The sequence below is a fragment of the Martes martes genome (genome assembly GCF_963455335.1).
Source record: "Martes martes genome assembly, chromosome: 8".
Taxonomy (NCBI): Eukaryota; Metazoa; Chordata; class Mammalia; order Carnivora; family Mustelidae; genus Martes; species Martes martes.
In genome coordinates, this window is record NC_137895.1 from 10,856,910 (window position 1) to 10,925,924 (window position 69,015).

At 56.5% G+C, this 69,015-nt stretch overlaps 3 protein-coding genes across 3 annotated transcripts; all 3 read left to right on the forward strand.

The window, feature by feature from the left end:
• Window positions 1–4,783: 4,783 nt before the first annotated feature.
• On the forward strand, window positions 4,784–19,166 carry RAC2 (Rac family small GTPase 2). Its single transcript, XM_080810600.1, has 7 exons — window positions 4,784–4,947; window positions 7,167–7,238; window positions 13,470–13,587; window positions 14,146–14,208; window positions 14,611–14,770; window positions 17,674–17,805; window positions 18,421–19,166. Exons 1-6 carry the CDS (start codon window positions 4,913–4,915, stop codon window positions 17,802–17,804), a joined length of 579 nt encoding a protein of 192 aa, XP_080666726.1. The 5' UTR covers window positions 4,784–4,912; the 3' UTR covers window position 17,805; window positions 18,421–19,166.
• A 16,724-nt stretch (window positions 19,167–35,890) lies between these two features.
• On the forward strand, window positions 35,891–37,159 carry SSTR3 (somatostatin receptor 3; the record flags this gene model as incomplete). The annotated part of the gene is made up of 1 exon (XM_080812322.1): window positions 35,891–37,159. The coding sequence occupies one exon, from the start codon at window positions 35,891–35,893 to the stop codon at window positions 37,157–37,159; it is 1,269 nt and encodes a 422-aa protein (XP_080668448.1).
• Window positions 37,160–50,122: 12,963 nt separating this feature from the next.
• Window positions 50,123–55,679, forward strand: C1QTNF6 (C1q and TNF related 6; the record flags this gene model as incomplete). Its single annotated transcript, XM_080812458.1, has 2 exons — window positions 50,123–50,372; window positions 53,526–55,679. The coding sequence occupies 2 exons, from the start codon at window positions 50,123–50,125 to the stop codon at window positions 54,071–54,073; spliced, it is 798 nt and encodes a 265-aa protein (XP_080668584.1). The 3' UTR covers window positions 54,074–55,679.
• Between the last annotated feature and the right edge of the window lie 13,336 nt (window positions 55,680–69,015).

Genomic DNA, 69,015 nt, shown 5'->3' on the forward strand with positions numbered 1-69,015 from the left:
GGACAGGTGGGCGGGCTGCGGCTCACTGGGGAAAGGCACACAGGATGCCTCGGTGCATCGTGCCAGAGCAGTTGATGGAAAAGACAAAATTAACTCCGTATCTCACCATATCCTAGAATCCACCCCAAGTGTGTAAAGCCTTAACATGAAGAGCAAAAGAGCTTTATATTTTTTCAGGATTTCATTTATTTGAGGGCACCTGGGTGGCTCAGGTGTTAAGCGTCTGCCTTTGGCTCAGGTCATGATCCCGGCATCCTGGGATCGAGCCCTGCATCAAGCCCTGCATCAAGCCCTGCATTGAGCCCCTCGCATCAGGCTCCCAGCTCCGTGGGAAGCCTGCTTTCCCTTTCCTAGTCCCCCTGCTTGTGTTCCCTCTCCTGCTTTGTCTTTCTCTGTCAGATAAATAAATAAAATCTTTTAAAATTTGAAAATGAGAGAGAGAGAGAGAGAACGATGGGAGAGGGGCAGAGGGAAATGGAGGCTCCCCGCTGAGCCAGGGAGCCTGGCGTGGGGCTCAATCCCGGGACCCTGAGATCGTGACCTGAGCCAAAGGCAGATGCCTAATGACTGAGCCACCCAGGTGCCCCAAAACTTTAAAAGCTTTAGAAGAAAACATAGGAGAACATCTTTATGAAATAGGGGGTGTAGGGTAGGATTTCTTATGACTCAGTCCAAAAACAACATCACCAGGGAAGAAGTTTATATGAGGCTACATTTAAATAAAAACTATTAAAAGCCACAACTGATGAGATGACACCCCAAACACTGGAAAAAAGACATGTAATGCATATAGCAATGTAAATTTGGAAATCAGAGTATACAAAGAACTTCCCCAAATAAATATAAAAGAATGGACCAAAAAATATGAAGAGGCAATTTAGGGAACAGGAAACACACACAGCCAATAAACACTTGCAAAAATGCTCAATGGGACCAGAAGTAAATGAGTATAAATTAAAACCACAATGAGAGGGGCGCCTGGTGGCTCAGTTGGTTAAGCATCTGCCTTCGGCTCAGGTCGTGATCCCAGGGTCCTGGGATGGAATCCTGCATCGGGCTCCCTGCTCAGTAAGGAGTCCGCATCTCTCCCTCCCTCGGCCTCCTGTTCTCCCTGCTTGTGCTCTCTCTCTCTGTGTCAAATAAATTTAAAAAAGAAATATTTAAAAATTAATTAAGTAAATAAATCTAACCCTTCCCCCCCCTAAAAAAACCCACAATGAGATGGTGGTTCACATCCATGAGGTTGACCAAAATGTAAGGCCTACAAGGCCAAGTGTGGCCGAGAATGTGGACCCCGAGCACTCCTGAAGCATGACTCCTCACTCTATTGAAAGAAAAGATGTACAGGGCCTCCAGCTCTGGGGCTCCGTTTTAGAGAAACCTCACCCACCACTCCCGGGGGTCCGCACGTATCATAGCAGAGCTGTTTGTAAAGCAAGTTTGGCAAACCTCACTCCTATCCATCCATAGGAGATGGGATAAGTACATTCTGATACATTCATACCATGCAAGGTTACATCCCAGCGAAAATAACCCAACTAGAAGTAGAAGTTTAAACATTTACCAACACAAATCCTCAGGTTTGTGATAAGAAGGAGGGAGTGCCCAGATCTGAGTGGCCTGAGTAAGGGGACCTCTGGGAGGACAGTCTAGGGAGGTGGATTGGGGCTGAAATGAACAAGGGTTTTGTAACAGTCCCAGGTGCCGGAGGATGGAAGATACTGTCTCCTAAGGCAATGAGCTCCCCGTCACTGGAGGTATGTGAGCAGGGCCTGGATGGCTGCTCTGTGGAACCAAGCACTGGATACTAGTAGTGCAAGGGCGGGGTTGGGTAAACATGGCCTTGGTGATCTCTGCATGCATGCCCAGAGGCCCCGCGGTTCTGTGATTCAGTGTGGTTAAAAGAGGACAGGACTGAATGAGTAACCACACGGTGACACATTCCCGTTCGGGAGCCAGCCCGCTGGGGAGAGGGGACGAGCCCGGCTCAGGCAGCAACACGGCTGTGTCTCCAAAACATGCTGAATGGAAGAAGCCTTCTGCAGAGGGTCCGTACTGCATGTTTCCATTTCTGTGAAATTCTAGAAAATGCCAAGTAATGTAGAATGACAGAAAGCACATCAGAGCTTCTGTGTGTGGTGAGGGGAGGGAAGGAGCTTCTCACAGTGATGGAAGTGTTCGTGATATTTTGTATCTTGATCCATGATCCTTGATCATGGCGAAGGGTTCATGGGTGTATAGATCCATCAAAATGAATGGAACCGTACACTTTAAATGGATCTGCTTATTGAATGTAAACTACATCTCAAGATGGACCCTTCAAAAAGAAGAAAAAAGATAAAGTGGGGAGGATTGGCAAGGAGGCCAGGACTGCGGCATCATTGTCTTGGTCACAAGGACTGGGCCTCAGTTTCCCTATCTGTGAAAGGAAGGAGAACCTATATAAGGAGAACTTTAATTCATCTCCAGTGTAGTGGCCACAAGTGTGTCCTTCTGGGCAAGTCAGGGAGCCTCTCTGTGCCTTGGTTTCCTCATCTATAAAGCGGGGGCACAACAGCACCCCCTCCAGTCATGTACTCAGAGCTGCGAATGTCATGCTGGAAGCACACAGCGGTGGCCACTGTCCTTCCAGTCCTGCGGCCACCTGGATGCTGCCGTCCAGGCTGCTCACTTCCCATCTTGTTCCTCTGCCAAGCCTGGCCCGTCCACATAGCCCGCGGGCTGCCTGCAGATGGGGACATTCCAGGAGAGAGGTTTCAGGGCACCTGGGTCGCTCACAGTGAAGCGCGAGTTCTTTGGGGCCGGCTTTCTAATCTGTGTTTTTGTTCCCTGAAGTAGCAAACCCAGTGCTAGGTATGCAAGTGGCGGATCATCGGAGGCGTGCAGAATGAAGGAGGGAGTCTGATGGCCTAAAGTCAGGGAGGATTTTGCTTGGGTTATCTGGAGAAGTGGCTTTCTCAGCCTGGAGGGCCACTAGGGCCCTGTATGGTCGGGCAGGTTGTTCACTGCAAAAGGAAGTCCCGCCCTAGAGGAGAGAACAGGGGATAAAACCCGTACATATTACCCTTCCCAAGTCATACCATGTCTTCCCAAAGAGGTGCATTCTTCTTCTTCTTCTTTTTTTTTTTCTTTTCTTTTTTAAAAAATAAACATTTCGTTCTGGAACAATTTTAGATTTACAGAAAAATCACAAAGATAGTAAGAGAATTCACCTCTAACCTTCACCCAGTTTCCCCTTACATCAACCTCACTTATATAACCACAGTACCTTTGTCAAAACTAAGAAATGAACATTGGGACAATATTGTCAACTCAATTTCAGACTTGATTTGGATTTTCCCACTTTCCCCACTAATGTTCTTTTTCTGTTGCAAGATCCAATCCAGGATATCAAATCGCATTTGGGTTTTGCTGTTGTTGTTTAGGTCAACGGGGGTTGCTCTAGGGACGAGCAGTGGATGGGACAAAGAAGGTCGGTACAGCGGGGCACCCAGAAGAAAGTCCTTAGGGGGTTTGTGAGGGAGGAAGCCCATGGTGGGTCATGGAGGGGGTTGGGGCCACTGGCCTTCCTGACCCGGTCTGATCACCCTGAAGGGTTTCCCACCGTCTCAGCTCAGTTTATGCAAAGGAGAGGGGAAAGACCCAAGTTTGTTGGCTGGTTTTGATCACTGACTGGCCACCTATTGGAGCTGGCCACTGTCCCGGGGTTTCCTGGTTCGTCCTAAGTGACAGTCCAACCTGGCTGACCACTGGCTCTGCTTCTTTTTTCACTTGGGTGTGGGAACAGTGGCAAAAGGAACGGTAGGAGCCAGGTGAACTCAGAGGCCACAGGGAGAGGCTGTGCTGCTCAGATCCCAAGTCGACTCATGGCTAAGGGGGAGGGCACTGACCCTCCCATGAGCTGCAGAACCCAGGCTTTGTCCCCTCAGCAGCTGAGGTGCCAGAAGAACTTGGAGTCACCTGGCCCTGGGTTTGATTTCAAGCCGGGTGGTCCTAGTGAGTCAGCTGTCTCCTTGGATCCTCCATTTGTCCATCCTTAAGATGCGCTGCGGGGCCTCAGCCTGGGGTGCCTGGTCCCCCCAGGCTGCCTCCAGCGTGGGACTGGCTCACGCGGAGCACCGCCCATCACTTCCCTTTTATTTCCCCTTCTCCCTCTGCGGGCCCCCCCACCTGCCCCCCCACTTGCCCTCCACCTCCCTGCCTCTCCCATCCTTCCACACTCCAGGATCCCCATCCTTGCACCTGCTTGGGGGGAGCCTTGTGTCTTGCTCACGCAATCCCCTCACCTGGAGTGCCCTCTCTCTGGCACCAGCTTTTGGGTGCTGGCTCAAACGCTCATGGGCCCCAGCTCTCCCTCTGTGTAGCTCTGAGGTCCCCTCTGAGGTCCTCTCTGGAGATCCCCCGTGACCCCATCGCTTCCTGCCTTGTTTTATGGACACACGTGTCAGCTGGCATCTTTCCCAGGGATCAGTTGTACCTTTTGCAAGGCAGAACTCACCAGCGCCTGATATTATGCCCGGCATACAGTAGGCACTCATTAAATGCTTAACATTTAGAATTGTGATCCATTGAATTCCTGGAAGCCTGAAGTCTTTGGAGAGCAGCTCTGGCCTGGCCCCATGCGCAAGAAGTGACACCCCAGCCCGGAGGGTACCCAGGTCTCCCGCGGGTGCCCCAGCCCAGCACCTGAGGGGCCCCGAGTTGTTCTGCCAGACCGCACGCTCCGCCTTCTGCAAACGGTTGTTGGGGCAGCAGCTTGGGTAAGTTCCACTTCCGCTTCCTCCTGCCTCCTGTCCTGCTGCGGCTGCTCCTCTGCCGGGGCGCCTTGCCAGGCTCTCCCAACCCCTGGAGCCCGCAGAAACCCTCTGTGCCCTGAGCTGTCACCAGCGCTGCCTCCCAGGCCCCGGACACGATGCAGGCCATCAAGTGTGTGGTGGTGGGAGATGGGTAGGTACCTGGCTGAACTTCCTCACCTGGCTGAGGCTCTCGACTGGGGTACCCTGAGACCCGCCTGTCCTGCCCAAATAGGAGTCCCTGGGAGGTAGCCGGGAGGAGCTGCTCCCTTCTTGTCCCGGGACGCAGAGAGAGCCCCCGAGGTGGGCAGAAGACAGTTTCACTCTCTTTGCCTGCTTCATTCCGGAAGCTGCTCGGGTGGAGGTGGGTGGAGGGCACAGGATGGAGGGTGGAGGTGCCTGGGGCCCCTCTTCTGCACCCTGAGATCTGGAGCACGTCTCTTATGGGACTGGTCTTCAACTCTGCGGATGCAGGTGCAGGGGTGGAGAGCCAAGATTCTGGCCTTTGTCCTCAGGCTGATCTGGGCTCTAGTATCTGGCTTGCATGGCTGTGTGTCTTTGGCCAAGCCACAGAGCCTCTCTGAACCTCTGTTCATCCATCTGGGAAGAGACCACGCCCCCGGGATTGATGTGGGGTCACCTGACCTATTTTGAGTGGCTGTGCTGGGCATAGTGTGCTCAATAACTATTAACCTCCACCTCTCCTCCCTGCCTGGCTCTCCACCGCCCCCCCAAGACTGCCTGGCTGGGGAGGATGTGTGGGGGATGTGGGTGAGAAGCAGGAGGGGGAGGGGGCATAAAGGGAAAGTGGAGGGAAGAAGTGATAGGAGGGTGACTAGGAGGGTCTGTGCGGGCTAGGCTGGGCTGAGGGGTCTTCTGGGCTGTGGGAGCACAGCGACCTCGGGTTGTCATGTCCCCGTGGGCCTCTTTCTAACAAGGTCTAAGATGCCAGATCTGCCGGTCTCCGGTGCTAGCCTTCCACGGTGTCTCAGGCCACAGCCCACAGGTGCCTCCTGGGGTTCCCCGGGAGTCCAATCCAGCAAACCCCAGCATCTCTAGCTGGCAGACCTTCATTCCAACGCTCCCATTCTACAGAGGGGCAGCCTGAGGCTTGGAGAGACTCAGATCTTTTCTGGCCTGGGTCAAGTGGCCCTGACATGACAGACGAACTTCGTTCGGCTCCGATAGGTCTCCTGAGAGCGGGTCCCTTTATCAGCCTCAGCTGATTCCGACGCACCGGCCTGGCCTTATCTGCCCGCCGGCCGGGCCCTGCTCACTTCCGCTTTGTATCTGATCCGAGGAGGGGAGGGCAGAAGCCAACGTCCCAGTCATTCAAAGTCACCTTGGTGGCAAGCTCTGGGCAGGGCAGTGGCGGGGAGAAGGTGGCCGGCGTCCTCAGAACAGGAAGTGACCAACACAGGAGCGGGGCTGGAAGGCCCAGGGCTGCCCCTTTGGTTGTTAGACTTGCCCTGCACTCCCCGTGCCCCCTCCCAGCCCCAGCGACCTGCAGACCCCGGGGAAGCCAGCGCAGTCCCTAGCACTTACTATGCGTCAGGCACTGGACTCAGTCACACCCCTTCTATCTGGTCTTCCCACCAACCTAATATTAGGCCCATTTTCCAGGTGGGAAAACTGAGGCTCAGAGACGTTAAGTAATTTGCCCAAGACCTCATGGGATGTGAGGCCAAGTCTCTCTGACTTCAAAAGTCCGTGCTCTTAACGGCTGCTCTCTCTGGAGAGGTGGGAGGGAAAGAGGAGGGAGGGACAGGCTCTCCCTGATGTTAACTAGCAGCTATGCTCTGCCAGACGCGGTGCTCGCTTCTTCCATGGCCTTCACCTGATTTACAATGCAGCACACTCCTAGGAGGAGAAACGCCTCGTATCCCTATGTTCAAGATGGGGAAACTGAGGCCTAGGGAGATTAAGTGCCTTGCCCAAGGCCGTGCCCCTGGGAGGTGGTGGAGCTGGGATCTGGAACCCAGGCGTGTGATGGCAGAGGGCTGGTCAGGCACCAGGGCCCCGCGGCATTGTCCAGTTCAGTGGGCTCCCAGGTAACCCCTGCTCTTAACTGTCTGTCCCATGTCAGTGTCACCTGGGAAAGCTTGTTAAAAATACAGATTCCCAGTCCTGTCCCACACCACGGCTCAGAATCTCTGAGGCAGGACCCTGAAGCCTGCCCTTTAACAAATAGCCTGGATGACCCTTGTGACTCAGGCTTGGGACCGCTGATCTTGGCATTCTCAGATGGGGAGACTGAGGCCCAGAGAGGTGGGGCCGGGTCTTCCCTGAGGGCTGGGCTAGGGGACCTGGAAACCTCCCAGTGTCCTGGGCAGGGCCCATGACCACCGTCTCCTCGAACCTCCTGTCTTTCAGAGCCGTGGGCAAGACCTGCCTTCTCATCAGCTATACCACCAACGCCTTCCCCGGAGAGTACATCCCCACCGTGTGAGTCCTGCAGGGGGCGGGAGCCGGGAGGATGGGGAGACACGCATCACCAAGCCCACCCCCTTGTCAGGCGCTTCCTGTGGGCTGGGCCCTGGGTGGGGCCTTGGAGGGGGGTCCCCACCTGGCAGAGCTGCCTGACGACCCCATCGGAGGCAGTGAGCAATGTTGAGGGGGGCAGTGCGGACCAGTGCCGAGGCCCTCAGAGCAGGAAAGACAGGGCTGGTGAGGCAGGATGGGCGGCCTCCCAGCTGGGTGTGGTGTGGGCAAAGGGGGGACGCAGGGCTGAGAAGTGGAGGGGAGCGTGGGCTGGTGGAGGAGGAGGAAGCTGTCCCTGGCCTCGACACCACGGAGCAGACAGCAGGACTTAAACGGGAGAGGGCAGTGCCATCTGGAGGCCAGCGGGAGGCCCTGCCCTCTTGTCGAGGGTGGAGGCAAGGCTGTTATTGGATGCCATGTGGGTGGCAGCCTCGGGAGGGAAGTACATGGGGAAGCACCGGCCCTCGGCAGCCCCCTTGCTCACAGGACAGCATCCCCAACCCCAGTGCGACATTCAAGTCTCCCGGCTTCTCCCAACCTTCCCTTCCAGCATCGCTGCCCCCACGTTGCCTCACATTCCGTCTGCTTGTCCCCGCCAAACACTCCTTGGGCATTTCCACCTCAGGGCCTTTGCTCGAGCGGTTTGCTCTGCCTGGAGTGCCTTTCCTTCACATGCGTCTCAGACCTCCAGGCCAGCTGCAGGGCCCCTCCCCCGGGAGACTTTCTCACCCAGCCCCACAGCCCTCTCACTCCCCAGAGGGACTTGATCGGATCTTTCTCGTGACCATGAGTCTCTGTGGGTGGGAAGGCTCAGCCAGTTCCCTTGGGTCACCCCGTCAGCTCAGTTCGGTGTCTCAGGCACGCCGTGATCTACGCATGGTCTTATACCCACTGGACGTGTTTTGAGTTGACTCTAATTCATGGAGAGGCCCCGAGACGGTCTAGCCTCCAGCCGCTGGGGGCCGGCCCTGTGCTGGCCCCTGCAGGGAACATCACACGTGTGCCTTTACTTGAGTCTCGTAAGAGGTGGCACTCCACCCAGGCCGCCCATGGGGGAACTGAGGCCCACGGCAGCCAAGGGGCCTCCTGACCCCCAGGACCCTGACCGGCACCCCGGCCTGGGCCAGAGGAAGGCAGACAGACAGGACAGGGCAAAGAAACCCAGGAAGGGAGACTGGAAAACTGATTTTTGCCCCAGCATGGCTCCCAGGTCCCCAGGCGGCCTGGTGATGGCGCTCGTCCCATTCCGCACCTGTCCTGTTTGCCCCTGGGCCGTCAGTCACCTCCTAACGCTGACAGAGGGCTGGCTCTAGGCCAGAGGAAAGGCAGCTTCTGCACAAGGTCACTGTCACCGACCCTGCACTGGCTGCCTGCTGTCCTGCCTCTGCCTGTCCCAGCTGGGCTGGGGTCCTGTTTGCTGAAGGACCTTAGACCAGTCACTTCCCCTCTTAGAGGCTCAGTTTCCCTTTTTATAGGGGCAAGGCTGGGCTGGGCAACCCCAGGCTCACTGCCGGGGCGCCTCCCCTGGGCAGGGAGATGACGGGCGTGTTCTCTGGTGCAAGACAGGGAGAGGAGCAGAGGCCAGGCTGGACCCAATTGTTCCTAACATCTTGGAGAACCCTGGCCCTTGGTGGTCCCTGGTGGCCTCAGGACACCACCCTTGCAGGCCAGACAGAATGAGCCAGGCAAGGTCTGTCTTTCAGGACTCTGGGGAGTTGGGTCTGACACTTAGGACCATCTTGAAATTCTTGGCCTTTGCACAAGGGATCTTGCATTTTCGTTTTGCCTCAGCTCCTGCAAAGATGTGCCAGTCCTGCTTGTCCCCTTCCTATGTGGTCCTGGACAGAGTTGTTCAGCTCTGGACGAGCCCTCCAAGGGCTTCCCGCTATAGTGGTACAGGGAAGGGGAGATAAGTCACACAGAACTCTTGACATTGGGAGGTGGGGGCCACTGGTGAGAGCGGAGTTGGGGAAAACAGGAGATCTCTGGCACAGAGATAAGATGGGGAGAGCTGCTGGGGTTCGGGCCCCGGAGGGTTTTCTGGGGAGGTTTTGCTGGGGCTGGGAGGGTTTGCTGCGGCTGGTGGGGGGTGTTTCTGGGGCTGGAGAGTTTGCTGGGGCCAAGAGGGTTTGCTGGGGCCCAGGAGGGTTTGCTGGGGCCTGAAGAGTTTGCTGGAGCTGGGAGGGTTTGCTGGGCCTGGGAGGCACGCAGGCCAGCTCACGATCAGATAAGCAGGTGAGCTGCGCTCAGCTCCTTGCCAGGGGTGGGGGATTAACAGCTCAGGGTCAAACCCCCATGCCACAGAGGGGAAGACAGAAGCCGATCTTGTGCAGGGTATTGGGGATACCAGAACACGGCAGGAGGACCCTGCGCTTGCCTGCCTGTGACATAGGGGCTCTCCCCCACCCATGTCTCCCCCTTACAACCGTTCTCAAAAGGAAGCCCAGATGAGTTTTCAAAAGTGAAAATTAGATGCAGCTGTGCCCAGACCTAAACCCCCTCCCACGGCCCCCCTTTCACATTTGATACCGTCTCCCCTCCTGCCGTGTGAGTCCCTGAATGGCACCTGCCCCACACCCCCAGCCTCCTCTCCTACCACAGCCCCCACCCTTACCCACTCACTCCAGACCCTTGGGTTTCCTTGTGGATCCCACTAGCCTCCCCCACACCCCTGTCCTCCTCCTTGCCATCACTCAGTTCCCTGCTCAGGGATCAGCTCCCTGACCCCCTGTCTCAAGGGGTCCCTCCCTCCACCCAGGCCACCCCCCCCAACCCCACCCCACCCCACTGCTTGATGTTCTCTACGGCCCTTCCTGATCTGACTTCCCCTGCTGGCTCCGGGAGGACAGGGCCCTAGTCTGTCCCATTCACGGCTATCACACCAGCTTCTAGAACAGATCAAGCATGTCACTGGTGCTCTGGGGTGACTGGGAGCTCTGGTCGGCTCTGAGAAGGTGCCAGAACTCAGCCACCAGCAGACGGCTCGGCTGGTAGGAAGGAAAACCACACAGTTAATTTAGGTCCCATTGGCCAGTACTCAGTTTTCACCTGCATTTCGCCTCCTGACCAGTCAAGCCTGGAATTCCATGGATGTGGACACCCAGAGTCTTCCGCTGGGCACTCACTGCCCCTCGCCTGTCCTCCTGCCACCACGGGCAGCACCTTGTGCCTCGCCTGGGACACCCTCCACCTCCCCCAGCCACCCTCCTCTCTCCTATCTCACTGCCGGCTCTATAAGCCTTCCACTGGCCCCCCAGCTTCCCCTCTGATCCTCCTTCCAGGCTTCTCCACCCAGTGGCCAAGAGGAGCCTTTTATTTTTTTTAAAGATTTTATTTTAGATTTTATTTATTTATTTGAGAGAGAGAGAGTGAGAGAGAGTGAAAGAGCATGAGAGGGGAGGTCAGAGGGAGAAGCAGACTCCCCATGGACCTGGGAGCCCGATGTGGGACTCGATCCTAGGACTCTGGGATCATGACCTGAGCCGAAGGCAGTCGCTTAACCAACTGAGCCACCCAGGTGCCCCAAGAGGAGCCTTTTCTAAGTGCAGATGTGATCACACATCACCCACTCCCACAGCCCCGCCTGACCAAGCCTCTCCGCCATGCCCTGTTGGCCTGAGGACCGAGACTTGAGTCCCAAGAGGGGTCCACGCCCCGCCTGACCTGGTCACTCCTCTCTGGTCCCCATGTCACCAGCCATACATGCCCTCTGATCTCTGGGTTCCTTGAGTACACCTTCTTCTTTTCTGGGGGTGGGCTTGGGTGGGGGTCAGGTGATGCTGTGTGCTGAGCTCCCTTCCCCCACCTCCCCAATCCCCCGCTCCACTCCATTCCAGGGTCAGGGCTGGGCCTGCAGCCCTGAGAATGCAGAAGAGGTCTGCACGGACTCCAGGTGAACACACACCATCTGTGTCACCGCGGGCAGGTCTCTTCCTATTCCTGAGTCTGTGCCCTCATGGGTAGCATGGGAACAAGTGCGGTAACCGCTCCCTGGGTCCACTGAAGTGGTCTAAGTAGGAAGGGCCTGGAATGGTCATTGACAGCCCTGAGTGTTCAGCAAATGTGAGTTCTCTGTCTTCCCACAGCTCAGGGAAGCTCCACGCCCAGGCTCGAACCCCCGCCTCTCCAGCCACAAAATAGCCCCCATGTTTACCCTGTGGGATTTTCTGAATTGGGGAACAGGACTTACTTAGTCCTGGTCACCGCCAACTGACTATGAGATCTTGGGCAAGTGCCTTCCTGTCTGTAGGCCTGTTTCCTCATCTGGAAAAAGCAATGGGGCTGGCCAGAGTGGTAGTGTAAGGTTCCTCTGGTCCGGCCGCCCCTGAGTCTCAAGTAAGGGGGACCGGAGGATCGTGGATCCCTGCTGCATGCCTACAGCGATCCCCTGGCCTCTGGCGGCCGGGCCTCTGGGGAGGGACAAGCGGGAATGTGTGAGGACATTGGAAATGGGATCACTCAGCAGCTTAGCACCTCCCCGGGGGGTGACCTGACTGTCCTCTGTCTCTTCGGATCCTCCTAATGGCCCTAAGAGAAAGGACTTATTTTTTTTCACATTGAAGAAAGTGAGGCTCAGAGAAGGTAGGTGACTCACCCAGGGTCACACAGCCAGAAAGAGGCTTCACAAGGAACTCTGGTCCTTCCTAGTTCTGGGTGACTGTCCCTGGGGAAATCAACCCCACCCCTGGCCCCTTGCTCACTAACAGAGGTCACAGAAGGAGCAAGGCTCGAATCCCAGCTCCTATGCTTATGAGATGGTTGGCTTTGGAAAAGTTACTTGACATCTTGAGGCCTCAGTTTCCCCATCTGTCTGATGGGAGTAACTTGAGGTTACCTGGGACTTCAAGACCTAACAGAAAAAGGTCCCTAGCTTTCTTCCAGGCCCGAGATCTGGTACTTAGTGCTGCTCCGAGGTCCCAGGACCCCGCTCTTTCCCACTGCCATGCCCCCTGAGACCATGGGGATGGCTCCAAGAAGACACAGGCCTTTGGCTCAAAGAATCTTGGGAGGCTTTTGGGCATCAGAATTTCAGGCTGGACATTAGAGAGAAGAGTGTCCCAACCCTGTAACTGTGTCCCAAAGGGATGTTCCTGACCGAAGCCAAGGACAACCCAGGCCCTTCTTTTCCTATCGTGCCCTGCAGTGTCTCCCTGGATAGTGGCTTCTTCCTGACATCCCCCGGCAGTGTGGATGGTACCCAGAGTCAGTAGAGGGAGCACCTACTGTGTGCCTTATACTGTGCTAGCCTCAGGGCACCGTGAGGAGCAAGCCAGGCACGGCACCTGCTTTTGGCGCAAAGATTGCTGGCTTGGGGCTGGACTGACTGGGGGCCAGGAAAAGCTTCCTAGAGGAGGTGACCTGGAGATGAGGCTAGAGGCGGGTGAGTAAGAGTCAGCCGGGCCCAGGGAGGAGGAGTGAGGGAGGAAGAAGAGTGGGAAGTCAGAGGAGGAGTGTCTGTAAGAACTTCCAGGCAGCGGGGAACGGGTCATCTACGGAACTGAGAGGTGACTGGAATGCTCCACGGATGAATAAGCATGGTGTGTTAAAATGCCAGGCTGCCCACTTTTGTGTGTGTGTGTGTGTCTTTCTCAGAACAGGTGTCTTTGGAGTCACTCTGAAACATTAGGGCTTCTTCAGCCTGTCACTGAGCAGCATTCTGGGAGGGCTTCCTGGAGGAGGTGGCATTCCAAGGGCTTCAGTTCGGTTTGCTTTAATTCCAATCCACTCACTGGGTGCCAGGCCTGAGACTAGAGAGGAAAAAGGCACAGGCCCTGCCCTCTTGGAGCCCAGGGCCCCTGGCAAGACAGAGACACCCTAACAGCCTATTTCAGTCAAGATAAAGAGGGAGGAAACAATGAGCTCTTTCCAGGTGAGGGACAGGGAAGGAGGTGGCCTGGAGGTTTTCCCCATATCGGGCTCTCTGCTCAGCAGGGAGCCTGCTTCCCCCTCTCTCTGCCTGCCTCTCCTCCTACTTGTGATCTCTGTCTGTCAAATAAATAAATAAAATCTTAAAAAAAAATTTTTTTAATGTAATGAATCAGTAAGGAAAAAAAGGAAAGAAAAGCCAAGGGCCCAGCGCTGTGTGATTGCCTGTGGCCACCCCTGCCTGGGTCTCAGCCTCCTCACGGAGTGATGCGAGGCTGACCGCAGGCCTGCGCTCTGGGAATGGAAACTGACTCTTCTGTCCCCCCACAGGTTCGACAACTATTCAGCCAATGTGATGGTGGACAGCAAGCCCGTGAACCTGGGGCTATGGGACACGGCCGGGCAGGAGGACTACGATCGCCTCCGGCCACTCTCCTACCCACAGACGGTGAGCTGCCCTGAGCTCAGTCTGCTCCGGCTGGGGACGATGCCCTAGGGCCAGTGGCCCCCATGGCCTCCCTGCCCTCCTTCAGTCCCCCTGCTCTCACTGTGCCCGTCTCTCCAGCCCCTCTGCCTCTATGGGCTCTGGCATCCCCTGGCTCCCCAAGCAGAACCTGGATGGGGCCTCCATAGGGAGCCCAGGACTCTGAGTCCCAGGGGTTCTGGGGAGGGGAGGAGAGATGGGGGGCAAGCTTGCAGGCGGCTCTGTGACTGCTCAGCCCTGGCATCCTTGGTGTTCCTTCCAGGATGGCGACCAGATGACAGGTAGTGAGCGCCTGGTGAGGAGTACGGGTTCTGGAGGCAAGCTCTTGATCTCACTTTCCCCATCTGTAGAATGGGGTCGTAGCCACACTGCCTGTAGAGGGTCCCCTGAGGATTCACCACTTGGGACAGGCTTTTCGGAAGGGTTGGATAAACAGCTCAGGGGCTGCCCAGGTGTGGAAGGGCCGGGCTGGGATGCCTCTAGGCCTCCTCTCTGGGTGACCGTTGCCCGCTCTGTCCCCAGGACGTCTTCCTCATCTGCTTCTCCCTTGTCAGCCCTGCCTCCTATGAGAACGTCCGGGCCAAGGTGAGCAGCACAGAGCGGGACCTTGGGGGCTTGGGGCAGGTGACCCTGAGGGAGGGAGGGGCTGCAGGGGGCGTGGGCAGAGAGCGTTCCCAGGGCCAACCAGGGCTGGGGGACAGCGCTGGGGACTCCGTGGGTGAGACTCAGAGGGGGCTGGGGTCGTTAGCTTTCCTCCCCACACTCTATAACCATGTCTCCTCTCTCCTCTGCACACAACCTCTGCCTGCCTTTTATCTCTCGTGAATCTCGCTTCTTCTTTTCCTGTAACCACATCCCCCCCACCCTGGACCACCTCATGCCTCCTCTCCTCACCCTCTCGTGCCCCCTCATCTCTTCTCACACTTGGCGCCCCTCTTGTTCCCACGCCCATGCCCCCTCGGCCACCCCCCCCCACCGCCTGCCCAGTGGTTCCCCGAGGTGCGACACCATTGTCCCAGCACACCCATCATCCTGGTGGGCACCAAGCTGGATCTGCGGGATGACAAGGACACCATTGAGAGGCTGAAGGAGAAGAAACTGGCGCCCATTACCTACCCGCAGGGTCTGGCCCTGGCCAAGGAGATCGGTACGGGGCTCGGGCTCGGAGAGGGGAGCTGGCTGGCTGGGAGAAGTGCCTTGGAGCTGACAGAAGCAGGCACACAGTGACATGTGCTGTGGCTGCTCTGAGCACGAGCAGCCAAGTCAAGCTCGGGTTATCCAGGAAGGCTTCCTGGAGGACGTGCCTCTGCCTTAGGTTTGAAGGATGACTTCCCTGCTGCCTCCTTCTCACCTCCCTTTCCCCAGCCCCCCTCCTCAGCCCAGCTGCTCTTTGCCTCCTGATCCCTGGGCCAGAGAAGTAAAGTGACTTCTCCAGGTCACACAGCCAGGGGATGACAGAACTGGAATTTGAACACAAGATAGCAAATTGCTGGTTTGGGGGCTTCCTCGTGGGGACTCTGAGCTGCCCGCCCCAGGGAGGCTGTAACTGGGGGGTCTGGCCTCTCTCCCGGTGCCTGCACCTGCTGTCCCAGGTCCAGTCCTGACCTGCCTGCAGCCTGGGGATGGGACACCTGCCCTAGAACCTGGTGTCCCCAGCTGGGTTTGACCCCCATGAGCAGTGAACCCCCCCACCCCGGCCCGGGGCATTCTGCCTCACCACAGCGTCCTGGCGGGCCCAGGATTTGGCCCCTGAGTAGGTAGGGTCTCCCCGCCCCAGCCCTGCCTCAGCCCCACCGCTCTTCCTTCCGCCGGAAGTGGGAGGGCTCTGGGGACTCACATCTCTACAGGAAGAGAAACCGCAGCTGTCACCTCCCCTTTCCTGTGACTAGTCCGGCAACATGGCCATCTCCCTCAAGGGATCTTGGGCTGCCTCTTAAGCCTTGGGTCCTGAGCCCCACCCTGGGGTCCTTGGCTCCTCAGCCTACTGGCTTTCCAGCAGGGAAAGATGCGGGGGTTGTACCCTTGCCTTCTCTTGTTCTCTGAGCAGCCCATCCCCCAACTCCTTTTGCCCTGGGGGTCTGACTCTCTAGCCTGCATGTGACCCATCCCCTTCTAAAGCATGTTCTTTGGGGCAAGGAGAAGGGGGCTGGAAGCCTGGATGTTGGTCCTGGCTCTAGCACTGATAGTGTGTGTGACCTCAGGAAAGTGGGTCCCCCCTCTGGGCCTCAGTTTCTCCATTCATACCAGCTGGCCCGTGTGATCCCCGAAGGTGCTTTCTCCTCTGTAAGGTCCCCCAAGGCATCCTGCCTTGGTCCCTGGACGATCCCTCCTGGAGCTGATCCCAAGTGTGGGTGGGGCAGGGGCAGTGACTTTGAACTTGACTCGGACCAGTCTGGGTCCAAGGGGAGGCCCAGGAGAGCTGCAGGTCTGATGGGGGTGGGGGGACAGCAGCTACCTCCTAGCCTGTCCCCCACCATGTCCTCTGCAGCTCCTTGGCCCTGCCTGCCTCAGCTTGACAAGCTGTCCTAGGTCACCATGTCTTAGACAGATGGGAGGCTCAGGCCCAAACAGACTGAAGGGAGTGGTCGGGTGGTCAGAGGCAGAGCCAAAGGGAGCCCAGCACCCCCACTCAGGACCCTTGATCTGGATACCACTGGGCCAAGAAGAGCAAGAGGGTGGCTGGTTCTAGGGAGGAGGCATTTGGTAGGTGTGGAAGAAGTGGACACAGACTATGGTCCCTTGCAGGGAGACAATAGCCGGATGCCCAGGGACACCCTTCTATGCACAGAATGTTATAAGGTGATGAGGCTCCCAGCCCGAAGCCAGGGCACTCTGTCCCTGCCAGCCAGGCCCTGGGACCACTGCCCACGCTCCCTGGTGGGAGTGTGCTCCCGAGTAGAGGGGAGACACCCAGCACATGACTTTGTGCAAGGGACATGCTCTCTGAACCTCAGCTTCTTTGTCCCTGCCCCACTTTTGCTTTCTTCCCAACCCCAGGTCATCCGTGGGCTTCCTCCTTCCAGGGGCTGCCCCCTCCGGAAGTCCTGGCTCCCCTCTCCCCAGCTGTGTGTCTCTGGGACCCAGGCTTCCCCTCTCTTGGCCTGTTTGTTCATCTGTAAGTGGGGAATCATCTGTAAGTGGGGAAGTATTTCTTCACATGGTTTTTTGGAAGTACCCAGGCCAGTGCTTGGCAGGGAACAGGTGCCCATCAGAGTCTGTCTGCTTCCTCCCCCAGAGAAGAGCACAACCCAGCATGGGGGCAAAGTTCCCCTTCCTGCCCCTCTCTTTCCTCTTGTCCCTGAAATCAGCCCCCAGCCCTCTTGAAGAAGGGGTTTTGTGATTCCTTACTTCGGGGAAACTGTGTTGTAATGCTCATGGGAACTCACAGAGGTTCCTTCCAGAAGGTCAGGGAATGCTGCCCCTGGAGTGGGGGCTCAGCCTGCCTTTCTGGCTGTCTGGGCCCCCAGCTCCTGCCCTGAGCCGTCACCTGGGAGAAGGCCAGTCCCCTCAGGTGGGGGAGGGAAAGCGCTCTCATTCCGTTCCCTCACGGACAGCCCCCAGCCACCCCGAGGGAGAGGAGAAACATCCACCATGGGACTTTGGACAGATGACTTCCCACCTATGAACCTTGGTGTCCTCATCTGTAAAATGAGGTGATGCTAAGGAATGATCAGATGACATTTGGAAGGTCCTGGCGAGCACCTCAGGCCTCCTGGGGAAGTTTCTAGAAGAAACGGAGGCAGAGGGAGATTCAGTCAGTCACTTGAGCCCCCTTTCCCCCCAGGAATGTATCCAAACTCCTGTTTGCCTTCTACAAATTAAGGGCTGCCATGTCTAAGAAAACTTCAGACCTGCCCCTGTGGGTCTTGGCCTCTCCTTTTGAGGTCCAGCTTCCTAATCCAGGCACGAGGAAGCGGAGGTGCGGGGCGGTGGTTCCCTGACCCCACGGCCTGGCGCAGTGCGTGGCTCGGGAGAGGTTTCTGCCCAGGGCCCTCCCTGACCTCGGCTTCTGCCTCCTTGCTGCCCCCCTGCAACCCCCCCCCCCGCCAGACTCTGTAAAATACCTGGAGTGCTCGGCCCTCACCCAGCGAGGCCTGAAGACCGTCTTTGACGAGGCGATCCGGGCCGTCCTGTGCCCCCAGCCCGCGCGGCCACAGAAGCGTCCCTGCAGCATCCTGTAGGGTAAGAGGGCCTCCTTCCCTGCTCCGTGACCGTCCCCACCCGAACACAGCAGGTTCCCGCCAGGAAGGGGCGTCCTGCCATGGCTCTGTGGCCTTCCGTTTCGCAGGGGATGGCATTTAGGCCAAGACGGAAGGGGGAGTATCAAAGCGGCCTCAGTTTCCCTGTTTGCCTGAGCTTCCTTGGCAGGGAGCCCGGGTCTCCGAAGGAAGGTGTGTCAGAAAAAGCCAGAGCCATGGCAGGGGTCCCATGAGGCTTCTACTCTGCCAGCCCTGCAGGAGGGAAGAGGGATGGAAAGATGCCTTTGGCCCCTGCCCCCAGGAAAGCCCAGTGGATCCAGGGAGACCTAACACCCACCCATAAGGGTGGAGGCAGGGCAGACGGAGCTGAGGCTCTTAGGGCGGAGGAGGGACCCGTGTGGGTCAGAGGCAGCCTGGAGAGGTGGGACAAGAATGATGGAGGGGCCTCGGTGTGGTGGGTGAGCAAGGTGGGCTGATGGGAGGGCCAACCTGAACAAAAAGATGGGAGGTGGCCGTGAGCCTTGAGCGGGGAAAGCTATGAGGGGGCCGCGATTCTGCTTGTCCTCAGGTCCTTACCCCCTGCATGTCTCCTTTCCAGGTGGCGCCCAGCCCTCCCAGCCAGATGGCTGTGACCTCCGGGGTCCTCACCCAAAGCCCAGCGGCACCCCGGCTGGTCCTGCTGTCCCCTCCCTGTGGTGTTTCTTAGCAGATGGCTGCAGATTGGTTGCTCATCTTCTCCGGGCTGGAAGCCCCCGGGGGCTGGAAGGCTGTGAACTTGCAGGCTCCGCTCCTGATCCCTTCATTCTCCCGCCTTTGCAGGGGCCAGAAGGGAGCCATTAGTGTGGTCAGCGCCAGCTGCTGCACGTGGCAGCATCTACCCCTTGACCCCAGTCCCACCAAATGCCCGAATCCCCTCTGGAAATTTCGGGCAGGTTGGTGGCCAGCCACCACTCGCATACCTTCAGGGATGGGTCTCTCATTCCCTCCTGAGGTGGCTACTCCAATATTGATGGTCTTGCTTGTCTGAACGTTCTCCTTCTACTGAGCTAAAATGGGTATCTCAGAAGTTTGCTCCAGCGGCCTTAGCCCTCCTTTTCCGGACAATATCAAATCAAATTCTTTGTATGTCAGTGGGTCCCTGCAACAGCCGGTCAAAAACCGGGATCCCACTGACTCCTCTGGTCGCTCGTCTTTCTCCATCATTCACAGAGCTACATTTGCCTGTAGGAGTCTTGAAACTTTCAGACCCTGCCAGTCAGGACTTTTGCTACTGCAAATGGAAAACCTAATTCAACCTGCTTAAGCAGAAAATAAACCTATTGATCCAAATTTGGAAATATCATGACTTCAGGTGCAGTTCGATCAAGGGGGCTCAAAGCATGTCATCGGGGCTTGCTTTCCTGTACCTCTTTGCTCTGCCTTGCGCTGTCTGGTTCATTCTCTGGCAGGTGATACTCAGAGCATCCTTGCAGGTTCAAAGTTAGCTAAAGAAGAAAAAAAAAAAAAGGCAAGTTTCGGCTCCAGGTGAAGTTCTAAATAAGGTTTACTCTGATTGGACCAGCCCACGTCTTGGACCCCACCTCAACCAATCATATTTGTCAGGGCGCCGGGGGTGGGGGGCTGCTGAGCTCTGATTGGCCAGGCCTGGACCTCTCGCCCTGCTAGAGCAAGGAGTGGAGGCAATGAGGCATAAACCTTGCGTTTTAGGACAGAGGGGTTTGTTCCTAAATGAAGAGTGAGACTTTGCTGGAATGTGGGGCTGTGGGTGTCAGGCAGTCAGAACTCCCCAACCTCTACTGCTGGAGCTCACGGAAGTGTCACCGCGGTGCAAGGAAGCAATGCCTGTCCGGCAGGCACTAAACCAAGGCGAGTTTCTTTACGAGAGAAGGAGGGGCTGTTGAAAGGAGTTAAGTTCATCCGTCAAGTCCAACAACACCTGGTGTGGAGCAGGTCCCACCGTAGTGTTTGCTCCTTTACAAGTGTCGGCCTTTGGCGCCGGGGGATGATTACTCCTCCCTACCCCAGCGGCAGCCGTGCCTAAAATGCACATTTATTGAGCACCTTCTCACTCTGTTCTAGGTGCGGGGTCCAGCGGTGCGCACGAGTCCCTGCCCTCGTGGGCTGACCCTCTAGGGAGGCTGCAAGGAAGGAATAAAAAGAGAGATCTAAGACCCCACCCTTGACAGCACAGAAGTCCCCCAACTCCCAGCCAGCGAGATGCTTTGGGTTTCTACCTTCTGCTCCCCCAGGGTTGCCCCCTATGTCCTGAGGTTTGGGAGGGGGCCCGCCAGCTCACTGGCCTCCTGGAAGGGGCTGGGTTGCGGGGGGGCGGGGGGGGGGAACCCCGTGGCGCTTCTCAGTTTCAGCTCAGACAAGGCCTTTATGTTTTTAAGGTTACTTCTCCTTGGAAACCAACCACCCCCGTGAAAAACCCACACACGCATGACGCACACACAGACCCCACACCGAATATGTTTGTTGTTTAGAAGCCCTGAGGCGCCCCCTCCAGTCGGCCAAAGTCGGAGGAGAGCCTTTTTTGCTCCCAGCCCTCCTGGGGCCTCCAGATAAATCTGGGCCCCTTTCTGGTGGGCCCCGGGGGCCGGTCACGCTCCCCTCCCTCTCTCCTCCCCTCCACCCTGGGACTGAACTCTCATTTCCTCAAAGCCACTTTGAGACCTCTTTCATCCACGCCCTTCCACACCCTGGTCTGGTCCTCTTTTCCTCGAATGATTTCCTCTGTTCCTCGGAAGTCCCTGCATGTCGAGGGCAAGCAGGGTGGGGGGAGGGGCGGGGCCGGGGGCTCTGCCCTCCATCTCTTCCCGGGAGCCCATCCCAGTGGGCACAGTCCTTGCTTTATGCCAGTAACGTCAGTAAATACATTCTCTTGCCTCTGTGTGTTCTCACCTAGCACAAATTATCTCATTTAATCCCTAGGAGCCTTCCAATGGAGGTTCTAGCCACTGGGTTTTGCTGAGGCCCAGGAGGGAATGGGAGCCAGATCTAGAGCTCAGTTCACCAGGGCAGACACTCTATTCTCCCACCTTCTTCCACTGCCCCCATCCTTCTTGCTAACAGACACCTAGTTCCGTGCAGAACAGTATGGTGCCCAGCCCCAGACTAAAACTCTTGTTCTCCTAGCCTGCTTTGCAGCTGGGGTCCCAAGGGTGCACAGTGCAGGCCCAAAAGGCAAGGGTAAGTCAGCGGGAGAGGTGACTTCTGCGACAGTGTTTGTTCTCTTCCACCAAAAAATGGGCACTGCCCTTTGTCCCATCCCCTTCCCTGATGAATACTGATGTGATGTCTGGAGCTGCAGCAGCCATCATACACACTTGAAACCACAAGCATGAAGATACACGCTATCATGTTCAGAATGGAGGAGCAGAAAAATGAAAAGGGCCTGGATCCCTGACACCTTTGGTCGGCAGCTGAGCCAATGTCAAAAGCTGCCTTGTTATGGGAACAAAAGGAAAATGAAGCCACGGATGGTGTACGCCGTGGTGGGTCAGGCCTCCGTTACTGTTAGCTGACAGCATTGTAACTGAGGTTTTAGGTTTCTTAACCCCGTACTCTTTCCACTGTATCATTGTGTCCAGCGGTCACTGGACATGGGGTGAGTCACTCACTTCTGTTCTGCGAAGTGGCTGAGCACCAGAGGCCCTTTTGATAAGAAAGAGAAACCTCCAGGGGAGTAGGTGAGGAGCTGGTTTTGAAACAGGAAGAGCTGTTGGTTGCGGGCAGAAGCTGACAACTTGGTGATTCTTCACTCCAAAGGCAGCCATCCCTGAACACCCACCTAGCAGGGCCAGGCCCGGGCTAGGCAGCAGGGCATCAGACTGGGAGCCTTGCCGTGACGCCATTTCCTGGTGGGCGTGGAAAGCACCTGCCAGATAAGCTACTTCGTTTGGGGCTTCCGGTCTCAGAACCTGGCTGCTCCTTGCTCCTTCCTCCAAAGCAGAGGCCTGGGGGTCCCCCTGGCTCCCCTAATTCCCTCGCCCAGCATCCAATGGTCACCGAAACTGGAAAATCTGGCGTCTCATTGTATGTTAACCCCACCCCTTTATCTGGTCCCACTTCTGCTCCCTGTTTTGGGCTTTCTGCATCTCTTCTCTGGACAGTAGCCGTGACCACCTCACGGGCCTCCCTGCATCCGCTGTCCCCGCCAGGCACAGCTCAGGGGCTCCTTCTCATTTACAAACAGCTGTGCCTCTCAGACACCACGATGTGAGCCTCTTGCCTTAACAAATTCTTGTATGACCATGGTTTCATTCAGCCATCTATCATTTAGCGAATCGTTATGAGGACTGTGCAGCAGACACAGGGTTTGAGGGTGAGTCAAGCATGGGCTTGTTCCTAGGAGCTCGCAGCCCAGGGAGGGGAGCCCAGCAGAGCCAGCAGAGAGCCCTGAGAAACGGCCCTTCTGCTTGGATGGCTCACCATGACCCTAGCAAGTAGCTGGATAGATAGATGCTTATCCATCATAGATGCTGGATAAGTGCATGTTGTTTATGTAAATGAATAAGCAGATGGAAGAATAGACTCTAATGGAGAGAGAGGCCCAGCCCGTCCAGTGACCCAGCTGAGCCCAGCCTTCCAGCCATCTTTGCCAAGGGACCTGTCACGTGCATCGGAAATCTTAGATGTACAGCCCAGTCAAGTCCCCGGATGATGGTGGTCCCAGCAAAATCACATGAGGCAGAAGAACATCCAACTGAGTTCAGCGAACTTGTAAAATCACGAGAAATAATACCATGGTATACTGAAACAGTGACTTTTCCGAGGCTGAGGTCCCTGTTATCTCTTCCTTTGATCTTTTCCCTCTCCTCCCTCTCCTCTTAACTCTCCCACCAACAGAGACATAGGCCACCTCTGGGGACATCTGACTCCACCTGGGTCTCGTGGGTTGTAAGAGGGAAGGCAGGGTAGGCTCTGGGGAGGGAGACAGGGATCTAGGATGGTTCTAGAAGACTTCTGAAGGCCCTAAGGTAGGTGAGATGATGAGCAGTCATCCATGTAATTTGAAGTTCAGTTCAGTTTGGCTCCCATGTACTAACCCTGGGCTCCATGCCAAGCTGGGTGGGGGCTGGAAGTGCAGAGACGGTGAGATCCCGCTCTCTGCTCCCTGGGGGCTCAGAGGTTAATGAGACAGACAGATGAGCAAATCAACCCCCGCCATGTGGTTGATCCACATACCGCAGAAGCGAATGCAACAGAGTAAGGACGAGATTTTGGTCTCAAGGTGCCGGGGTAGAGACATTTCAGTCCCCTCCCCCTTGCTGAAAAACAGCCACGACAATAAGGAGAACATGAAACAGAAACATAAACTCTCATCTTCAAAGAAACCAGGAGACACCTGTGACCCTGAACCACAGCGTACAAGTCTGGAGAGCAGATGGAGGGGTGGTAAATGATTTAACAGAGCCCAGGGAAGGCAAACTTAAGCGCCTGCTGTTCTGGGGCGGGGTGGGGGGTGGTTGGAGGTGGGAGAGATGCAAACCGACTGACCTTGCAGAACCCCTGGGAGGCTCCGAGGTAGGGGATCCAGACACCACAGATGGCAAGGCGGGAGGGTGAAAACTGGTGGGTTATCTGTAAGTTTGTTTAAGGAGCAATCAGACCCGCCGGTCCTCCCCACTACACTATGCAGCCGGGCAACCACCCGTCCTTAGGCTGGGCGGGAAGATCCAACCAGAGATTTCTGGACCCAAGGACGCCAGCTACAGGGCAGGTGGGGGGTGAGGCCCCAGAATGATTATTTGAGATGTAGTGGTTTGGTTATGCTTGGCAGATATCACTCCTTCCATGCCCACCTCCAGGGGCGGAGCTACTTGCCCATTCCACTGGATGCTAGTTTTGGCCTTGTGACTTGCTCTTTTGCCAGTGGGATGTTAGCATGTGCATCATAAGTGAGCCTAGTTGTGCTTGTACCCTTGGGCATGCTCTCTTGCCCTGATGAAAGAACATGCCTTGGTAAGCCCACTGGTGCTGGGAACATAAGGGCAGAGGTCTCCAGCTGACCTGCTGCTCAAAGCAGATCTGCCTAGCTTAGCCCAGCCTAGATCAACCCATCCCAGCTGACCTGAAGGTGTGAAGTACAAGAAATGCTTATTGTTGGGCACTGTAGAGGTCTGTGTGGTTGTCTGTTACACAGCAATAGCTGACTGATACAGGGGAATTCAGTGGAAGTCTGAATACTCAAGAGGGCGACCCTAGCCCCTTCCCTGGCTGAGTTTAGGAATGCTACGACCCAGGCATATACTTATCCCAGACGGGAATCTGTGGCCAGGATATGACCCCCCTAGAGAAAAGTCTTACAGAGGCTGACACTCGGTAACAGCTAGGTATCCTTGACAAAAGAGCCAGCTGTCCCTGCTGAGATGTTCGCTATCTTGCAAGCTCTACCCTTTGACATAGAGCTCCTGATCCGAGCTTTAATGCTTCATTCTGAAAAATGAATGGGTAACAAAGATGAAGGGACAATTGAGGGAAGCTCTGTCGTGAAAGAGACCCAATCAAACAAACCGAGGAAAAGGAACTAGCAAGAAATAGAGACAAGGCAGTGAGCAGAAGAAAACTCAAAAGAAACCATCACTGTTATCCTCAGAGAGAGAAAGAAACCTATCACATCCACAAATAAATACCAAAGACCATAACAAGGGAACCATCAGAAAACAGAGAAAAGCTCTTAGAAATTAGAAATGTGGGATGCCTGGGTGGCTCATTTGGTTAAGCATCTGCCTTTGGCTCGGGTCATGATCCCAGGACCCTGGGATCGAGTCCCATATTGGGCTCCTTGCTCAAGCAGGAAGCCTGCTTCTCCCTCTGCCTGCTGCTCCCGCTGCTTGTGCTCTCTTTCTCTGACAAATAAAAAATAAAAACCTTTTTTTTAAAAAAGATTTTATTTATCCATTTGAGAGAGAGAGAGTGAGAGAGAACACGAGAGGGAAAAAGGTCAGAGGGAGAAGCAGACTCTCCCCATGGAGCTGGGAGCCTGATATGGGAATCGATCCTGGGACTCCAGGATCATGACCTAAGCCGAAGGCAGTCGCTTAGTCAACTGAGCCACCCAGGGACACTAAAAAATAAAATAATAAAAAAAAAGAAATTAGAAATGTGTTTATTAAAATTTTTTTAAATAGAAGTTTTGGAAGCTAAAACAGAGTGAGCAACAACAACAATAAAAACAACTCCTAGAAGGGAGAATAAGATGGTAAAAGTGAACAAAAAGAAAATCACAGGGTTATTCTAGGAGGATGACAGGCCAATAATAGGAGGTTCAAAAGAAAATAATAGAAAAATCTTGTCCAGGGTCGCCTGGGGGTGCTCAGTCAGCAGAGCATCTGACTCTTGATTTTGGCTTGGGTCATGGTCTTGGGTTCGTGGGATTGAGCCCCATATGGGGCTCTGTGCTTAGCTCGGAGTCTGTTTGTCCATCCCCCTCTGCTTCTCCTCTCTCTCTCTCTCAAATGAATAAATAAGTAAATAAAATCTCTAAAAAAAGAAAGGAAAAAATCTTGTCCAGAACTGAAGAACACATCTTCAGACTGAAAGAGTTCACTAAGTGCCCCCAAACACTGGATGGGGGGACCATGTCATGAGGGGTTGTAGTGGGGGAGACACAACACAAGCATTACCAAATTGCAGAAATTTAGGGATAAAGCAAAGATCCTAGAAGCTTCCAGAATAAAGGGAAAACAACCTCAGGTTACACACAATGGATTGAGAATAGGAATGGTACTGAGAAGACGATCTGTGGAGAGTCCAAATCTCCAGTGATGGACAAATGGAAAAAGAAGAGGTTATACATATATGATGGAATATTACTCAGCCATCAAAAAAGAATGAAATTCTGCCATTTGCAATGACACGGATGGGGCTAGAATGTAATCTACTAAGTGAAATAGGTCAGTCAGAGAAAGACCAAATACCATATGATCTCACTCATATGCAGAATTTAAGAAAGAAACAGATGAACATACAGGAAGGGGTGGGAGGGAAAAGAAACCATTAGAGACCGTTAACAACAGAGAACAAACTGAGGCTTGATGGAGGGAGGCGGGTGGGGGGATGGGATAGATGGTGAAGGGTATTAAGGAGGACACTTCTTGTGATAAGCACTGGGTGTTGTATGTAAATGATGAGTCACTGAATTCTACTCCAGAAACCAATATGGCACTGTATGTTAACTAAGTAAAATTTAAATAAAAATTTTAAACATTTAAAAATTTGAAAAATTAATAAAAATTAAAATGGTTAATAAAATTTTAAAAAATATTAAAATTAAATTGAAAAAAGAGTGGTACTGGGAGCTCGACATATGGACAGATGCCTTCTGTCCTCTGAGTTCATGCAATTCTCAATCTAGATTTCTATACCCAACCCAGCTACCAAATGACGTATGAGGAGAATGAACTCTTCTCAAACATGTGCACTTGCTCAGGAAATTACCAGAAGATGTGCACCCACAAAATCAGGGAGTAAACCACTAAGGAGGAAGATTCAAGAAATGGGATCTAACACAGGAAAATGCTGAAGGGAATTGCTGATAGAACGTTAAAGGGAGACTCTCAGGGCGGCAGCCTTGCACAGGCACAGAGGACAACCAGGACAGAAGGGAGCAGTTTAGACGCCTCCAGGCAGAAATCCTCACCAGGCTCAGACCCTGGAAACTCCCCTTTGAGGTTTTTAAAAGGCAGGAGGAGTGTTTGCAAGTACAGAGTCCTAGAAAACTGAGATATTAAAAACAACAACAACAACAACGAAGTAAATGAAAAAAGTGAAACAATTATGAACTCCAGGCTGGGTGGGAAATAATGTTTACAGTCCATTCCTAATGAAACCACTGAATACACCCTTAACCGAAAATGTCGTTTCGTGGAGAGGGTGGAGAGAAGGGACCAGAGTGTGTAAGAAATCTACAATCCTCATCTACCGTAGTAGGAAGTCAGTAGATAATGGACAAAATTGGGGGATCGGGAGCTAGAAAAATAAATCCAATATTTGGCAGGATGGAGAAAATACGAGGAGGAAGAGCTCGGAGGGTAGAATTGCCTTCAGGATCGGGAAGGGTCAAGGCCATGGGAGGACAGCTATTTTCTGCTCTTAGAAGTCTTTTTATCACTTTGGTTTTTAAAATTTACTTGCAAACAGTACTTTGCTTTCCCATTCTCTGACGCTCCTTCCTCTGGCTTCTTTTTTAATCTGTAATGCAATTACTTTTTATTTGCCTTTATTTTTAACCAAGTCCTAGGGGTGAGTGGGAAGGAAGCAGGCAGAGGCAGGTTCCATGGGCCCCTCGGGCCACGGAAAGGATAGAGGATTTCTCTCTACAGCAGCCAGCCCATGGCCCTAGAGGGTCTCAAGGAGGAAGGAACCGGCATGACTTATTTTTTAAAGGACTCACTCTCCCCACTAAGGAGGTGGGGCAAGGGCAAAAGGAGGGGGACGGATGAGGCCATGGTGGCTTGGCCCAGAAGGGAGACTTGGGGGATGGAGAGCAGTGATCAGGTCAGAAAGCAGAGAGTCCGAGGCAGAAGCCGTGAAGCGTGGTGCTGGGGGCCAGGAGCCCGCAGGCATTTCCTCTGTTTGACCATCATAAGAACCCAAGGCCAGACAGGAAGGTGGACACATTCTACCGAAGGAGGAAGTTAGCAGAGGGGTTTCACAGAGTCACGTGCTTGACTGGGCCAGAGCAGGGGCTGAGGCGCACCTGTGCAGACGGCTAGCCCTTCTGTCCCCACCACAGAGGAAGACAGGGGGGCTCACGATGCCTGCAGCTTCTCAGCATCCCTGGGAACTGCTGCTGTATATAGGGATTAACTAATTCTATTATCTCACCACCCCTGCGCAGCAGGTATTGAAGCTGGGGGACAGAGGCTCAGAGAGGCTAAGTCACATATCCGAGGTCACACAGCCAGTGAGTGGAGCATCAGTAGCTCAGGCCCCCAGCCTACAGCACGGTTGGCTCTGGCCTAGTCATTGTAAGGGAAAAGGGTGAGGAGACAGCACCATCTGGGCTCTCAGGAATGGGAGGAGCCTGGGCCCCAAATTCGGGGAAACCACCTGTCTGATGGCAGAGACGCAGTCCCTGGTCTCTAGTCTGAGGGTGAAGCCCTCTAGTCTGAGGGTGGAGACATGGCCCTAGACATGATCTAGGGGAGGTCAGGGTGTGATGGGGCAGACATAGCACTGTCCTGGTTTTGAGAGGCAGTCCAGGCAGTCCCTCCAGGATATCAGGCAGACACGACAGCACTAACGTGCCAGGCCTGAGGTCAGAGGCTCTCATGCTCCAGGACCTCGATGCCAGGCCAGGTGGGGCCACCTCCCGGCTCTGACACCTAGCATCCCCAGCCTCCCAGGGCTCACAGGCATGGAGTCGCACCTCCTCTTTCTGCCCTGCCACCCTCAGGAGGAGAGATCGATCAGGGATCCCTGGGTTACATCAGCTTGGGTAAGGCCCCTGGCTGGGGGACGCTGTCTGGCCCAGGCCACACCTGCCCCAGCCTGCTGCTCAGGACCCCTTACCACCCCTCAGCCCCCAGCAGACATTTGACGGATTACAGTCTCCGCTTCCCCACACCCTACTGCTTGATGTCGACCCATCTTCTTCTCTTCCATAGACACACAGCGAACACCTACTCTGTGCCAGCTGGTGCCAGGCCTGGGGACATGGTGAGGCTGGGGTCGCTAGGAAGTCTAGAGGAGAGGCCCACCTAATCTAGGATGGGGAAGCCTCCAGGAGGAGGCCACCTCAGGGAGGACTTCATCTCCCACGCAGTGGGGTTACGTGAGGAGTGCGGCCAGGGTGGGGGCACAGCCCGTGCAAAGGCCCTGCGGAGACCAACGCTGTCACCAGTACCTGACTGGTGAGCCTTCGAAGAACAGAAATTAGGTCAAGAAGTTCCTCTGCTCCCACCTGTGAAGCTCTCGACCCACGCAGACTGAGACAGGGCCCTCCACGTCCTCCCCTGCCTCCCTCCCCTGCAGCCACGCTGCTTTCCACCTGGGCCCTCTCCCTAAATACTGCTCCGTCCCTCTCACTATCTCAGAGGCCTGAACTCGCCAGTCTAGAGTCAATGAATGAACGAATGGGCAAGGTTGGGTGTGCCTGGAGCTCGGGGAAGAAGGAAATGAGCAGAGGAGAAGGCAGGGGCCCAAGGCAAGGCTAAATAGCCTGGAGGGCTGCATGGGGTGGGCCTAATTCTGAGGAGGATGAGAAGCCCTGGCAGGGCCTCGGGCAGGAGAGGGACAGAGCCCTGGAAACTCCTCCCTCCCTCCCAGGAGCTGTCTGGAGCCCCCCTACTCTTCAGGAACTTGCGCAGACAGAACAGTGGGGCTGGGAGGAGGGGCTGGCTTGCCTAGGACCCCTGGCAGGCGGAAGGACGGCATAGAGGAACGGGGCCTCCAGAAGCCTCTGAACGTGGATGTGTTCCTAGTCCTACTGTGCGCTGCGGTAGCCAGAGCGGCTCTTTGGAAAAATCTGATGCTGGCCTGGAAAAATCTGAGGACCTACTCCTTCCCAGCCCTGGGTGCCTCGTGACAAAGCGTGCCCAGCCCCAGTCGTGAGGAATGGAGCTTGATGGGAAGGGATCTGGAGGGTGCCTGGCACACCGCAGGTGCTCAAGCAAGACTCACTGCCCTTCCTCCCTTCTCTGACTGGTCCCCCCTCGCCCTCTGAGCAGGGGCAAGGCTGCTCTGCGGGGAAGGTGCTTAGCAACACACCGTTAACATGGGGCCCTTCTCTCCTCCACTCGCTGGCTGTGTGATCGCTTTCCCTCTCTGGGCCCCAGCTTCCCATCTGTAAACTGGATACCCTGCTCTGCTCCCCGCCGCCGTGGCCAATGCCTGTGAAGCAGGGGGTGGGGGTTAATCCAAAGCTGCCACTGCTAATTGACCCCCAGACGTTTATAATGGTCGCATCAAAAGAGGAGTTTAGGAATGATCAGTCCAATCTCCCAACGATCCCGATGAGGAAACAGGCCCAGAGGAGGGTCGACTCACCGGTGGTCTCAAGGTGGGTCAGCGGAGCCGGGGTACACATCCAGGGGCCGCTCAGGCCCCAGGCAGAGTACCTAGACCACATGTTGGCCAAGCCTGCCCACCACCTGCCCTTGTCCAGGCTGCTGACTCCTAATGGAGTTTGTAGATAAGCATTTGCAACGGATCTGAGGATAGGAAATACTAACCTGAACTCTAATTAGCACAGCGTCCCCCCACCCAGAGAATTCCACTCTTCTCAGTAGCAGACCCGGGTCATACGCTGTTGCCCTCAATTATTACTACATTTTGAACTGTGTCAATTTACAAACAGTGGGACATTCGTTTTCTCCTGTGTAATATCTTTGATTCTGCCCTTGGCCCCCAAAGCCTGAACTATGTATTCTTTACCCTGTCTTTCCCCAACCCCCCTCCGCCCTGCCACGCCCTGGGCTCTCCAGGCTGCCCCACCCACCCTTCCTCTGGCTGGTGTCCAGCCTATTTCCAGGACCATGGACTCCCAGCCCAGTGCTCGCCCCCAGCCCTCCCAGCAACTGCCCAATCCCTCACCTGCCTGGCCTCGGGACTGAGCTGTCGCCCTGGGGGGTATGTGCCACGGTGGCCTAGGGGGGCATCCAGCTTCTCTGAGCACCACGCTCTCTTCTCCCCCCACCCCCTTGCTGGAGCCAGGGCCAGCGTGGGTGGCCAAATCTCCTCGGTAACAGGGTCTGCCTCCATCCCCCCCACTCCTTCCCTAACCTGCCGCCCCTCCCCCCTCCCTGCACCTGCTCTCCGGCCCCTCCCGTACCCTCCCCCAACTCCTGCTCCCTCCTTCCCTGGCTCTCCATGTCACCATCTGTGGCACAATCCCTCTCTGTCACTCTGCCTGCCACCCCCTCCTTCTCCTTCCTCCTTCTCCGCTCTCCATCCCTGCCTCTCTCTGCATCTCCCTCTCGCCCCTTCTCTCCTCTTTGCTCCGGCTTCTCTTCTCCCTGCCACGCATTTCTTATCACTCCCCCTCATTCTGGCTTTCCACCCACTCACTCTCTTCTCCCTCTGCCTCTCTCTCCACCTCCGACCGACCCCCCTTTCCCCTCTATTTCTATTGGCTTCCGACAGTCCCTGCTCCCCTTTTCTTTTCCTTGGGAGTTTCTCTGTCCGCCCCCACACTGAGCTCCTGCCCACAGACCCCCCTCTGTGCCTCTAACCCCCCCTCCTCCAGGACGTGTCCTGGAGATGGGGGGTGACGCACCAGGAGCCCGTGGAAAGTCAGGGCCGGAGACCAGATGGGAGAGTCTCTGTGGGCAGCCGTGGCCGCTGCAAGCCTAGGAAGGGGCTCGGGCCGTAAGCTGTCTAGAAGTGGGCAGTGTGTGGGGACCCCAGCTAAGGGTGCTCTGGGCACTTGGGGACTGGGCAGGGAGAGGGGGCAGCAGAATGGTAACCAGCCTGGCGGCAAGCGGGGGACCCCTCACCCCTTGGGCAGGTAAGGAGGCTGGGGCCTGGGGGGGTCCCCGAGGGTGGGGTGCTGGAGCCCATCCTCTGCCCGGGATGAACTTGGGAAGCTGTGGCTGGGGACTGGGAGAGAGTGGGCAGGCCCAGGGAGGAAGAAGGCCTCCCTGTGACCTCTTGGTGGGCTGTGGGGGGTAGGGACAAGTTCATCTCAGATTCTCATGCCATGATTCTAGAATACTGGAATCACACGGCAGCAGAGTGTCCGAGCTCTGGAAGAAACCCTGGGCCTCGGCCCCGGGGCCGGCTTCCCTGAGCTCCCCCTCTGTGCTGGGCACCATGCTCAGCACACTTCCATTTAATCTTTACAGCAACCCTGGGAGGTGGATCTACCTGTCTTCATTGGAACAGGTGGAAACTGAGGTCCAGAGACAGGAAGCGATTTGCCCAAGGTCGCACAGTAATTAGGGATTATCATTCCGTGGCAGAGCCCAAGCCCCCAGCCCAGGGCTTGCGGGGTGTGTTCCTGGGGGTCACACCTCAGGCCTGGAATGGGAGTGAGTCTGTTGGCACTGATTAGCACAATCTAGATCTTTGGGGGGGGGAAGGCCCGGGGTTGCAGAGGTAAAGCAGAACTTGGTTGGCTGGGGAGCATCAGCCTGCAGCCTTCAGGGCCATCCCAGCTCCCAGTCCTGGATTCCTCTCAGCGGGGGGCCTTCAAGGGAAGCCAGCAGGGCCAGGAGGTACTGATGGTTGAGGAGTAGGCAGGGTTTGAATTCTGGTCTCGCACTCACCAGCTAGTGACCTTGGGCAAGTTACCGAACTTCTCTGAGCCTCGGCTTCCTCCTCTCTAAAAATCCTCTGTCCTGGGCTTTGTGAGGATCTCTTGATGTGGGTCTGAGCCCTGTGCCTGGGAGCAATGCCTCGCCTCGCTCAGAGTTCTACTTGCTGAACTGCCTGGTCTGCCCTCATTTCCCAGTGCTGGGCACCGCGCCAGGTGCTGGGGCTGAAGAACTAAGTAGCTCAGCGTTGCTGCACCCCTGAGCCAGCGCTCAAGAGGGTAAGCGGATGGGGGCAGACAAATGGAAAGTGGTTGGGGTGTCTGGCATCTCTGAGGGGCTGTCCTGAATTGCTGTGTGGCTCAGGGCAGCCACTTGCTGTCTCTGGGCCTTTGTCCCCTCTTGAACAGTCCTCTGAGGAGTCCGCCCCCAGCTTTCAGGCAAGCTTGTGCCAAAGATAAACCAGACAGGGAGGAAAAGTCCCTCCTCCCCCAGCATGAACTAGATCATGCACAGGACTCCAGCTCCTTAAAGAAGGGACGGCACCTAAATTGTAGGTTGGCTTATGCCCACGGGAAGCTGTAATTTTCCTCCTTCTGGCGCCCAGCCTGTTCAACTTTGACAAGAAAGATGAGACCAGATGAGTGTGGAGGCATAGTCTTCTGGGGTAGCAGGGGGTTTGGGGAGGGACTGTGGCATCCCCTGCCCAGTACAAAGGCAGGGCCTGGCTGGGTATGCTGTGTTCCCAGGGCCTTGTGTGTTAGCACGTGTGTGTGTGTGCAGTGTACACGCGTGTGTCTGAGCAGGAGAGGGGGCCCATCCTCAGAGCTCCCTCAGGGCTTCCCTGGGGACATCTGTCCCCGCATCCTGGATATTAGGTTTGCCCAGCTCCCTGCTCCTATCTCAGGAGCCTGGCACTTTCCTGCCTTCTCCGGCCCCGGGCTGTGATTGGCTGCCCCACAGGGATGCAGTAAGAGGATGCGTACGCAGGGCGGCAAGGTGGCCGGATGGGTGACGTAGGGCTCCCGGGCTGAGGAAGCCAGAAAGAACTCCAAGGTCTCAGAGTGCACAATTCCAGGCGGAAGAGGGCCGATTCTGGCATTCAGGAATTCTGACATTCCGATTCAAGGACATGGAGTCTAAAGATCTCGGCCTCCATAACTCCATTCTAAGAAATTACATTCTATTTTTAGGATCCTAAGATTCCAGGGGTTTGAGCCCATGATCTTAATAGTTCAAGAACCCGAGGAACAGGGAGGGGAGCTCTGCATAGGCCGGTGGGGAAAATGGGATGCCAGCTGGGGGCCTCCCCAAGGCCCAGCCTCAGTCTGCCAGCCTGTGAAATGGAGGCGTGTGTGTATGTGTGTGTGTGGTTGAGGACGACCTTCAGGTCCTCCCAGGTCTTCCCCTTTCTAGCTGTGTGACCAGGACTGTGTGGCTTCTTCTTTGCACGCTGTCTAATGGTGGGGACAACACTAGTCCCTCTCCCATAAGACCCCATAGGATGCTGTGTGTCACTGGCTTTGCCTGGAACCTGGCAGCGGGGGTCAATGACCAGGAGCTGGAGGAACTGGTAGCATCCTATGAGCCCAGCGTCCAGATAGCTCCTTCCTAGTGCCAGTGTCCCAGGCTCAAGAGGACTGATGGGGTCCTGGGGTGATGACAGGTTGGGGCTGGAGGATCAAGGAGGGCTGCTCTGAGCCCAATGATCCTGGGGTATCCTTGGGAGGAGCCAATGCCAAGGGGATCTTTGCCATTCTCTGCATCATTGCCAGGCCTGGCGCTCAGAGCCTTTAGGAATCCAAGGTCCTCGGGCAGGGGCAAACTGGCAGGCTCACCCACCCAGGGGTGTTTGCTCCAAGTTGGGGTGCCTTTCCTTTCCAGAAGCTTTGCATCTTAAAGGTAGTGTCTGGATAGGGCAGGCAGGTGGCAGGTCCCACGGGAGACGATCCAGGCTCAGTGTGGGCTCAGAGTGGGGATATCGGAGGCTTTCTTTTTCTCTCAGGGTTTTCTGTAGGGAGAGGCAAGGACAGACAGACAGAACCAAGGGACTGGGGGAGGTCATCAGGAAGGAGGGGCAAGGAGAGGTCCAGGCCGCAGAAGAGGCTTGGCCTCTAACTGGGCCTCCTGAGAGAGGCTCACAGGTTCGGAGGTGAGTGGTCTTTCTGAGTGAGCGAGAGTGCCTTGAATTTCTGCTATCAGCAATTCACCCCCCTTTGCATTGAGAATTGGCCCCTCCGGGCTCCTCTGATTCATTCAACGCCTCAAACACTGAGGCAGAGCCTGTGCTGTGTGAAGGGATGAGGAGTTCAAAGCTGAGAGGGTGTCTCTACATTTAAGGAAAGCCGGTCTAGCGGGGAACGGGGAAGAGTCAGGTCTAGCTCCTTATAATACATGGGAGGAGTGATAAGAAAGGGACTAATGACGTGAATGGGCATGCCTGTTCCCACTGTGTCACTGGGCAAACTCTTATTCATGCTTCAAGACCCATCTGAAACGCCGTCTTCTCTGGGAAGCCTTCCCCGCGGATGCAGGGTTGGGGGGTGGTGGCTCTTCTTGTAAATACCCCCAGTGTACTGTGAGTTTTTCACCATGGGGTGCTACGTGCCCACCTGGCAAGTTCACAGCTAGCCACCCCAGGCAGGGCCTTTCGGGGGCACTGTGGGTTGGGCTCGGTACGGGAGGTCCCCAAGCATTTCGATTCCCAGGACAGGGGACATCGCTGTGCCTGTAGTTCTGAACTCCTTTCAGAATCTGAGGAACCTGATCAAAACTCTGGACTCCACCCAGAGAAAAGACATGGGCGCATTCACTTGCACCAGAGTTTAGGGGGTTCATGGACCACCCCTCCCCCACCGCAGTTCATCTAGAGACCCAGGTTCAAGGTTAAAGACCTGGGATACGCAGCACTGGTTTTCAAATGGGAGGACTGAGACCTGCTGGTGGCTTAGTCCATTCTGGGGCTGCTATAACAGAATCCCACAGCCTGGGGGTGGGGAGCGGGGGGGGGCAGGGAGCTTATAAACAGTATTTATTTCTCATAGTTCTGGAGGCTGGAAGGCCAAGATCAAGGTGCCAACAGATTCAGTGTCTGGTGATACCTGCTTCGTCATTCATAGTCAGTCATCTTGCTGTGTCCTTATATGGTAGGAGTGAGGGAGCCCTCTGGGACCATTTATAAGGCACTGATCCCATGGGGGGGGGGCCTCCATCTTGAAGACCTATGCACCTCCAGAAGCCCCCGCCCTCCACTGCCATCTCTGGGGGGGTTAGGATTTTAGCATACAAATTTGGAGCGTGGGGGAACACATTCGGTCTATCGCAGTGGGTGATCCCCTTGGAGTTCTGCCAGTCAGAGCATCCTCTGTAGAAGGGATACGTATTGTTTTATGATTTCCTTGAGTCACATGGTACGTAAAATGCATTAGCGTCAAAGATGCTTGACTAACGGAAGGAAGGGCCTCTGTCGCTATGGGCTGATTGAATGATCCATTCGCTCCTCTATTAGACATATGAGGAGAATGCACAGGCACACAGGTGCAAAGGTGAAGGGGACACCGTGGTGCCCGGGCCAGCGAAGGTCCCTGCCCTCCGCGCATCACACCCTGGTGGCGAGATCCACTTTGCCTCTCTGAGACTCAGCCTCCTCCTCTGAGAAGCGGGGACAGCTTGCGGGCCCACCTTACTGGCCTATGCTGAGTAAAAGTTGTGTGTCAAAGTCTGTCTGGGCACACTACAGGCATCCAAGTTCAGTGTGATGGCGGGGGGAGGGCAGCGCCGACAAAGCCGTCACTCACCGTAACATGGCTGTGTCCTTCCTCCTCCAGGCCCATAGCTGACTGCTGACCACCCCCACCCCCCTCGGCCATGGACACCCCTGGCTACCCTGCCTCGGCGCCCACAACCTTGGAACCTGGGAACACTTCCTCAGCCTGGCTCCCAGACGCCACCCTGGGAAATGGGTCGGCAGACCCAAGTGCAGCAGGGCTGGCCGTCAGCGGTGTCCTGATCCCGCTGGTCTACCTGGCAGTGTGCGTGGTGGGTCTGCTGGGCAACTCCCTGGTCATCTACGTGGTCCTGAGGCACACGGCCAGCCCGTCGGTCACTAATGTCTACATCCTCAACCTGGCCCTGGCCGATGAGCTCTTCATGCTGGGGCTGCCCTTCCTGGCAGCCCAGAACGCCCTATCCTACTGGCCCTTCGGCTCCCTCATGTGCCGCCTTGTCATGGCCGTGGACGGCATCAACCAGTTCACCAGCATCTTCTGCCTCACCGTCATGAGTGTGGACCGCTACCTGGCCGTGGTGCACCCCACCCGCTCTGCCCGCTGGCGCACGGCTCCGGTGGCCCGCACAGTGAGCGTGGCCGTGTGGGTGGCCTCGGCTGTGGTGGTGCTGCCTGTGGTGGTCTTCTCAGGGGTACCCCACGGCATGAGCACCTGCCACATGCAGTGGCCCGAGCCGGCAGCGGCCTGGCGCGCTGGCTTCATCATCTACACGGCTGCATTGGGCTTCTTCGGGCCGCTGCTGGTCATCTGTCTCTGTTACTTGCTCATCGTGGTCAAGGTGCGCTCAGCTGGGCGGCGGGTGCGGGCACCCTCGTGCCAGCGGCGGCGGCGCTCGGAGCGCAGGGTCACGCGCATGGTGGTGGCTGTGGTGGCGCTCTTCGTCCTTTGCTGGATGCCTTTCTACGTGCTCAACATCGTCAACGTGGTGTGCCCGCTGCCCGAGGAGCCCGCCTTCTTTGGCCTCTACTTCCTGGTGGTGGCGCTGCCCTATGCCAACAGCTGTGCCAACCCCATCCTCTACGGCTTCCTCTCCTACCGCTTCAAGCAGGGTTTCCGCAGGGTCCTGCTGCGACCCTCCCGCCGTGTGCGCAGCCAGGAGCCTCCTGCTGGAGGACCTCCGGAGAAGACAGTAGGGGGAGAGGAGGAGGAAGAGGAGGAGGATGGGGAGGAGGGGGCAGGGAAGCAGGGGGAGGGGAAGGTGAATGGCCGGGTCAGCCTCATTGCGCAGCCTGGCACCAGCAGGCAGGAGGGACCGCCCAGCGGCAAGGTCAACAAGGACAAACAGTTCCTCCCCCAAGAGGCCTCGGCAGGAGACAAGCCAGACACACTGCACATCAGCTATCTGTAGAGGGCCCGTAGAGGGCCAGCGTGGCCCCAGGACAGGGCAGAGACTGTGGGTGTGCCGAGGGCATGCTATCCATGGTGCCAGAGGCCCACGATGGGATGTTTGGAGGCCTGGGCTCTGATCCCATAGCTGCTGAGACTCGCTGTGTGACCTTGACCAGGTCCCTTTCCTTCTCTGGGCCTTGCGTTCTTTTCTGTGACTCAGGGATGGGCGTAATCAGCCAGGACAAGCTCTGCTGGATGAGAAGTCTGGAGGGGCATCACCCCTGGCTGGCCTTCCGGAGCTGGGTCCAGGTTCAGGGGACAAGGCCAGACTGGCTTTCCCCTTCAAAGACAGAGCATCCTGGGGGACCAGCCTGAAGATTGGCCCTCGGAACAACACCAAGGTCTGGATTTCCTAGGTTCAGAGCTAGGATCACAAGGGAGGGACTGGGGCCCCAAGTAGAAGAAAGTTCTACCCAGGGCAGGGAGGGGTCCAAACCTGTTCAGGCCCCACATCAGCCGCCCCGACATGCTGCAAGGCCTCGGCCAGCTCTTGCTCTTCTCTGGGCCTCAGACCTCACCTGCTGAACAACCCAATAACCTCCAGGCCCTCTTGGCCAGATGTTAGTGCTGGGACTCCGTGTTCCCGGCCCTGAGAGGCAGTGGATTTTCTGGGAAAGTCACTCAGGCCAGCTTCAGGGTCCCTTACCGCTTGGGCCCACCCAAGGCCCCGTATCTCATTTTGTACTTGGAATTTTATATTCTTTTTCATAAAGAGGGTCTCCAATCTGCGTTAAGTTTAGGCCACCCAAGGCCCTACTTGGGCCCTGTTGAGGGCAGCTGACCAATTCCCATAGCAGCTCATGTCATGAGGTTGTGGCTAGAAGGGGGGTGTCTCTGGGTCTCTGAGGGCTCCAGGAGCACCCCTTATAGCAGCATCCATTGGCATTCCTCCCCTCCCAGAGACCAAGGCTGGGCCCGGGTCAGGCAGACTGGTGGGGAAAGGCAGTGTCCTAACAGCATGGTGTGGAGAAGGAGGGAGAGGAGGAGAGGGAGGATGAAGAGGGTGGAGGAAGAAGAGAGGGAGGAGGAGGGAGGAGGGAGGAGGACAGATCTGCTCTAGGACCATGCGCCATCCTTGGCCCTTCTGGGCCGAGCTCTGCCGCAGCACTGCGGAAAGCCTGTTGTGGGCGCCCCGCCTGGATCAATCTCAAGGAAAGCCTGCAGTCAGGGTGGGAAAGCAAAGGCTCTGGAAGGTGCAGTGCTGGCTCCCTGGAGGGCCTGCCTGGGCTGGTAAGAGGGGCGGCGCCTTGATGGTGGCCTAGGGCCATTGCTGAGACTCAGGACCCCACGGGTCAGGAAGCAGTCCTCCCCATTCTCTATATTCTCCAGGGCCACAATGTGGGGCACCCCGAGGAAGACAAGGCAAGGGGGGCTGGAGGGGAACCACAGGAGAGGCCACTGTGCAAGAATTCTCTCCCAGAGATAAGCCCTTGGGGCCATGGTGAGATTGGCTGGGGGGAGGGCGGCACCTCAGGCTAACTCCCTCCATCCCCCACCCCAGCAAAAGACAAGGGGGTCCTCAGGGAAAGCATGTGAACCACAGGTTGGGAGACCTAAATTTTCAACTCAACTCAGGATCCTGGCTAGCCTTGACCTCTCTGGGGTTCAGTTTTTCCATCATAAAATAGTAGGTTGTCCCAGTCTGCCCACCTGCTCAGAATCGGGTTGGGGGGGGGTGAGTTATGTCGGACAAATTGCCCCCCACACTACAATGGGTAGGGGTGGGTGTATCCGATTATAAAGTAAATTATCAGATTATAAAGCCCCCAACCAGGCTTGGTCCACACCTGCTCCTTCATCAGGCGGCCTCTCTGTCTCTGGCCCTTGGGGGTAAGAGCAGTGCGGGACCCATTGGGGGAAGGGGAGGAGGCAGAGGCCAAAGATAAGAAGGCGGGGCTTGGGGAGTACGCCCGCTCAGAAGTTCCCCAAACCAGACCTTGTATGGATGTTGGAGCTGGAGGCCCAGCCCTCAGTCTGGGGTTCCTCTGAGGAGGATCTGGGGGTCTGAGTGAAGAGGGGCGCCCGGCATTTCAGCATTTCATGGCCAACCCTGCCTTCCTGACTCCTGGGACAGGTGAACCTGTTCAGCACGGGTGGCTGGAAAGCCCCTGAGGGGGACCCTTTGCTGCTCCTGCCCCTTGCTCTTGTCAATAAAGACAGTGACACATGACACCAGCTGTGACCTGGGCCAGTTTGTCTACCTTGGTGGGCCTGTGTGTGTGTGTGTGTGTGTGTGCATGCCACCTCTCTCTCTCTCTTCATCTCTCAGCTCTGCGTGCCCAGGTCTCTGTGTATGGCTTCCCAGAGTCCGGGTCTCCAGGGCGCACGGAAGAGGCCCCGATAAGCCTCAGCCTTACAGATCTTGGTCCCAAAGCTGAAGATCAGAGTCTTTTCCTGCCCCCCAATAGCAAGACTCGTGGCAGAAAGCTGATTGGCTCGACTGGGTCACGTGATAGCTCCTTGGGCCAATTACCAAAGACAAAGTAACGAAGTGCGACGATTGGCCAGTTGTGGGTCACGTGCCCATCCTTCCCACCTGGGAGACAATGGGACGCTGTGACTGTGAGGGACAGGCTGGCCCGACTCCAAAGCCGGGGTGTGCCCCAGGCAGCAACAGGAGACTGTGCGTGCGTTTGTGAGCACGGGGTGCCTAGGAGGGGCCCGGGCATCTCAGCCACATCCACGCGTGAACACGCACGGGAATGTGAACACCAGGGGTCTACTGTACCCGAGGCAGGTGTGCCTGGGGTGAGAACAGAGGGACAGCTAGGGGCGAAGGGTCGCACGGGAGTGGTTTCCGGGCCAGGGATCCCCTCTGGATCCCACAGCCCCCCAGCTTCTCCACCATGCCATGTGTCACTGCCTGTGCCCGCTCACATTCATGCGTGTGGGCGCCCCACCGCCAACCTTGCCTCTGCAGGCAGGGACTGTGTTCCCAAGTCAGGTAACTACGAATATTTGCAATAAATGAGTGACTAGGGGAATTCCATTTGCAAACTTTAGGGGCAGTTTGCACTCGGTGACTCTGGCCTCCTTTGGCTCTGTGCCCTGCAGTAATTCTGAACCAATGCGGGGAGGGCCAGGGGGATGGAACGAACCTGTGTAGGGGCTTGGGCCTGGAATCTGTGGGTTATTGGAAATGCAGGCGCCTCAGGGGGAGGTGAGGCCTGGGGTTGTGAGCCAGGGCCGGCAGGAAGGGTGGTGATGACCCTCCCTGCCTGATTCCCCCTCTCCAGATCTTCAACTTACTCACACCCAAGGCCTTACCTTGAACTTGTCTCTCAGAGGCGGTTGCCAGGCAACAGCCCATGGCCACTAGGCTCTGGACCAGGATTTCATGCGTCAGCATCCGCATCAGTGGGGAGGAGCTGGGAGACCGCAGGGCCTGAGGCCCCAGGCTTCAGGTTGTCCTCACCTACAGTGTGGGGGAGACAGAGGCTACTGACCCATGGGGAGGTGACAGCTGGGCTCCACAGGATGCCAAACACAAGGAAACACTCTACAGGTGGGAAGAACTCCAGGCAGGAATGTGAGGGGCATTCCCCGGGATAACGCAAGGCCACAGTCCCACCACGGCCTTGCACTGCTCCTGTCACTGGCAGGCCCTGGTGACCTTCTCGGTGAGACCACTGGAAGGCTGTGGGGCAAATGCGTCCCCTAAAAGCTATGGGACCCGAATCAGGAGGCCTGGGACCGAGGCCCACTCTGTCACAAACCTACTGTGCAGCCTTGGGTCATTTACCTCATCTCTCTGGGTGTAGCTCATTGCATTAACAAAGATTTTCCTGAGCACAGACAGTAGGCAAGGCCCTGACCCTGGACTGAAGGTGCGGTGGGGGAAGACAGACGCCGTCTCTGTGCCCTTGTTGTTCCTGGAGAGCCACAGAATAGAGCTGGGAGAGAAGTGTGATACGGGAGGGGCTCGCAGGGCAGGGGAGGGTGCGTGAGGTGGGGACACCTGAATGCCTAGAAGAGGGACCCGTGTATGCTAAGGCCTTGGGCCCGCAGGAATGCTGTCAAGAAAAGGAGGAAAGGCAGAGATCGGGCCCAGCTGAGGGGCAGAAGCTGTGTCAGACAGGGCCTCGTAGGGGGTTAATTCTGTTGCAGGGTTGTGTTTTGTTTCCTTGCCAAGTTCATGTTCAAGTCCTAACCTTAGGTGCCTCTGGATGGGACCTTATTTGGAAATACGGTCCTTTCATGCATAAGTAGCTAAGATGAGGTCATACAGGGGTAGGGTGAGCCGCCAATCCAGTGCAACTGGTTTCTTAAGCCAAGAGGAGATTTGGACAGACAGGAGCGCAAGGAAGATGCCGGGTGAGGCTTCTACAAGTCCCAGGACACCAAAGGTTGTCACCCAAGTGCCAGAAGCTGGGCGGGAGGTCCTCGGAGCCCTCCAGAAGGAAGCAACTGTGCTGACTCTTTGATCTCAGACGTCCAGCCTCCAGAACCAGGAGCAAAGGAATTTCTGTTACAAGCCACCTAGTTCGTAGTACTTGGTCATTCCAGGCCCAGGGAGCGAACACAGTTCCCTGCCTGCAAAACAGAACTTATGGTCCCTCCTCTCCCAAGACCTCCGGGGCTTGCATAATTCCTGGCCCGCTCACTCTTTCATTCAGCAAGTCTTTTGAGGGGGCAACTGCCAATTGCAAAAGGCTGAAGACAGAGAAGTTACAAGGCCCGTCTTTTAGGAGCAGAGGAAGTCACAGAGAAGAGAATAGAAAAACTAGCCAGTTCTGAAGCACATGGCCCCTGGAACTGCCTGGGCTTGAAACCTGGCTCATCCGCTCACTAGCTGTTTGACCTTGAAGCAGTTAATCAACCTTCCTGTGCTTCTCCCCGCAACCCCTGTCTCTGAGATGGGGTTGAGAGCAGATGTCTCTATTGTTGGGAGGTTTAAATGAGTTAATATTTCTCCACAGTTTAGCACTGTGCCTGATGTGTTAGGTGCTGTGTTCAACGAATGCGAGAAGTGCTTTCCCAGAAGGAAGAATCTCTCCATGGGTAGGGGGCGTGGAAGTCTCCCCAGGACGCGCGATGGCCCAGCTGAGTGTAAAGAGGACGCTGGAGTGCACGCCCTGGGGAGGAATTATGCAAGATGGTCTAGGTACTGAGGACCTAGCACTATTGGACCTAGGATAGCTCCAATACCCGTTTACAGCACAGGACGGTCAGACCAGGGACGGTCAGACCAGGGATGGTCAAACACCTGGCTTAGAGTCATGGTACCAGAAGCAGGACCAAGAAGCTGTTTTCCCAGCCCCCAGTCCAGTGTCTACAGTTTTTTGTGTTTTGGTTTTTTTTTTTTTTAAACTACGAAACTGAGGGGCAGGGTGGCAGGAGCATTGCGGCACATGGAGAGAGCTCTGAGGCCACTGATGCCAGTGTTGGCAGATGATGTCCTCGGGGAAGACCAGACAGGTGTGAGGACAGCCTAGGCCCCGTGGGGACTCTGTGGCCTCCTGGAGGCTCCGCCACCCTCCAGGGAGCCCTGCAGCCCAGAGGTGTGAACGAAGGGCAAACACTTGTGCACGTGTGTGTGCAGAGGGCTCCTTTTCAAAGAAAATGTCTCCGCCACACTTGAAGGCATCTCCAGGGTCCCAGACACCTCAGGTCCTGGTTCACACATCCCAGGAACACAGCCAGAGGCAGCCAGGAGCCCACGTTCCCTGTGGCCGGCTTGTTACAGGTGGGGAAAAGGAGGCCAGGGGCCCTCCTGGTCCTGCTATCTGCTTTAATTACCTGGAAATATGTCAATATTGGCACACCGAATGGCCAGTCCTGCGTTTGCTCAACACGACCCAGAGCCTGCTTAGTTTCTCCATCTGTAAGGAGGGGTTGTTTCTGAGCTTCGGCTTCCCTCCGCTCATCAGACAGCGCCGGACTCTCCTGCTCTCTGGCCACAGAACAGCAGCAATTACAGGGAGAACAAAGCAAACTCACATGCCTGTTTACGTGGGCGACAGTCCGCTGAGCTGTCAACCACGCGATCAGGCTCCAACCCCAGCGCCCCCACTTCTTAGCTCTGCGGGCCTCCGCGCTGGCCTCGGAACCGCTTGGAGCCTCAGTTTCCTCATCCATAAAATGGGCTTTATTCATAACCTCGCCTCACAGGACTGTCGAGAGACCTGGAGGCCGTGGACTGGCTGGGCTGAGGCCCGCGCTATGCTCTGTGTCCGGCAGGGGGCGCCGCGGGACCTCCGCCTGGTCACCGCTCCGCTCGGCCGGACTCGGCCCTCTTCGGCCACGCTCGGCTCCACTCGGTCAGACTCGGCCATGTTCGGCCGCCACCGCCAGGCTCGGCCAAAGTCGTCTCTGCCCGGTTGTCCTCGGCAGCACTTGGCGGGATTCGGCTAGACTCGGCCAAGTCCGGCCTTGCTGGTTCCTGGCCGACTCCGCTCGGGGCTGGACGCGCGGCGGCCCCTCCCTGGCGCCGAGGAGCCGCCTCGGGTTGGACTTCCCGGGTGGAGGCCCAGAGGCCCGAGCGGAGCCCTCCTGAGGGTCGCGGCCGCGAGTATCCGCGCGGCGGGGTCCGGTTTGCCTGAGCCCTGGGCCGTGCTTTTCCGGGGCATCGGCTGGCAGCCAAAGGAGCAGGCCCGCGGCCGGGGACAATCTTTTCCCAGGGGTCCAAGCCGAAGCGGGTGGGCCGGGGGTCGGGGAGTCGCTCCCTACTTCTGCCGAGCGGAGCGGGGAGGTTGGCTGCTGCCTCATCGTTCTTGTTCTGCCACTGGTCGGCCGTCGGGGCGGGGCGGGGGAGCCACTTGCTGCACCTGTTCCTTAGCCTCAGTTTCCCCCCAACAGTTAGCAGGGTTCTTCTGGGGCCGGGCGGGGGTGGAGGCGGCCGACAGACTCCCCGCGACCTGCTGGCTCTTTCTTTCCCTGGGCCTCTTGGGGATTCAGTGTCCCCTTCTGTAAAATGGAATTAAACTCGCCCAACTCGGGATCAGACATGGGGTGTTGAAAGCCCAGGGTGGAGAAACTGAGTCTGGAGGTGGATGTTCACCCAGGACAACCCGGCTAATCAGTGGAAGGGCTCCGTAGAACCGAGTCTGGGGTTCTCCGCGCAGGAGGAGGCGGGACGAACCGCTTGGCAGAGGGAGGGTCCCTTGGAACCTCTGGCCACTTTGTGGGGAGGGGGTTTGGAAAAAAGTGCTTGGGCGCCCCAGCCAGCCCCTAGCGCGTCGCAGTGGCCTTTCATCCTTCTCCTAGCCCTCTGCTATCCCCTTAGCTCCCGACGAAGGGGATGAGACGGGTGGGGAGCATCACAAGCCGCCGGTTCCATGAGGTGGGTGCCCAGTGGGCTGGGTCACACCCACCGCGGGGCCCCATGGCTCTCCCCAGCAGGTGGCGCTCGCGGTTGCCTTTGTTTAGTTTCTTAATTGGCTAGTGACCCTGAGCTGTTAGATCCGCGACTTGGCATTCACAACTTGCAATGCTGACTCCGGGAATCATGTTTTCTGTCTCACCTTTTGACAGGCACACATTTTATCTTTTTAAAATACATGAGGGGCCTTGGCACTCTGTAAGCACTCACTCACTATTTTTATACCTGGGTCCCAGGGCTTCCGACTCAGGTGTGCATGAGAAGGGGCTGATACCCTTACCTTTAGAGTGTGACCAAGGAGAAGCACTGGTGGGTGGCCAGTAGAGGGGACCCCTATTGGGTATCCCACCAAACTCCTCAGGTGCTCTTGGCTTCCTTATGTCCCTCTGGCCCAGGAACACCAAGGCTCAGAAGTAGGGAGTGTGCCCAAGGTCACAGCTAGAAGGAGCTGGAGCTGGGATATGTCCCAACTGTGTCTGCTCCAGGGCTGGGGCTCTGTCTCCAAGCTACCTGGCCAGCTGGGGAGATCCTCCGAATGGCTGGGAGACCACGGATGCTGCACAAATGAAGGTATTCTAGGCAGAGTGAGAGTGAGAGGAAAAATATTGAAGTGTATTATATCTGAGTCTTGCTCTCTCGTCCACCCTGCCTCCAGCTGGCAAAGAGAACAAGGAGCCCTTTTCTGGGGCATCGGCCTGGCTGGGAGCCAAAGGAGCCAGCCTTAGAACCTGGCAAATCAAGTCCCTTTCCTGGCCTCAGTCTCCTCATCTGTTAAATGGGCTGAGTGGCCTTTGGCAGAGGGGCTGTTGAGTGTGGCCTGGAGCAGAGGGCTGGCACAGCGTGGGATAAACCTCCTGTGTCCCCAGGCTGCGCTCCCCATCCCCCATCTGTCTTCCCTTCCCTTCTCCCTTCCCTCTGAGGCTAGGCTTTCTAAGCCAAAGGGCTCAGAGGCAGCCAGGAGCTGTCTTACACTCTGGTGCTGCTGACTCAGCCCTCTTCCTAGTGACAGCAGCAGGGGGAGGGTGGGGAGGGTGGCTCCCCTTGGCTCCCACCCTCTGCAGCCCTGGCTCAGCGCCCTGGGAATGCTGCCGGAGGCAGGGCCACATAGAGGGCATGGCCAGTGTGGCCCTGGTGTTTTCTCAATGCTGTAGAACCTCAATCTGCTTTGGGGGGGACCCCCTGGGACCCCTAAGTAGGCCAGGGTAGGGGGGAGGACTTTAAGTGGGTTTGAGAGGTGAAAGCAGCACAAAGCTGAAAGCTGGGAGAGTCTGACTCTCATTCCAGCTTGGGCTCCAGTCAGCTGTGACCTTGAGCCAAAGACTGGGGTCTATCCTGGGTCACGAGTCTCTGCTGGTCACATTAAGTAATTGGGTCAGGCCATCTCTCAGGGTCTTTTGAGGCCTGAAGTTCTGCTGTCTGATTATCCCCAAAACTGCTAGAAAAACCGAAGGCTGGACATGAGACATGGTCAAAGATACACAGGCCACTGGCCGTTCTATCCTCCACACTTGGCCCGTTGAGTGGGGGGGGGGCTAGGCTTTCATGCCCTAAGCCCCAGACTAAATTCCATCCCCCTCAGAGCTCGACATTTCTGTACTGAGGGCAGTAATGTCACTGCCTCCCTCTTCCCACGGGACAGATCAGGAACTAGAGCCTTTGTCCCCCCAACCCTACCCATCCCCCCTGCCCAGGCATGTTCCTAGGACTCCAGTGGGTTGGGGACCCCTTCCTTTCTATGGGGTTGTGGCTCCTCTTCACTCCTCCCAGCCATGGGACCCTGGGGAAGCACAAGGCTGGGGTCAGCTGAGTTGAAATAATGGATGGGAACACCTTTCAGGTTCCCAAAACCCCTGCAAAGATGAGGCCCAGCCCAGGCAGTAAGCACTCAACCAGCGCGGAATGAGAGGGGGCTGGAGTACCGTCTGGGCACCCCAGAGTCCCAGGGATGCATGAAAAACCTCTGGCAGCTCAACTGGAAGGAAGCTGGGCAGGACCCCGCCCAGGCCCAGGGACACACTACACAGGCTGCCCCTCTTGCCAACAGGACCCTTCTCGGGGGGTCAATTCCACAGAGGGGCTGGCTCCGTAAGACCCCAGAGGATGGACCATTCAGGGGAGATTTCCAGGCCGAGGTGGGGGACTTCCGTGTCCATTGGAGAGGGGGCTGTTGACCTGGCTGTTGCCCTTACCTAGTACCTGAGAGGGTCATACCTGCTCATCGACTCGTTGGACATGGGCTGAGCCTCCCCTGTGCCCGGCACAAGGGGACTGGGGACTGGAGCTCTGCAGATTCCTAGGGATGGAGAGGTCAATGGATCGGCCCAAGTCCTGAGCTAATGGCTGCCCACATCCTCTCCCCTCAGCACCCTGCCCCTGTGACCAAGAGCAAATAGGCCAAGCCCACCCCTCACCCCGGATTTCAGTGCTGCCTCCTCATTCCTGAGCAATTTGGGGGGCTCCTGCCCCTTCCTTTCCCTCTATTTTCCAGCCTGCACCTCGAGGGGCTTCAGACCCCTTCCCACTCCGACTCTCTTGGGCTTCTGAATCAAACCAGACCCCACTGGACAACCAAAGAGTTAAGCAAAGGAAAACCCCAGCTCCCTAGGCTCCTTTTATCTCTCACAGATCCCAGAGGCTGGAGAGGAGGGAGCAGGGAGGAGGGGAAGTGGGAAGCCAGCTCAGCCCGCTCCCTCCGCCTTCCCTCCGCCTCTCTCCCTCCGCCTCTCCCTCCCTCTTCGGCTCAGCCTGGGGGTCTGGGCCAGCAACAAGCAGACATGGGCCAAGGAGCCAGAGACTGCCCAGAGGCCGGGGGTCTGTGAGCTGCCGTGGAGGCCACTGGACACAGGGTGAGTGATGAATGTTCCTGTAACTTCTTCCAGCAGGGCCCCGGGGGCTGGGGTCAGAGCCCGGAATTCCCTTCCTCCCTCCTCTCTTCCTAGACACATCCTGGGTTCTGCTCTCTCCGACCCTCTCAGCCCCTCTAGCCCCTGGTGAAGGGCTGCCCGTTCCTCCAGCGGGAGCCTGCCCCTGCCGGGACACTCACCAGCTCAGCTCAGCAGGCCCAGCTCCCTCCCATCCCAGAGAGCTCCCAGCTCCTAAGTAAAGGCAGCAGGAACCCCCCCACCCCAAATCACCCCAGATGGCACCGTCCCCCACCCTGGATCCCTGCCTGGCCCCCTCCCCCAGGGCCAGTCCCTGATCATGGCTGTGGTTATTATTACTCTTGTTCAAAGACTGCTTTGCTTCCTGCTTCCTGCTCTCCCCAGGGCACAGTTCTGTGTCTCAGAGCTTTTGACTCCAATCTGGCCTCCGCCAACAGAAACATCCCCAACCATGCCAGTTCTCCGGGCGAAATTCTGCTCTTCCCATCCCGTGTGGGCACTGGGTAGAGGCCTTGTCTGTCACAGGAAGGAACACGTTTCAAATCTTATTTGTTTATTACTGAAGTGTAATTGACATTATCTTCGTTTCAGGCTTGCAACTCAGTCATTCAGCAATCCTATGCATTACTCAGCGCTCACCACTGATGAGGGTAGTCACTGTACAATGTTATTACAATGTTATTGACTTTTCCCTCTGCCATCTTTTGTATTAAGAGTCTTACAAGTCAGGCACTTACCTGCATTTGGATCCTCCCGAACAACCTGGGAGGTAGGCAGTGGTTTCAACTCCTTGTAAGTGTCAAGGAGCATCATGGAAGACTAGAGAGGTTAAGCTACTAGCCCGAGGTCACACAGCTTGTAAGCTATCAAGGGATCTTAGGTCCAACCCTAAGGCCTCACCCTTTCCCATAAAGACACATCTACGGCCAGGAAAAAGGGGATTTTTGTTCTTCTCAAAAATCACCAAGATGTGGCATTTATAAACACAGGGTGGGGGTTATAATCTTGAACAGAGAGGATGTTGATCTCTGAGAAGTTTATCTGCCTTATTGAGCAGAACCAGGAAAACAGACCAGGGCAGAGCTGGGGAATGGTCACCTCTAAGAGAGGGGTGGTATCTCTGGGGACGGCCCGCCCGCCACCGCCCTACTTGCCAGTACTCAGCCCCCAGCACCATGGAGTGTGTGTGTGTGTGTGTGTGTGTGTGTGTGTGTGTGTGTAGAGGGGGGACTCCTGCCCTTTAAAACCCATCCCTTACCTCAGTACTCAGTGGAGATAGAATAGCATTTTTTAAAAAAAATAATAATTTTAACCTCTCTATATATATTAACCGCAGAAAAAATATTTTTGAATTGTACCAAATGTTAAAGGAACAAAAAGGAAATAAACAAAGAAACGCCAGAAGTGTAAAAACCAGTCTGGTTTCAAGAGCCGAGTTTCTGATCCTGCGATAATATGCCAGCCCCCAAACACTCCTACCACCTCAAAGGCTCTTTGCCGGGCTTCCTGCCCACCCAGCCTCAGCCTGTCCCCAGTGTCTGCTGTCCTGGCCACTTCCTGCCCCCCTCCTGGAACTCTGGAACCTCCCTTGGCCAGGGCCATAGACATCTTCATAAACCCCTGGACTTCTCCGATCCTTTTTGAATTTTCCAGACCTTCTAGTCCCGCTCCTTAATTCCAATTTACCCCCTTGGCACCTGATTGGTAGGTCTATGATGACTGACACAACCCTCTTCCAATGAATTAACTCCAGAGCCTTGGGGCTTCTGTGTAAGGCTGAGCTGTGTGGGTTGTTGACTGCACAAAGGTGCTGAGGGGGAGGTGGGTTGACAACAGCCCTTGCCAACCTACACACCCTCAGTGTTGCATTTTTCCAAAAATGACTTCTATTTTCGTTTCTAATTTGTCCACGCAGAGAGGTACCTGCTTCTGCCTTGCGCATAGGCACCTCTAGGCAGGCCAGCACTGGTCTACGGTCTGAAATTCTGCATACCCTCTCCTGAATTCTTAAAGATGCCGTGACAGCATCACTGGGCATAACCCTGTGCATTTTCTCTGGATGTTGCTTTCTGACTGTTACAATAAATGAACTTTCCTAGATCTTGGTCAGGACCATGGTGCTCAGGTGCCAGATCCTCGGCTCTGCCACTGGTCCCCTCTCCTGAAGAGCGAGCCTGCAGAGTCATTTGCGTTGGTCCCAGGGGCGCACTAACATCCCTCATGCTGGGCCGGTAGCCTGTGCTTGCTGGAGATGGCTGGGTCGGTTGCAAGAAAACAAGCCAAAGGGAGGTGGGCAGGGCGGGCTGGGGTGGGGAGCATTTCACCGTCTTACTGGGTAGGACACGTGGGTGGCTGGAGCACTTTCCTCGCCCACCCCAGCAAAGGCGTCCCCGGACCCTCGTCTGTTTCCTGGCTGTGGCTCTCTTTAGACGGGTTTCCTTCCCAGGCCCAAGTGTGCCAGAAATCCCCATGGACTGGGTTCCAGGGGACCCGGCCTGCAGGCCCTGCATGGCCACAGGTCTCTTCATGACCTGGAAGAAATTGCTTCTCTGTGTCAATCTCTTTCTTCTCATCTGTTAAATGGGGACACTAACCCTCTGCCCTTGAGTTATGTCAGGTGCGCTGATAATATGGGGGCAGCATCTGTGCTGTGCATGTGTGCGGTGTGGATGGTCCCTTAAATAGAATCTCCACCCCTCCTTACTTGCTGCAGGTCACCATGGGGATAGCTGCCCTGGACCTCCTCTGCGCAGGGCTCCTGCTCCCTCTCTTGGTGTTTGCGGTCCCCACCGAGGAGCCCTCCTCTGGGGATGCGGTGGCCTCGGGTGCCCCTGGGTACTGTCAACGGTGCTGTGACTCTGAGGACCCCCTGACCCCTGCCGATGAAGCAGTGTCATCGGCCTCTCCATCTGCCCTCCCATACCTGCTGCCTGAGGTCAGGCCCTATATTAACATCACCATCCTGAAGGGTGAGTAGCCCCCTCTCTCCCAGTGGCTCAGGCTAGACTGGCCTGGCTGGGGATGGGGAGGGCGTGGAGCCCTCTCCTTGGGCTGGGGTCAGTGAGGGGGAGGGAACAGGAAAAACCCGGACAGAAAACTGTCCCAGACCCTTTCTGTCATTCATTTATTTATTGAGCAGCTACTATGTGCCAGGACTGTTCTGAGATCTGAGGATGGAGCATGAGCAAACCAGACAGAAGTGCCGACTGCCGTTCTCATGGGAGAGGCAGAGCATGAGCAAAAAATATATTACCCAAGTTAATGAGACAGAATGTTTGATAAAGGGGATGGCAGTGCCAAGGTTGAGGAGGGTAAGGGGCATCAGGAGTGCAAAGGGAATAAGTTGCAGGGAATAGGTTGCAAATTAAATGGGGTGTCAGTTCATTGAGAAGGTGAGGGAGAAGCCATGTGGCTGTCTGAGGAAGAGTAGTCCAAGGAGCATGAGCAGCAGGTGCAAAGGTCCTGTGGTAGGATTGGGCCTGGTGTGTCTAAGGAGCAAAGGGCAAGAGGAGGAGCTGAAGTTGGAGATGCAACAGGGGCAGGGTCAGACTTGGGTTTCCCTGAGTGGGAATGGGAAGCAGGGGAGGGTTCGAGCAGAGAGACCTGGTCCCACTGGGGCCGCAAATGGATCTCTCTAATGTTTCATGGAGAATGGCCGGCAGGGGACAAGGGTGGAAGCAGGGAGATCTATGGGCAGCCACTAGGGCTATCCAGGCGAGAGCGGGCTCCCTGTCCTCGAAAATCAGGAAGAGGCTTCTGCTGCTGGGGGCTGTGAACAGCTAGGGCTGGGGCCAGGCCCTGGACACCCTTCACCTGGGGTTGTGTGGCCAACCACCCCAAGAGGTCAGTCCTTGGTCATTGTTCCCATTTTGCAGAGGGGGAAACTGAGTCTCCAAGCAGGGAGGAGCTTTCCCAGGAGCACACAGCTATAAAGTGCAAAGCCAAGATCTGTCCCTGAGGACTCGGGCCACTCCACCCTCCCGCCAGAGGTCGGCTGGCTTCTGAGAACTCCGTCCCCTTGGGTTTCATGGGGGAGGACACCTCCCTTCCTCCAGCACCCCATCTTCCCCAAGGCCCATAGAGCCCCTGCCTGAGGCTGAGGAGCTGCCTGGCCGCTGGAGGTACTTCCTCCACACGGTCTTCCTAAAAACCCAGGATGAGGAGGACACCCTTGGGCCAGCCTTCACTGTCTGCCAGTGCGGGTGGACACTCGGCTGTGGCAGGAGGCCCCTGGCTGGCGTCAGGAGTCCTGGGGTCCCGCCCCAGCTGCTCGCTCCCTCACTGTGCGGGTCAGGCTGGTCTCTCTGTCCCTGGCTTGCCACCTCCTTTGTAAAAAGGAAAAGGTAGGGACGCCTGGGTGGCTCAGTTGGTTAAGCCGCTGCCTTCGGCTCAGGTCGTGATCCCGGGGTCCTGGGATCGAGTCCCACATCGGGCTCCTTGCTCAGCAGGGAGCCTGCTTCTCTCGCTGCCTCTGCCTGCCTCTCTGCCTGCTTGTGTGTACTCTCTCTCTGACAAATAAATCAATAAAATCTTAAAAAAAAAAAAAAAAGGAAAAGGTAACCCCTTCCTAGGACCACCGTTCACCCCCCTCCCTCAGGTCTGGGGCAGGGAGGTGCAAACTGTAAAGTGTGGTGCATGCAAGGAGGTCCTTCTCCACTGAGGCTGTGGGGCCAAACCGCTGCAGAGCTGGGGACCCCCTTCTCCCTGCTTCTTTCCAGGCTTTTCCCCCAAGGGTCTATGCCTTCCCTTTCGCTCTTTCCAGCGATATTGCTGAGGTCACAGGAGACACTGGGAAGACAACAGGGCTGTACGGGTCTCTCAAAGGGGAGTGGCTGATGGTAGGAGTTCTGGCGGTGTGACAGGCGGCAGGGAAATGCTTGGGATCAGGTACCTCAAGACATAGGGGGTTCCCTGCTCCTTCTGTGTTCAAGGTCAGCCTGGAACAGAGGCTGGGCAGAGGCGTGTGTGCCTAAGGATGAGGTTGGATGTTGCCGGAGCCCCGGGCAGTCAGGGACAGGCCGAGCGTTGCTGGGTGGACCCTCCTGCTTCATATTGGAAGTCCGTAGGGTGCTCCCCCATAGGACATTTTGTCAAGGGCCCAACATCAGCCCTGTGAGGTGGACAGATTCCTCTTCAGGACAGAGACAAAATACCCGAGACCGTGACTGTGAAATGCCCCAGTGGGACATAACACTAACCAAGGGCTGCCTGGTTCCGAACCAGGGCCTCTCCCTTCAGGTACGAGGAGGCTTTTTCTTGGCTCCTTCTCTGGGTCAGAAATGCAAAGTGCAACTCAGCTGCCAGAGAGAATGAGCTCTTGCCATTTGCAACAGCATGAGTGGAACAGAGGATATGCAGCCGAGCGAAATAAGTCAGTCGGAGCAAGATGAATGCCATACGATTTCCCTCATATGCAGAATTTAAGGAACAAAACAGATGAACGTAGGGGAAGGGAAGGAAAAAAAATGAAATAAAATAAGAGGAAAACAGAGAGGAGACACACCATAAGAGACTCTTCGCTCTAGGGAACAAACTGAGGGTCGCTGGAGGGGAGGGGGTGGGGGAACGGAGTCACTGGGGGATGGGCATTCAGGAGGGCATGGGATGTCATGAGCCCTGGATGTTCTGTGCAACTGATGAATCACTAAATTCTACCCCTGAAATGAATAAGACACTGTATGTTACTTAAATTCAATTTAAATTAAAAAAAAAAGAAAAAGAAAAAGAAATGCCAAGTGGGTCCTGCACCCGCTACCTCTCTGCTGGAGTCAGGCTGGGTGTAGTGACTCTTGGGGTTTGGGCCTGGCTTCCCAGGGAATGTGATCACACCTTCACTGGATGGGGAGGGGAACGGGCGGTGGAAGACAGAGAGCGTCTTGGGTCTTGCCCCTCCTGCTTCTCCTGAGCTGTATGACCCTGGGTGAGTCACTGAACCTCCCTGTGAGTAGAGATGGTCACGGTGTCTTCTTTAGAGGGGCGTTCAGTGGAGCGATGCCCAGTATGCAGTAGGTGCTCGGTACATGCTGGCTATTCTCTGGCCTTCCTTCTCGAGGCAGGGGCAGGACCCTTTGCAAACAGAGGCAAGGGTGCCGGCCCTGACTTTCCCCTTCTTGTCCCCACAGGTGACAAAGGGGACCGAGGCCTGCTGGGCACGCCCGGGAAGCTGGGCCGGGAGGGTCCCCGGGGGGAGCGTGGCCCGCAGGGCACCAAGGGCGCCAAGGGGCAGGCGGGCAGCCCCGGGGGCCCGTGCCAGACGCGCTTCTCGGCCTTCTCGGTGGGCCGCAAGACGGCCCTGCACAGCAGCGAGGGCTTCCAGCCGCTGCTCTTCGACACCGTCTTCGTCAACCCCGACGGCCACTTCGACCTGGCCGCCGGCCACTTCGTCGCCCCGCTGCGTGGCCTCTACTTCTTCAGCCTCAACGTCCACAGCTGGAACTTCAAGGAGACGTACGTGCACGTGGTGCACAACGAGGACGCAGCCGTCATCCTCTACGCGCAGCCCAGCGACCGCAGCATCATGCAGAGCCAGAGCGTGATGCTGGCGCTGGCGCCTGGCGACCGCGTCTGGGTGCGTCTCTTCAAGCGCGAGCGGGAGAACGCCGTCTACAGCGACGACGTGGACACCTACATCACCTTCAGCGGCCACCTCATCAAGCCTGAGGACGATTAGCGGCCCCCGGTGGGGCAGCCTCGGCCCCAGTGTGGGGGGATCTGTGGGCAAGGTTGTCCTCCATAAAGTGGGCCCCCGGGACTGGCATTCTGGGTGGGCTTTCTCTTCTTTCCTTCCCTCCATCACCTCTCTCTCTTCTCTTGGACATATTTTAAGAAGCACACTAACCTGAATATTCTAGAACTTTCCCAGCCTGCGAACACGGCAGATTCTGATTCTGGTTCTGAAGTGGGCGGCGTTCAGGGTTCTGCACGTCTAAGAAGTTCCTGGATGTAGTTGGTGCTGCTGGTCCAGGGACCTGCCTTGAGTCACCAGATTCTAGACCTTTCACAACATTCTGGAATCTTCCTAACATTCTAGACTCTTCCCAAATACTTCACTTCTCTCATCTCTCCAGGACCCCCACTCCCACCCCTTTCCTCTTGCTCCTTCTACCTTCTCTGTCCCTCTCGTGCACCCCACTTGTGCCACGGTTCCCTTACTCATTCATCAAACGCTCACTGAGCACTCACTCTGTGTCAGGCTCTGGGGAAGCTAAGGTGAGACACAGGCCCTGCCCTTGGTGAGTGCCCAGCCCAGCCAGGGTGGGGAGACACAGGCTCAGGAAACCAGACCCAGAAAAATGCACAGGGCTCTCGTCACAGAAGTCTGTGTCTGGGAGTTCAGCCACCGTGGGCCGTCCTTGTCTGCAGGTCCCCAAGGTGGATAGAGTCCCTTGTCCATTCCTTTCCTTCCTGCCTAATGCCCTTCATTAGCAACCCCAGAAGGGCCTTGGTCAGGGCAAGGGTGCTATGAGGGGAGGGTCCAGGGGCCTGCGGTATTTGGGGGTGAAGAGGGCCCTTGGGAAAGGGAGCCCAGACCCACATCTCCCCACATGTCAGGTACGGCAGCCCGCGAGGACTCCTCCCCTCCTCACACTTCCCCTTCCCCATCCCCAAGGCGCCTGGCCTCGGTTCTCCCAGGCTCCCAGCCGCCGTCAGACACTGACATCGTCCCCAGGTGCTCTCTGACCCTCCTTGGCCCTTCTTGCCGGCCCAACGTCCCTGGCTTTCCAGGCCTGGTTAAGGTGCTGAGGCCCTGGTGGGCAGCTCGTGCCCGGCACAGAGCCTCCTGTGGCCAGATGCCACCGTGACACATGCCACCGGGCCATGGGCCAGGCTTTGGACCCCTCAGCAGGTCTAGGGAACTGAAGCAGGCAACATCCCAGGTCAGTTGGGGGGAACCTCCTCTGAGCCATGAGTCCAAGCCAGGCACTGGGAGTGACCAAAGCCAAGGAAGGGACATCAGGCCTTCTGTCCTTTCTCCCTCTCCCGGGGTGGGGGAGCCTGGTGGTCTCCGGTCTTCTTGTCCCCCATCCCAAGTGGCCTGAACCTCTCTCCAGAGGGAAATGGCTGCTTCCTGTTGGTGCTGATGCTGACCGCGGGGCAGAGGCGCCCCGGGCAGTGGTCTCTGGTGCTCACTTGTAGCCGAAGGATTCAGGGCTCAGTGATGGGGGGCTGGCAGCAGGACCTGACCCCGTGCCGTGAACGCTGGTGCTATACCCCCACTCCACGCCTGACTTCGCCCCTGTCCTGCTTGTCTGGAGTGATTAAAGTGTGTCTGTCTTTTTGGCAGTTTGGGCTGGTTCTTTCTGCTCAGCTCCCTGTGCCCCTCCTCAGGAAGGCAGCCAGTCCCGGTTCTGCTGGGGGCCCCGCCGCAGGGCTCCCCTCCATGGGCTCCCCATCCCACGCGGCCCCCTCGGTCACTCATCAGCTGGTAGGCCTTGGAGTGAGTGGAGCCAGGCTCCGAGCCGGCTGGGCCGTGCACTGTCTGTGGCCTCAGGCCAGGCCCCATACACCTGAACCTCCGTTTCCTTGTCTGTAAAATGGGGATGCAGAGAATCTACCCCAGGGGGTGGCCATGAGGATGAGAAGAGTGATTGCCTGTTGTTTGAACCACACCCACTGAGTGCCTGCTGTGTGCTGGGTACCCCGCTAGGCGTGGAGACGCAGGGCGAGCCCAAGCCATCCTCTTGCCTTCGAGAACGCTGTGGAGCCTACATTCCAGTGAATCACTTGCAAGTGCCGAGCCCCGCAGGCCCTACTTGGGGACTCTTGTCTCATGGTTTGTGTTTAATATTTACGAGAGAACTGTTGGCTGTTCTCTGGAGGAAAACACAGCTTCATCCGACAGCGGACTGGGTTCTGACTTTCCAAGCTAGCGTGGTGACTCCTCACATAAATCTGTTTACGTTTGCAGTGACCCCTATCAGCTGACCCGACACACTCAAGGCACCTTTGTGTGTCCCTATGGCTGTGCTTGGTGGTGTTCTGGGCACCGTGTGCAAGATACAGCTATAAGGAATGAAGCTACTAGAATCGCCCCGGGACTTGGCCCAGCCCAGGCAAGGGAGCCATGAGTCTCTGTTTCTCTGAAACCTACGTGGCCACGGCAAGAGGCTTCCCCCTACACCTGAGCGCTCCCCATGGGTCAGAGGCTACGCAGGGGAGCGACCCCAAGACGTAGTTTTGGCCCAGGCTCTGCTCATGCGTCATTGGCCTGCCCCCAGCAGTAAAGGTAAGGGTTACCCCCAGAGCCAGAGCCTCTCATCATGGATGCTGTGAGGACAAGCGGTTTTGCCAATCCGCTAAGGCAGCCAAGTTTTTTTGTTTTTTTGTTTTGTTTTTTTGGGGGGAGCAAAGCTTTGGAAACTTCTCACCAAGCCCCTGCAGGAGAATTGGCTTGTCCTTTGCAAGCTGAGGCCAAAGGTCGCAGGCATTTCCAGGCCACGTGAGCTCAGGGCTCTCGGAACCGGCTCCTCCACGGTCTCAGCGGATCCACGGCAGGAGTTTCCATCCTGGTTCCAAGCGGCCTCTGACGTCCGCCTGCGCCAGTTTTTCCCACGGGATCCCGGTTTCCGGCTTGGTGGCATCTCTCCAAGGAGTGGCAGGAGCCTCTGGATCTTTGTGATGGGGACCCTTCCAGAAGGCGACGTCTCGGTGGGGGCCGGGCAAGGGCCCTGGAACTCTGGACGCCCCCAAGCCTGCGGGCCAGGTCTGTGGGGACCAGGTCCCCCAGGAGATCTACAATGCTTAGTCCTGGGGACCCAGGGAGCCCATATAGCTATCTTTTCCACCCCTGCCATCCCCTTCAGTTGCATATTTTGAAAACAGTATGTCCCTCTGAAGTATTAAACAAGGAAGAGGAGAGAGAGGTGGGCCACGAGGAGAAGCACCCCATGAAATGGAAAACAGCCTAGGCTGGGAGTCAGGGGACTTCAGCTCTGCTCTACCATTGCTTGGTCGGGGATGGGAGGGGGGCAATGTAGGGAATATTAAGGAGGGAGTTTGATCAGACAGAGCTGGTGCAGGCGGCTGAACTGGGCTGTGTCCCTGGGGACTTAGTACCTGGATGGGTGGGCTGGATCCTTCTATGGGCTTAGGTAGGGTGTATCTGGGAGTCCTGACCTTCCTAGGAAAAGGATCCACCCAGGAGGTCCTTCCTCTGTTGCACTGGAGCATGGGGAAGAGGGTAGAGAATTCTAGAGAGGATGATCTAGGAAAGTGTCAGAGTGGAGGGGACATTTGAGCAGGGCCTTGGAGGATGAATAGGAGTTTGAAAGACACACGATGTGGAGAAAAGAGACAGGAGCATGGCAAGGGTGGAGGGGGACAGTGCGGCCTATGTTCTGGGCAATGGGAGAGGGCCATATGCAATGTAAATGTTTGGAAATGTGGTAGAGACAGACCAGGATGGGATCTGAGGCCAGACAGGTAGGGAGGGGCCAAGTCATAAAGGTCCTTGAACAACTGGCTAAGTTGGAGCTTGACCTCGTAGTTGATGGAGAATTGCTGGAGAGTTCTGAGCCGCGTGGTCACTGGTTAGAACTAACTTAAGAGGCAGATGGCTGTGAGGGCCCCGTGGAGCATGGATTCTATGGAGTGGGGCTGGAGGCAGCTGGCCCAGGAGGGGACATGGGGTGGACTGACCGTGTCATCCTGCAGGAGAGGGCCATAGTCCCACTCGACTCCAAAGGAAGTAAGAGGTTTAATAGCAGAGGGACAAGAGGAGGGCAGCCAGGTTGGGGTGGGGGGTCCAGCTTGGGCTAAAGGTCTACCAGGCTCCGCTGTTCCTATCAGACTTTTCTATGTCAATGAGAAGAGAGCAGGCCTAGGCATCAGGAGGCGGGTTCCTGGGCCAGCTCTGCCCTGGGGAGTCCCCTGAGTGGCTGGGCAACTCATTTGGCTTCTTTGGACCCCTCACTATCCTTTTCTGTCCCATTGGATTCAAAGTCCCTCCTCTCTTGCCCCGCTGAGGCCTGGGGGTGGGGGGGACGTCTCCGAGGCTTTATGGGGTGACAATTTTCAGAACCTCCGATCAGGACCCCTGGACTAACAATGGGGAAGACTGCGAAAACAGTGCCAACTGTCCCAGAAAATATTAAGCGCCAAGTGACAGGGGCCAGAGAAATTTCAGAGAAGTGGTAAGTACTCAAATGTCAGAGTGTGTGGGCTCTGGAGCCTGGCGGGGCGAGGGTTCTGATTCCCGGGTCCGAATCTTCTTAGAAGAGCTCTTGGCCCAGAGCAGGCCCTGTTACTTGTCCTCTATCCACATGAGCTGGGCTTGTGTCCGTTTTGTACATCAGCAGCGGCTGGCACAGAGAGGGCGCTCGGAGGGCATTTGTTGGATGAATGACTTTCCCTGGAGGGAGGAGCAGCGGGAAGCAAGACCGTGGAGTCCTTGGCCAGGGGTTGAAATTCTGCAGCTCCCTCTGCAGCTTCCTGCTCCCCTAGCCAGCTCCACTGCCCGGCCTGGACCCAGGAGCCACATACTGCCACGTGTACCTCTGGAGGAGGGGAAAACAGGCAGAAACTCAACACAACCAGAAACAGATGTCAAGAACATTATGGGTGGGGCCCCGTGGGGGGAAAGCCAGGGTCAGCTGCAGCCGGTGGCTCGGCTGCTGCGGGAGCCAGAGAGGAAGGAGGGATTTCCAGGACAGGAGTCAAGAGTGCAGGGCTAAGCCCTAAGCCCCGTGCCTGGGAGCAGCTGGGCTGCAAACCAGGAGGGAGGGAGGAGGAGGGGGCGTGGGCGGGGGGGGGGGGGGAGCAGGGTGTGTAGAACAGGGTCAGGCTGGGGTGTGAAGTCTTGGCCTGAAGGTGGTAGTGTGGGCGGGAGGAAGTAGTAACTGAGGTCTGGGCACAGGGAGGAAACAGGGGACCCAGTGCAGGACGGGAGCAGAGTGAGGGTGAGGGCGTGGGTGGCTGTCCTTGTCCTGCAGCTGGCTGACTGCTAGGCTGACTGCTGTGCACCATGGGGGATGGCAGGGAGCAGAATGAATGGATGCTCCAAGCTCAGGTGTGCAAAAACTGGAACTTGCTCGATTTCTTCCCCACTAAACTTAATTTCTTTTCTTTTTTTAAGATTTCTTTACTCATTTGACACGGAGGGAGACAGAGAGAGGGATTACAAGTAGGCAGAGTGCAGGCAGAAGAAAGAGAAGCAGGCTCCCCGCTGAGCCGAGAGCCTGAAGCGGGGCTTGATCCCAGGACCCCTGGGATCATGACCTGAGCCCAAGGCAGATGCTTAACCGACTGAACCTCCCAGGCACCCCTAAACTTAATTTCTATGAGGCACTTCCACTCTGCTGAAGGCAAAGAAATGTGCTTTCGGCCAGCTGGAGCTCCTCTCTGACCTCATGTCCAAGAGGAGCTGCTGCTCCTAAATGCCCCATTCTGGCAGCGGTGAGAGGTCAGCTGCCCCCATGCGTCCACATGACCCCTTGCGTAGTCTGTCACCGTGCCATCTGCTCTAGGGTCCTGGCTCCGTCTGTACAACTGCCAAATCACACTTGCTCCGGCAGTGTTCTCGGTCCTCACCCCTCTCTGGGGGGCCAGGTCCGCTCCGCGGTGCTTACCTCACAAATTCTGAGTCCCTCGGAGTGCTGTCTGAGCCAGGACCCTTCTGCGCGAATACACCATGGGGCCGCTTCTTCCCTGGGTTCTCAGCCGCCTTCCCAGTGCCTGGCCCGGGAGAGAGGGGTGGTCGGGCCTTCTGTGTGCAGCTCCCAGGCTCAGCTGGGGAGGAAGGGCCAGGATGCACTTCAGCCAGGAACCCTAAGACTGAGGCAGGCCCTTGCTTCCCTGCTGCCGCCTCCCGGCAGGGCTGTGCTGGGTCCTGGGAGATGGGGGGGGGGGGGTTACTGTGTGTCTGGGCAGTGCATCCTGTCCCAGACCTCTCGGCTGGGCAGACAGGCTCTCTCCTTTGGGTTTTAACACACAGAGAAAGAATCCTCTCCTCCCTCCGCTTTGTGATACACATTCGCCTCTGTATCTGTTAGGATGCTTTTGGGTGCAAGGAACGCTTACTGAACAGAAAGCATCAAAAAGGAAAAATAACCCTCGATCCCAAGAGGGCTGGTTAACCCAGCAGCTGAGCTGCACCACGAAGGACCGTGGTTTGTGCCCCATGTCCACTTGGCACCCTTAGTGCCACAGCTTTGTTCTTAGGCCGTCCTCCCTTGGGGCCACAGGAGGGCAGGCACAAGATGGCGGCCCCAAGATGGCGGCCACAGGTAGGAACAATCAGTCTTTCCTCCCGCAGCCTCTCCCTGCTTCTCACTGGCCAGAGCGGGTCACCTGACCACACTGACACCAACCCCGCTCCAGAAGAACAGGACTGTGGGAAGCAAGATTCACCTTTGAAGCCTGAGGGTCTGGGCTGAACACCTAAGCAGGATTGGGGCAGGGTTGGGGGGTGGGGAGAAGGGGTTTAAAATACAGCTGACGCGGCAGATGTGGGCATCTGACTCAGCCAGGGTGTCTTGGTTCTGGGGAGCCTTCCCAGACTTGGGGGGCAGCCTTGGACCTGAGCGCCCCTCGATACAACCCTGCCCATTGACTGGCCTCGGAGCTCGCGGGGCACCGAGGTCACCCCAGCCTGGAACCCTCTCCGGCCCTCCCAGGCAGGGTCGAGCTTCCCTGGGCACATCGGAGCCTGCTGGAGACACTGCGCGGGCCCAGATGGAACCCAGAAATGAGGGCACTCCTCCGACCATTCTGTGCCTCAGTTTCCTCACCCAGGAAATCGGGGTGATGGAAACAGCATCCACCCCAGAGCGCTGCATGGGGAGGAAAGGCGGGAAGTATGTGTGAAAGGCGGGCTTACATAGGCTTGCTAGAGGAGCTGAGTATTATGTTGAGGTAGACACGGTACTAAAGTCTTTACAGGAGAAGATGCCGTGACGGGCAGAGACTGGATGAATGCCTGCAGGAACCGTGTGTCCCTTCATTCAGGGATTCGGGAGCGACCACGGAGCCCAGGCTCTGCGCTGGGCTGGGCACAGGGCCAAAGCAGTGAACACAAAGGCCACGTGGTCTCTGCCCTCACAGGGCGGACAGACCTGCACAGAGCCTCACGGATCACACAGACTGCAAATGAGGGCACGTGTTTTCCAGGAACATGGGGGCAAAGCTAATTGGAAAGGGTGGGCGGGGGGTGTCAGTCAAAGGCCTGGTGCTAGGAACTGCTCAGCACTTCCAGGGAACAGAAAAAAAGGTGGGAAGAAGCCAGCTTTGCAGGACCTGGGATTTGGGATGTAGCCGGTGGGCGGCACCTGAAGGAGTCCAACCCAGGCCTTTGCGACAGCTGTCTGGGGCCTGAGCTGTTATGTCTCAGAGGATGGCTACAAGGTGGAACAGATCCTCGAGCTCTTCTGGTCAGTCCCGTGATAGGGCAGGACCTCTTGCAGGAGTCCCGGAGGAGCTCGTGCCCTCGGACCGCGGCGGGTGCAGCCGGTGGTGCGCTGGGGCCCGCTGGCATCTGCTGGCCGGGGCCAGCTGTGCTTATCTCTTCCTGGCTCTGAGGTCAGGGACATCGTGATGTTAGCTGGAAATTTTAATTTTTACAAAATAAAGCTTTCATTAAAAATGCAGCTGCCTTGGGGCACCTGGGTGGCTTAGTGGGTTGAGTGTTAGACTCTTGGTTTTGGCTCAGGTCATGATTTCAGGGTCCTGGAATGGAACCCTGTGTTGGGCTCCTTGCTCAGTGAGGGCGGGGGGAGGTGGGGGTCTACATGGGATTTTCTCTCTCTTTCTCTAAAATAAATGAATAAAATCTTTGAAAAAAAAAATGCAGCTGCCTCGGGATGAAAGGATGTTCCCCAGGGCATTGACCTCCAGCACACTTACCCTTCGAATAAGGCTGGAGCCCCAGGCCCCTCACGCAGGAAGGGTCATGGCACACCGGAGTGGGGTGGGGCCGCAGGAAGGAGGCTCTCCAGGTGTTGGCTCCCTAGGCTCACTGACCTCCTCACCTGGGACCCCTCACCACCCTACCAGCTCCCACCCCACCCTGGGGCCCAGGCTGTCGTCTTTACCCCGCCCCCTGGTGGCCAGGGTGGTTGATGGCTCCAAGGGCCGACCCCAACCCCAGCTAGAACAGCCTGAGTGCTGCTCCTGGGATCAGGGAAACAGAGCCACAGCCAGCGCTAACAGAGACAGGCGCATTCGGGAAAGGCTCCAGTCAGGGAGCCCAGGCATGGCAGGTGCCAAAGTCCTGGGGCCCTGGCTTTTTCCCTCCCTGAGCTTTGGTTGGGGCTCAAGCTCCCATCTTCAACACCAGTTTTTTTTTTTTCCCCATCTTCTAAAAGAATAAATGTTGAATTATCTTGCTCCCAACCCGAAGGACCTCAACTCTCGTACCCCAGGTCCCCAGAAATGGAAACTGCTTACCTGAGAGGGAACAGTGAAGGGAAAACAGGTCATTCAATTCTGCCACCATTAACCAAGCATCTCCAGGAGGTTCAAGGGATCCAGAGGTCAGATCTCCTCTAGGGGTCCCAGTGCAGGGAAAGGACCAGACCTTCAGGAAAATAAGGGAAATACAGTTCACTGGGGGCTATCAAAGAAATCTGTATAAGGAACAAGCCTTCAATAAGAGTGGGTAGTTCATGGGGCGCCTGAGTGGCTCAGTGGGTTAGGCCTCTGCCTTCGGCTTGGGTCATGGTCTCAGGGTCCTGGGATCGAGCCCCACATCGGGCTCTCCGCTCCATGGAGAGCACGCTTTCTCCTGTCTCTCTGCCTGCCTCTCTGCCTACTTGTGATCTCTGTCTGTCAAATAAATACATAAAATCTTAAAAAAAAAAAAAAAGAGTGGGTAGCTCAAAGGAGAGAGCAACCAGCTCTGTTCATATGTGTCTGGGGCTTGAAGGATGAGTAGGAGTTTGCTAGGAGGAAGGCAAAGAAGAAGGTTGCAGGTAGCATCCCGTTCTGTCTGATCCAACTCATTAATCCCGTAAACACTTTCCGGGAATAAGTCAAGTCACCTTGTTTTGTGCGGAACTCCCAGGCTGGTACAGGCAAGGGCTCGGGCTGGGGGTCCTGGGGCACATTCCGGGGAGCCCAGCAACTGTATGCATTCAGGAGACAGTCCGTACTCTTCACGCCTCCTCCCTCCAGTTCTGCCTGGCTCCCCCCACCTTTGTGTGTGTGTGTGTGTGTGTGTGTGTGTGTGTGTGTGTGTTTTCAGATTTTCACATCACCTTCTCACGAGGTTTGTTCCAACCGCCTTACTTGAAATGGGGCTCCTGGTCCCCCATGTCCCGCTCTTCCCTTTCTCCTAACGTTTGTCTTCTTCTAATTCCTGTGGCATTTTCTTAGTTATTTTCTTTATTGTCTGTGTTTCTCTCACCCCCACCTCTGGATGGTGAGTTCTAGAAGAGCAGAAATCTTTGTTTTGTTCACTGTTGGGTTCCAAGCGCCTAGAATCAAGCTTGGCACATAGCGGGCTCCCAATAAATACTTGTTTACTGGGTGAATGAGTTTTAGAACTTGGGGAGCTTAAGGCAGCGATGGGGAGAGGCTCTCCCTGTTTGCCCCAGCCACGCACGGCTCTGGTCTCTGTCTTCCGCCTGTGTTTTGTTTGCACTGGGCACCCTCTCTGTCTCTCACACCCATCATGACCACTTTCTCTAAAGCCAAAATTGCCTCTGTAAACTGAACAATTCTTTTTTCTGTCTTTTCATTCATTTAGATAAAGCCTTAAAAGGTTTAGAATGAAATCACATGAACTTTTGCTTATCACTCGATACTGGGGTTGTCCTGACATTTCAAGCCAGTGGTCCCTTAGTTACAACTATTTGTGTGTCATTGTGCCCCCTATACAGAGAGAAGGGGGTTTGAATGATCCAGATGGTAAGTCCCATAGTGCCTGGCCTGGGACTATCAGCAGAAAACCTAATAAATCCCTGCCGAATTAAAGGAAGTATGAACAGACATCTCCTTGATCAGATACCGAGACTGTCCTACCATCCATCCATCCCTCTATCCATCCATCCATTTTTTCAACAAATACAGTGTAAGTGTCTATCCGAGCCATACCTGGCTTTAGGTGCCACACGAGAAGCCATGGGACCTTGAGGAGCCACAGTCCTGCCAGGAAGACAGGCACCAAGCAAATCCTCCACCCACGCCAGACCAATTACAAATGAGAGCAGGTGCCCAGGGGCCAAGGGCAAGAGCCTGGATGGAACAGGCCGGTGTCCGCTGTAGATGGGGTGGGGCTGGCCAGGGAAGGTCTCCCTCAGAGAGTGACCACTGGCTGGAGCCCCAGACAGGGAAGAGGTCTGAGCCTTCCAGGAGCGGACAGGCGACCAGGAGTGGGGTGGCCAGGATAAGAAGGAGTCAGAGAGGCTGCAGGTCTGGGTCTCCCAGGCTGAGGAGGAGAGGTTGTACTGGGAGTGCGGCAGCAAGCCTTTGAGGGGTTTAAAGCAGGAGGGACACGACATTATCTGATTTTTGTCTTAAGAGGCTGCTGGCTGGGGCTGAGGGCAGGGCAGTGGTACTTGGGAGGGAGAGCGGGAGGATGAGGGAGGGAGGGAGCGGGTCTGGGCTGCAGAGGCCAGACTGTGAGTCCTTGGCGCTCAGGGGCAGTCAGGGCCGGAGGTGTGGGAGGACGCCATCACCAGGGCTAAGGGAAAGCGATGCAGGAGGAGTGGAGGGCTGTCTCAGGGACCCTAACAGTCAGGATCTAGAGAGGGAGGTGAATCTGTTTCTGAGTAAAGGAAGACAAAGGGCCTCCTGGGTTAAGTTCCCTGCTCTGCCTGGGGATTGAGTGGGATTGAGTGGGATCTGGGAGGCTGCAGGCCAGAGTTCAAGCTCCTCTGCTGTGTGATCTAAGGTTGATAGCTGCTCTCTCTGAGCTCAGACTCATCATCAGTACAGGGAGGAGACGGACCTGAGAGCCTCCAGATTCCCTTGTAGGTCATTGATCTTGGCTTTCTCCTTCCTTGGGCTCCCCTCAAGCTGTCTTCCTGGAATCCAGGGTCCCTGCCTGTCTCCCCATCTTGTCTTGTATAGGGGGAGGTGGGGGGTCCTCGGAACTCCCAGGAAGGGAATCAGGGACTGTGCCACTCCTGGCATTTACCTCTTCTTCCTCCTGAAGCCCAAACCCTGTGTAGAAGCAGGAGAGATGCAAGTATCGCCCTCTGGTGGCCACTTCTGGAATCACATGTCACTGTGTCCTGAGTCAACTCAAGTGTCCTTAAAGCAATTACTGAGCGCTTTTTGTGTGCAGTGTTCCGAGCCAGGCGTGAAGGGATGGCAGTAAGGTTAAAGAGGGGAGGAATTCTGTATGTGATGCTCCAGGACTGAGCTGACTCGTGCTACACGTGAGCTTCTCGCTCCCGGCCCGGGCTGCACTTAACAACACACGCGTGCTCAGTGACTTCAAAGGAGACATCGTCCAGAGGGGTGCACTGTTGTGCGTGGACACACCAGCCTTGGGGTTTCTCCAGGCAAGGTGAAGCTCATGTGCAGAGGGTCCCTTTCCTCGTGCCGGCCCTGCAGTGCTCCAGGTAGGGTGACAGGCTGTGCAGGTCCCGGGCAGACACGCTGCCGAGTGACAGTGGCATTTCTGAGGAGCCAGGACTTCAAGGGTCTAAGGCTGGGGCCAAGGGTGAGGGGCATCCAGTGAGGGGAGACCCTGGGCCTGTGAGGCATCTCTCGCTCCCCTGTTAGCAGCTGGGCTGGGCTGGCTCTGCCCGGCTCAGGTTTGTTTGAAGGAGGCTTGCCTGTGCACAGGTGAGCTGGAACCACCCCCCCCACACACACACCCATGCACACCAGAGCTGAACTGGGCCTGCTCCTCTGGGATAGAGTGATCTTTTCATCACAGGGGGAGTTCAAGGGAGCCTGGGCACTCCGGGTGCGATGCTGTGAGCCCCAGATGAGACTTGGACTTGGGGATGTGTGTAAAGTTCCAGGTGTCTGCTTCGGCCCCCCAGGCCTCTTTACCTTGTGCCCATCCCCACCTCTGCCCCTTTGCTCAGGCTTGGTCTCTGCCCTTTGCTCTCTGTGTTAGCCATTTTTCTGCCTTTGGGGCCTGGCTCAGAGTTGCCTCCTCCATGAGCCTCGCCCTGAAGAAGCCGTTGCCCAGGGAGTGTCTGAACGCCTCATGCAAACTCGGATTACTGTCACTGCATTCACAGGTGTGCCCGCCTCCTGGCTCCCTAACGAGACACTGGGCTCCTTGAGGCCAGGCTGCCCTGAGCCCCTTCGGCTGCCTCCATAAGTCCCAGCGCAGACCCGGGCAGATACAGGTGCTAAACGAATGCTCAGGCTGACTGCCCAGGTTCCCTAGTATGCCTGGGAAAAGCATGATTCAACGCTCCCTAGAGAGCCTGGGGTCAGAGAAATGGTGGCAGGGCCAGACTGGGTGCTGGAAAGCTAGAGTAGCCTGGCACTGAGCCCGCCGTAGGGCCTTGGGCAAGATACTCAAGCTTCGTGCCTTGGTTTCCCCTTCCATGAAATGGCATCCCAAAGAGTACCGACCTGAAATGGTTGTCGTCGGGACTGAATGATTAACAAGATGCTTCTCAAACTTCCATGTGCACTCGAATCACCTCAGGATCTGACTAAAAAGCAGACTCTGACTCAGCAAGTCGGGGGTGGGGCCTGGGATTCTGCATTTCCAAAGAGCTCTTGGGGGTGCCAAACCACTCAGGAATAACGTCTAAAATGCTGAGAACAGGGTCCAGCCTGTAGTAAGGGCTGGCAGAAGTGTTCCAGGTGCTGTTAATTGGCGTTGCTCAGGGACTCATACGGCTTCTAGAAGGTTCTGTCCTCTCCATCCTTGATGCTGCTTTGTTCTCTGGAAACTTGGTGGTGCTGTAGCTTCTGATATCTTTGAGCGGGCTATTCTGAACCTCCTCTGGGTTCTGGTCTGGGATCTGGACCCTGAGGAGGGACAGATGTTGGAGAATGGGGAGCAGACAGAGGAGGGTCTGAGGAGAGACCAGAGACCAGAAACAGGAAAAGGGGCCAGTGGCGAGCAGCGGCTCTCTTGGCCCACTCACCAGAGTGTCCGGGCTTTCTCTAGTGTGAACTTCACAGCCTAAACCACACACCTCACAACTCCCCCCGCCCTGCCCCACCTCTCTGCCACCTCTGCTCCCGCCACCCCTGCTTCCTGAGGGAAAGGCATGGGGGACCTCCGCCAGGTCGTTAGCAGCTCTTCTGGGCTGGAACCGCAGGCCTGAAGCCATCGGCCACATCCTCCTGATGGCAGGGCCCCAAGGCTCTTTCCTCACCCTGACCCCAATCCCCTCCTCACCCCATTGGCCTCTGGCTCCCAGGCCCACTGTGATCCCTGAGCCCTGGCTCAGGAAGGGGTAAAGCTGGGTACTAATCCCAGGTATTTCTGGACTGGTGGAGGAGGCTAGGGGTGGGGAATGCGGGGACTGGCGGGCAGGGGTGTAGAGGGAGAGTCCTGTCTAGCAGCCAAAGGTTGGGCAGGAGCTGCCTCTCCGGGCACACCCTCGTTCATGGTCTCTGTCTTCTATCCCCCAGCTGGTGTCAGGGGCTCCTTCTGGATGACCGGTGAATAGGGCTCTGGGAACACAAATCACTCATCACTTAGGGGTGAGCAAGGGCCCCCCAGGTGGGGCAGCGAGGGGCCTCAGGGCTAGGCCCGAGGAACTGAGCTAGTCACAGCCCTCCCCAGGCCTCGCCCTGAGAGAGAGCAGCAGGGCCTGGGGCCCTTTACCCTCTGCTGCTTTCAGGTTGGCTCATGAGGCCCCGGAGGTCCCTGAGATCAAGGTCACTGGTTCAAGCCTCACATGGGGGATGGAGGTGAGCTTCCCTCCTTTCCACTTGGGCAGCCCTGACCCTGCCGAGGTCTCTCCTAGATGGAGTGTGGGGTGGGGGGAGGGTTTGGAGTGGGGTGGGGGGACATGCAAAGCACCCTCAAGCCTGCAGCCGCTCCTGAGAGCTGAATAGAGCCCCACTTCCCCTGAGGGAGGCAAGGCGCCCAGGTCAGAGTGCCCCAGGTAGAGGATGCCTTTTCTGGAAGAGCTTTCAGGATCATCGGACCCGATCACATCCCTGTGGGGCTGGCCTTCAAGGCTCTTCCTGGCTCAGCGTCTGTCTGACCCCCGCTCCTGGGAGCAGCACCCCATTTCTCTTTGGAAATTGACCTTCCTACTTTAGATGAGGTCCCGGTCAAGCTGTCAATCAAAGTATCTCATCCTCGCCACGAGGGAGGGGGGTGTTGGACCCCATTTAGCCGATGGGACTCTTGGAATTCTAGTGGAAGGAACCTGGGAAAAACCTGGAAGCTGATACCCTGAAGGGGTCTTGCTGCTGGTTTGGAGTCTGCCCCCCAGCCCAGCCCTGAGGTCTGGGTCTTTGGCTGTTTCCAGAACCTGTAAACCGCTCTAGAGTCTTCTGGTTGGTTCTGTTCGGCTCAAGTCAGCCAGGGCCTGTGCCTGTGGCCTGTAGCCCTTGAACAGCGAGGGAGGGACATGTGATTCATGAGCCGGCGGGGACTCGAACCCAGGTGTCTAGATCCCCAGCCCGCGTTCATGTCCCCTGGGAGGAGCTTCTGGCCAAGGGAAGTGGCAGGACCGAAATGAAGGGGAACCGAAGAGAAATGAATATTCTTGTCTGAACGGTTGGGTGGGGGAG

Bases quoted from the DNA above. Each gene is read 5' to 3' on its own strand.
- RAC2 (XM_080810600.1), top strand. From the start codon at position 4,913: ATGCAGGCCATCAAGTGTGTGGTGGTGGGAGATGG. The intron at 4,948-7,166 runs GTAGGTACCTGG...CCTGTCTTTCAG, and splicing joins TGTGTGGTGGTGGGAGATGG to AGCCGTGGGCAAGACCTGCC. The intron at 7,239-13,469 runs GTGAGTCCTGCA...GTCCCCCCACAG, and splicing joins GGAGAGTACATCCCCACCGT to GTTCGACAACTATTCAGCCA.